At 37.8% G+C, this 72,089-nt stretch overlaps 1 protein-coding gene across 9 annotated transcripts; it reads right to left on the bottom strand.

The window, feature by feature from the left end:
• Positions 1 to 35,958: 35,958 nt before the first annotated feature.
• On the bottom strand, positions 35,959 to 71,145 carry HNRNPR (heterogeneous nuclear ribonucleoprotein R). 9 transcript variants are annotated; one of them, XM_029228212.1, is made up of 11 exons: positions 71,049 to 71,145; positions 67,667 to 67,832; positions 65,307 to 65,425; positions 64,647 to 64,754; positions 61,922 to 62,035; positions 49,227 to 49,403; positions 47,496 to 47,631; positions 45,855 to 46,060; positions 40,291 to 40,440; positions 37,377 to 37,498; positions 35,959 to 37,240 (listed from the first exon to the last, which is right to left on the bottom strand). In XM_029228212.1, the coding sequence occupies exons 2-11, from the start codon at positions 67,821 to 67,823 to the stop codon at positions 36,628 to 36,630; spliced, it is 1,902 nt and encodes a 633-aa protein (XP_029084045.1). In that variant the 5' UTR covers positions 67,824 to 67,832; positions 71,049 to 71,145; the 3' UTR covers positions 35,959 to 36,627. The 9 variants fall into 9 exon arrangements, with proteins under 9 accessions (XP_029084045.1, XP_029084046.1, XP_029084043.1 ...); XM_029228213.1 differs by having other exon boundaries at positions 67,667 to 67,835; positions 71,049 to 71,118; XM_029228210.1 differs by having other exon boundaries at positions 35,962 to 37,240; positions 45,855 to 46,069; positions 71,049 to 71,141.
• Positions 71,146 to 72,089: the final 944 nt, after the last annotated feature.

The following is a 72,089-nucleotide window of genomic DNA, read 5'->3' as shown; positions in this document are numbered from 1 at the left end:
CAGGATTGTGTGTACAGACATTCCCGCTCACTGTTGATTTCCACAGGTAGAGGGTTTTTTCCTAAAATGTGCAGGCATCATCTGTTTCAGAGAATCAAACAACTTCAGATTATCTCCAAGCTTCCTCTTAGCTCTAGACTGACACTCCATTTTCCAGAAGAGAAAATTGTAGCTCAGAAAGAATAAACGGGACTTCCCTGGTGGTCCAGTGGGTAAGATTCCGCACTCCCGATGCAGGGGGCCTGGGTTTGATCCCTGGTCAGGGAAATAGATCCCGCATGCTGCAAATAAAGATCCTACATGCCACAACTAAAGATCCCGCGTGCTGCAATGAACATCCAGTGCAGCCAAATAAATAAATTTTTTTTTAAAAAAAAAGAAAGAATAAACGACTTACCTAAGGGACACATACCAGGGAAAACTAGGAGTCTATTCAAGCCACCTGAAGCCACCTTCTCCCAGCCCGCTGCTTTCTCACTCAGCAGCTCAACACTGTTCCCAGAAGCTACCCAGAGGACAAAAGCACAGAAGTTCCCTCATCTAAGAATAAAACATTTTACCCTATTATTCTCCAGGGACAATCATGGAGTGTTTCAGGTTGTGTCACTGATTACTTGCTACCATTTTGCAACTCCAAATAACTTTAGGTTCCCATAGCAACACACTCTGCTCTGGAAACTGACATTGTTCCCTAATCCATGTGGGAAGGAACAAGAGCTTCTCCTAGAAAACACAGCAGGTGGGAGAAGGCATGGCATGGAGTGTGGCGGGTGGAGAATGGTTACTAAGGACTTTGTCCAGCCAAAGACAATGAACTAACACGGTCACCACTATGAATGATTAACCAATCCTTGACCATTCTCGATGGGGCCCAAGAAGCGATGTCTGCCAAGAAAGTGTCTTCATATTGCAAGATGTGTTATGATGCTTGCCAGGACCAAGGCAAGAAATTAAGAACCTAAGCTCCATCAAGTGAAAGGAACTTCCACTAAACTTCATTAAAAGTACACGGCAGTGGGGCTTCCCTGGTGGCGCAGTGGTTGAGAGTCCGCCTGCCGATGCAGGAGACTATGGGTTCGTGGCCCGGTCCGGGAGGATCCCACATGCCGCGGAGCGGCTGGGCCCGTGAGCCATGGCCGCTGAGTCTGCACGTCCGGAGCCTGTGCTCCGCAATGGGAGAGGCCACAACAGTGAGAGGCCACGTACTGCAAAAAAAAAAAAAAAAAAAGTACACGGTATTTTTCATAGAAAAGATGTTGCAAACCCAAAAGATTCATGTTGGCAGATAAACTGAAAGGTCTATCACATGCAGAATTATTTGGGAGGTTGTGTACTGATGTCTGCAACTTACTTTGAAATGGATCACAGAAATAAGACGAATTGATTGATGGAGGGATGGATAGACATGTACGAAAGCAAGCATAGTAAAATAGTTGTAGAATCCTGGTGGTTGGTATAGGGGTAGTCAATGTGAATTCTTTCAACTTTTCCCTAAGTTTGAAATATTCATAATAAAATGTTGGAATAAACTTAAATGTGTATCACATTATGAGAAAGGGAAGAAAAAATGAAAGTATGAGAGAAAAGATGGTTAGGAAAGGAGAAAAAGAGATAAAAGGGGAAAAGAGAGACAGAAGAGATTATCTTCAGTGTCCTTCCTAAGCTGATTCCCTTTCTTACCTCTGCCCTTGAGAACTGATTGAAGCAGATTTTGACTGAATTGGGTTGAAATTATTGAAATAGATCATGGTGTCAAAAGGAACCCAAAGGAATTTTTGAAAAACACTCAATCACTAATGTCTCTTGATGTTTTGAATTGGCTATTGTTATCCTGAGATGTTTATGTAAAATCAAATAAGCATCTATAAAGGGTGGAGTAGAACTAAACAAGTGTTTTTTAGTCAGAAGTCCAATATCCCAAAAACAGAAGCTAAAGCTGACAGCTTTTGAATGTTAGGGCTTATCACCCAAGTCCTGGGGCTAGTGGAATACACAGTTGGAAAACTTCTTCAAGGCTGATGTTCATTCCTTTACACACAAAGTTCAAAACAGTGAGTGTCAAGGTAAAAACCAAACTGAAAATCTCTCATATTTAAAGAAAAATGTCTGTGAGCTACTGACAGTTTCATAAACACACTGTACATAAATGGGAACGTAGCTCTAGTCTACAAAGCCAGTAAGAGCTGTTACATGTGAAAATAGTACCACCTAGTGGACAGAGTGGGAAATAGTCTAACAATGTCTTGCCTACCTACTGGTTTTCTTCTCCTTTAGAGGAAGATTGTCTACTAGTCCTTTATTTTTTCCACTGTTCTTAATTATTCAACAAACGTACATAAGGAACCTCTGGAATACTAGAAAGAGCACAAGACTTGGAGCTAGAATAACTTGTCACCATATTTCTACTTCTTTTTTTTTTCTTTTCTCTACTTCTTTATGTATCCTTTGTGTTTCCAGTATTAGTTTTGAATGTAATTTGTCACAAGGACTTGCTCATTAATTATCAAAAGGCCCACAGAATGGCATTTATAGGTTGGGATTGAGGTGTTAGCTAATGCCGTGGTGGTAATCATTTTGTGATACATAAGTGTATCAAATCAAGACTGCACACCTTAAACTTACACAATCTTGTGTGTTAATTATATCTCAAAACAGCTAGGGGCCAGAAGGTGTGGGAGTGGGGAGAGACCCAGAGACCAAACTGCCTTCCATATACATCTTCATATATTTAAGATGACTGTAGTCACCTTGGTCATGTCATGGGAAATCTCACCTTTAAACAATTCCTTTCTTAGGGTGTGGAAAATTCTCCAGTTTTCTAATTAAATTAAGAATGCCCACGGGGGAATTCCCTGGCAGTCCAGTGGTTGGGACTCCTTGCTCTCACTGCCAAGGGCAAGGGTTCAACCCCTGGTCGGGGAACTAAGATCCCACAAGCCACTCTGTGTGGCCAAATAAATAAATAAATAATGTCTATTCTTGAAAGAAAGAAAGAAAGAAAGAGAGAGAGAGAGAGAGAGAGAGAGAGAGAGAGAGAGGGAGGGAGGGGGGGAGGGAGGGAGGGAGGAAGAAAAAACACCCATGGAAGAGTAACACCTCAAATGAAAAGGCCTGGGTTCTGATATCTACTGTCAGTTTACTAATTGTGTGATTTTGGGAAATAACTCCCTTTGAGTCTGCTTTATTTAGATGTCATCTGCCTACACTACTCTGTAGATTTGTTATTGGATCTTAAATCTCCTTATGTCTTCTAGTAACACCCATCTCTGGGATCAGCAGACCAGGCTTAGCTTGACTCTCCTCCCTGCTTCCTGGAGCAGAGAGGACTCTGCATCAACTCCCTTGCAGATATAGCAGCAGCTGTAACAGCAGGGAAGTAGGGCAGAAACAATACTGCAAGGATGTTACTTTGCTCAAGATCACAAAGTTTATAAGTTTAGATATAGATTGGGCTCCAAAACCCATACATTAAGAAAACATTTTTTTGGATTGTGAAACATGACACCAATACAGACAAGTGCATTAAACATAGAGCTTAATGAGTAATTATAAAAAACACCCATGAAGTCACCATGCAAAGCAGAAATAGAACTCTACAAGTCTTTTCTTCCACTTTTAAAATAAATTTATTAATTTTATTTATTTATTTTTGGCTGCGTTGGGTCTTCATTGCTGGGCGCGGGCCCTCTCCAGCTGCGGTGAGCGGGGGCTACTCTGCTGCAGTGGGCGGGCTTCTCACTACGGTGGCCTCCCCTGTTGTAGAGCACGGGCTCTAGACACATGGGCTCAGTAGTTGTGGCTCGCGGGCTCTAGAATGCAGGCTCAGTAGCTGTGGCACATGGGCTTAGTTGCACAGCATGTGGGATCTTCCCGGACCAAGGCTCGAACCCGTGTCCCCTGCATTGGCAGGCGGATTCTTAACCACTGCGCCACCAGGGAAGCCCCCACAACATTCTTGTATACGTATCCTGGTGCATGTGTACGAGTTTCTCTAGGGTATAACTTTGAGGAGTGTCAATACTGTATCATGGGGTATATGTGTATTTATCTTCGAATTTACTAAGACAGACTGTTTAAGTGGTTGTTCTACTCTATGCTGTCACCAGCAGCGAATTAGAGTTCTCATTGCTCCATGTCCTAACACTTACCCTTGTCAGCCACTTCCCTGATTACTAATAAGGGGGAGCACTTATTTATATGTTATCACTGGAATATCCTTTTTAAGGTGTGCTGATTCATGATTCAAGTCTCTTGCCCGGTTTTCTATTGAGTTATCCCATGCTCTTTTTTCTACTCAGTGCCTCATGCGGGGTTCTAGATATGTCCAAACAGCAAAGAGCAAAGGGAGGACAGGCACTAGGGCTTATTTTTTGTTTGTACTACCCATAGTGCTATACAGAGCTGGCCACAAAGTAGGGCTTAAGAAATACATGCTGATTTTTAAAAAAATATTTATTTACTTATTTATTTTGGCTGAACTGGGTCTTAGTTGCGGCACGCGGACTCTTAGTTGCGGCACGCGTGTGGGATCTGGTTCCCCAACCAGGGATTGAACCTGGGCTCCCTGCATTGGGAGCATGGAATCTTACCCACTGGACCACCAAGGAAGTCTCAATACATGCTGCTTGGTTAGTACAGGACCATAATCCTTACCAGTAATCCCAAAACACAAAGAGTTATGAAAACCAAAATAATTTTTCTAAGTTTGGTACAATATTTATTTGGAGGCAAAACCTGAACTGACACAAGGCTAATTGTAGTTTTTACTTATCATGTTTCCTGCAGAAGTATTAATGGTTAACTATGGATGCTGCCCCAGACCGTGCTGCGAAATAACATAACATACAAGTACCTATGCCCCAGAATAGCTTCCTAAATCTGAAAATTTCTGAATTCTTGAACACATCTGGCCACAAAGATGTTGAATACAGGATTCTGGACCTGCCATTTATTGAATCCTTGCAATATTTCTAGCACCATGGTTAAGTAGGTGTCTTACATATATAATAGACCTGTTGCAAAGATTAAATAAGGCAGGCATTAGCCTACCTTATTTTACATAGGAGACACCAGAAGCTCAGACAGGTTAAGTAATTTGCCTAGTCACACAGCAGAGCTGAGATTCATGTTTATTGAAATTAATATATCCTACAAAATACATACATGGCATATTAAAGCATAACTGATACTAGAGTAATTTAAAGATATCAATGAAACATATTTAACAATAGTTAAATTAGTGAGCCAAATTGAACGCCTGCAGCATATTCATTGGGAAATGTGATTTAGATGGATTAGTCACAGTAACACAAAGTGCACTCTTTTCAGAGATGAACTCTGAGGTCCAGAGAGGTTAAAGGGCATGCCCAGGGCCTCACAGCTAGTCAGTCTGAAGAGCTGAAGGTATTAATTTTAGTTTGCTGAACTTCTAACAGGGCTTCCTGACACAGATACCAACAATCAAAACTGCATTCCTCTTCTCATGGACTTTTAAGACAAAGTGAGACTGTTATTTCTGAAAAAATCAATATTTAAAGCAAACACGTTTTAATAAGGTGGACTCTCAAACCTCCCCTTCTCACCTTGCAAACTTACATATTCTTCCCTCCAGTCTCAGAGGATGAGATTGTCTTTTTGTCCAAGGTCCACTGCTTCATCAGGGCCTTCCATTCCACTCACTCCCATCTTTTCTGGGGCCTTGGTTTCATAGTCATCATCCCCTCTCATATTTTTAACCTTCCTGCTTTCAGTTGGCTTTTCCAACTTTTTAAAAATATAGCGCAAAAAAAAATATATATATATATATATAGCGTAGGGGGCTCCTTCCTCCATTCCCTCTAAACATGAGTGTTTTCCCCTTTCCTTTTCAGCAAGCTTAAGAGTAGTCTACACTACCCCATTTTCTCACCTCCCACTCATTCCTCAAAGCACTAGCAATTTGCCTCCCCGCCCCCTGCCCCAGTGTTCCTCTGGCGACAGAGTGCCAATTTCTGTGGACACATCTGTCGCCTTTCTCATTCTGCTGTATTTGGTGCTGTTGACCTTTCCCCTCCTTGAAGCTCCTCTCCCTTGGGCTCAGTGTTGCTCCTGTTTCCCAATTCTCCTGGAGGTTTATCTACGGCCTTGATCTCTCACTTGAGCTTCAGACTACATTCAGGCAGACAGATTCCAAATTCAAGTTTCTGGTTTCTCCAGACACATCAGTCTAACTGTCTTCAAATCCTTTGTTGCTCCTCTTGAGCCCAGGCCCGCTCCTGCATTCCTTATCTCAGGAAATAGCTACTACCTACCAGATATTCTAACTAGATACCTAGTGGTCACACATCACCCTTCTCCTGCCTCCACATCAATCCCTAATTCCTGCCTTTACCTTATCAAATAAGCTTGAAGAAGAGAATCCTCACTCTTCTTGTCGGTTCAGTTAAGCAAGTATTTGTTGAGCACGTTATACACACTTAAAACATATTAGAACCCACCTCAGTGTAGAAATTCAGTAGCCCACAAATCTTAGAAAATGCTAAACACCTACCAATTTATTTATATTTAGGACAAAATACTTTTGAAGCAATTACTGTAGATAACTAAAATGTATCAGGAATCATAAATAGGCATTTCTAAGTGCACATGTCAAGGGCCAGCTTTTATAAACTTGGTTTAATAGGACAACAAATAGCTCAAATTCATCCCAAGTTGTGGCAGCCAGCCCCCAAGAAGGCCCCAATGTCTCACCTCCTGGTAGCCTTGCTCTTGTGTAGTAGTCTCCTCCCACTGAATGGCGTTGACCTGTGTGATCAATGGCGTATTATGGAAATTATGGGAGCTTGCTACATTATTCCTGGGTGAGGGGGGTAGCTAGCTGCATGCCAAGAGAACATAGTCAGTCCAATGAAGATGTCCACTTGGCTAGAAAATGACTTTTCCTGCCAACAACCGGTACTAATTGCCAGGCATGTGAGTGAGCCGCATCGGAAGCAAATCCTCCAACCTCAGTCAAGCCTCTAGATGACCACAACCTCCTGAGACCTGAGCCAGATCACTGAACCAAGTCACTCTTGAATTCTTGACCCAGTTTAACTGTATGAAGATAATGTTTGTTTTAAACAGCTACATTTTGGCACTCATGTAAGAAATGTGGAAAGCTCCGCAGCACAAGCGTTCACATTACTGACCAAATGATGATGAGATGCTCCGAATATAATGACTATGGGGAAGCTTTGAATGTTCTCTCAATTTATACAGATATGAGAATTCATTCTGGAGAGAAAGTCCTATTGAATGTTATCAGTATTGGAAAGTCTTCCATTTTTCCACATGCCTTAGAAAACTTGAGAATTCACACTTCAAAGAAATTTGTGAATATAAAGAATGAGGGAAAGCCTTTAATGATGTCTCTTACATTAGGAAATATATGAAAATCCTCCCCGATGCAAAATCTGTAAGTGTATTAACTTTGGAAAATTTTTCAGTGATTCCTGTCTTCACTGACATGTGAGAACTCATACTGGAGGGGACCCTAGGAATAAAATCAATGTGAGGATGTCTCAGCCTCAGTTCTGCACCGAGTGGCCACAAAATAATTTATACTGAGAACAAAAAGTATAAATGTTATGAGAATGGGATTACCTTTATCAATATCCCATGCTTAGTTTGGGCCACTAGCTCATTCCTCTTTAGTCTTTTCGGTTTCATATAAACATTGATGTCTACATCATCAATGCTATCCCCTAAATTAAACCTTAAATTACATTCTTAAAAAAACAAAACACTACTAAGCTTTGGAGGTAATTTGCTATGCCACGATATATAATACATAGACTTCCCAAAACATGTGAAAATCTGTTCAATGTGATGCATGAAAAGTTTTGTCCTGCAATTTTATCTATTGGAATGGGGGAAACAATTAAAGACTCTTGGTTGTAAACAGCCAAGAAAAGGCTGAAAATATCTGTCCTTAAGAAGTTATTTTGAAGATTACTCCATAAATCAATCTTTGCAGGACAGTTGATGATTTCCAACTATGGGGGTAGAAGTTAAGCCCTAGAGTATATTAGATAATTCATTTTTTAGAAACTGAGGACCAGACCAAGTAGCCTTAAGGCGTCGATTTATGATCATGAGTCATACAAGCACTAAAGAACTCCTGCTGTCTCCCTATCTTTAGTGCTAGCCATGTGTTTACGTTTTTAGACTACTTCTGTCAAAACAACAGCCAACAAGGACACCTCAATTTACCTTTACATTCACATTTCCTACTCCTTTCACTTCAGGTACCACCAAGTCAAGCTGAACAGAACTACTGGCCAGTCCAGAGAATTACACCTTCCTGACACTACTTCTACACCTCTACCACACTCCTGCTCTTCACACAGATCGCACCGTATGGCACTTAAAATCTCTTATTTGATTGCTGTTTATAAAAGCAGAGGTCTTGTTTTGCTCCTTTTTGCATACCCAAGGCTTACCACAGCACTTGGGCACATGGTGGCTGTTCAGTAAAGGACAGCTGGCATTTATGCTACCACTTATGACCTCAATATTTTAATGCCTTCTGCTCTATCATTTTAGAATATACCCTTCTCGTACACCTCTACTTCTAAAATCCTGGCTTTACTTCAAGTATCATCTCCTAGAAATCTTTTCTGATTCTTACCACCTCCTACCCCCAACTGTCAGCCGACCTCATACAGAATGGAAGTAATTGCTGTTTCACTGGAAACCTCACAGACCTTTCAGCTATACTTCATGTTCTGGCATTATACTCCCTTTTTGCCCACATAATCTTCCCCATCTTTCCCCATCAAACTTCCCCTTTTTGCCCACATAATCTTCCCAAGCCCAGAATCCGAATCTCCAATTAAGTCAAATCTTAGTTCAATGGGTGAAAGAATTGAGTTTAGGAGTTCCCGTCTCCTGGGAGTCTTCTTTGAACCTACCCACCTTTGGTCTATCCCAATGTTCACCAAAATGTATTAAATTGTTTATGTGTATACTTCCACCACTATACCCTTCATTCCCTGAACGCATCTAGAAAGGATCAAAACGTTTAACTCAACTGGAAGGAAATGTACACATCCTCTCATTCTGACGTTCATTCATTCATCTATTTTTCCCCAAATATTATCACCAGCATATACAGAGCCACCCAGAACTTTTGTATAACACTACCAAAGACCTTTATTAATATTCTGCCAATTATATAAGCATCCCCAACTTAGAGCTGCCTCTTCCAACTAAAAATGAATATTCTCTTCCCCTTTAGATGTATCAATCTACATTTGAAGAGTTTAAAGGCTAAATAAGCCCACATGCAGTAAGCCTAATGTTAAAAGAAATGAGGCACCAAGGCCTTGTGAAAGGAAAACACCTTCTTTGCTTCTAGTCAGACACTGCAAGTTGAATTAAGTGAAAGTTCATGTTCCTAATTGTTTACTTTGTAGGTGCCCAAACGTAATCTACAGCCTGCTACTCATCATCACCTGGGAGCTTATATCAGAAATGCAGACTCTCAAATGGTACAGCCGCTTTAGAAACAGTTTAGCAGTTTCTCAAAATGTTAAAGTTAACATATGACTAAGATCTACTGCACAATGTTGCGCCCACAGTTAACTGTATTGTGTACTTGAAATTTTAAGAGGGTAGATGTTAAGTGTTACAGTTTTAAAAAAAGTTACCAAATGACCCCACAATTCCACCCCTAGATATATTCTTAATAGAAATGAAAACACATGACCACAAAATCTCACACACAAATGTTCACAGCAGCATTATTCATGATAGCCAAAAGGTATAAACAACTCAAATGTCCATCAACTGATGAGTATAAACAAAATGTGGCATGTCCATACAATGGAATGTCATTTGGCCATAAAGTACCTGGTACATGTTACAACATGGATGAACCCTGAAAACATGCTAAATGAAAGAAGCCAGTTACATAAATCCACATAATGTATGAATCCATTTGTATGAAATGTCCAGAATAGGTACATCCATAGCGACAGAAAGCAGAGTAGTGGTTGCCAGACTTGGGGTGGTGATGAATGGGGTTAACTGCTAATGGACATAGGGTTTCTTTTTGGAATGATGAAAACTGTCCTGAATGAAATTAAGACTGATGACAGGTGCACAACTCTGCATGCTAATAAAACCCATCGAACCATACACTTCTAAGGAGTGAATTTTACATGAATTGTGTTTCAACATGGTTTTTTAAAAAGAAATGCAGATTCTCAGGCTTACCCCAGACCTACTGAATCAAAATCTGCATTTTAACAAGATCACCAGGTGATTCCTATATGAATTCAAGTTTGAGAAGCACTGATGCTTAAGAAATACAGTCAAAATTGCTTCTCCAGTTAATTTCATTATTAACCATTATGGAACAGTTAATTTGATTTCACTAGGGCAGATTTTTCTTGTCACAATTGCCTGAGTCATACAATCAGCTACCGTTCACAATGATTTTATAACACCAGGTTTTTCCTTTAAAAATTTGCAAAGTTTTAGTACTGGGTGGCACCTGCATTGAGTTAAAAGCAAAGCCTTGGCATATATTTTTTTAAACCCTCAACAATACTAGGTATATAGTAGGTACTCTTACTTTAAGTAAACCACCAGTTTTGAAACGGTGGCAATAATATCAAGTGACCAAAGGAGATACACATCCAAATGAGACCAAAAAACCACTCACTTCAGAAAACAGTTTATTAAAGGTCAAATCAGATTTACAGAAATATAAAACAGGGGCTAGAGGTGCAGAGGCTTCAGAAACTATACATACAACAGGAAGTAAATTACCTACCTGGAGTTCTCACAGCAGTTTTTCTTTATTTTGTACAGAGCCTAATCTATTTTTAAAGAATCCTAGGGAAAGTCTCAGCAGTCTTAATTTCTCATCATTTAGCAGCTAAAGAAAATGTCCATATTACAGAAAGAAAGAGGGGTGGACTAAGTGACAATAGGTAGTGAAGAGAAAATATAAGGGTGATAAGCTCTGCTTCTCTGTGCAAGCACTTTAAATTTTGTGTGTGTGCACGCACACTGTTGGGGGGAGTGAGGGGAGGGGGAAGAGGGGAGATCATCATGCAAAATGACTGTCTTGGAGCCAAGAGTTGAAAAAAGGGAAATTCTGGTTCTCTAAAAAGTTGGACAACTGTTATCTATACTAGTTCTATATTACTGAAACTTTCCTTTTTAAAACTAGGCAAATTTTATTAAGAATCTGGAAAGTCTGGTGGGTACTCCTAGCCAGGTACTGCATATAAATATCACACCCAAATTGAAGAGTACAGGCTCTGCAATCAGCCTGCCTGGGTTCAAATACTGGTCCTACATGACAGTTGTGCAAACTTCGGTAAGTTAACTTTTCTGCCTTAATGACTTAGAAAATGGGCTTTAAAAATAGCACCTATCGGGCTTCCCTGGTGGCACAGTGGTTGAGAGTCCGCCTGCCGATGCAGGGGACACGGGCTCGTGCCCCGGTCCGGGAAGATCCCACATGCCGCGGAGCGGCTGGGCCCGTGAGCCATGGCCGCTGAGCCTGCGCGTCCGGAGCCTGTGCTCCGCAACGGGAGAGGCCACAACAGTGTGAGGCCCACGTACCGCAAAAAAAAAAAAAAAAAAACCAATAGCACCTATCTCATAGGATAGTTACAGGGATAGGGATTAAATATATATATATATATATATATATATAGCCTAGAACAGTACCTAGAACATAGGAAGTATTTAGTAAATGTCTCTCACACACATGCAGTGCTGGATCTTTCAAATACAATTTGTCATATATCAGATTAACATGCTAGCTACAGTGGATTGTTGACTGGGAAATGGAATTAGCCTCGTTTTATTTGATTCTGATTCCCTAAACTAGAATTCAATCTGTATCAATAAAAATGAATTTCTTGAGGACATGAACTGTGTGCTAGTCCATCTTTTTATTCCAGGGCCTGGCACAATGCCTATAGGGATTTAATAAATTTGGAACAATTTAATCCTAGTAATTTAAAAATTATCTATAAACCCATATAGGTGGATGTTAACAGAGATCTATACAACTCCATAATTTTACTCTTATTTGACTACATATAATACAAATGTAGTTCTGGTAGGAACTTTGAAGCATTTAAAAAGTTTTTCTAAACGGTAAGGGGTAAAATTAAAACTCAACTACAAATAATTTGAGAGGATTTGAGCACAAAACAACAAAAACTGGCACTCTGTACACTTCAACGCAAGATCCAGCTTAATTGCTGAGAAGTAGAGGAAAAGCTTCGTGTTGGTTGGAACAACTCCACCTTCTCCACAATTACTGAGAACCATACCAAAATGGGGACAAGACTTTTGAAGCTCAGAATAAAGAAGCTGTCCAGTTTTACTAATACAGAACTGGTTTTAAAATACCTAATAAAGTCTTTCTTCAAAACAGACATCTCACTTACCTTTTCAGTATATTTCCTAAAAACATTAAAGACAGATGTAAGGCTTAGTTGGTAATTTTCATGAACTCAGTTCTTTTCCTCTGACTGTAGTGGAGCTGACGTGACAAAGCAGGTTTGGGAATGCTAGAAATGAATTCCTACTTCCCCTTGCATTCTTCAGGTTCATTTTCCCCCAAATTTCTGCAATGGTTGGCTTCCATTTCAGCATCAGTCACGAAATCTTGAAGGTTAGACACAGTAAACAGGGAAGGACATAAAATTAAGTGATACGGGCGTAGCTTTGAGTCTCACAACTTTAATAGGGATGAGTCATACCTTAAAGTATGTGAAAATGAATTACATACTCTGTTCCTTTATGAAATTCAGCTCTTAGTCAAGCTAAAGTTACTAGTTTGGTATAGCCTAAAATTTTTGTTTGTTCCTTTAATACATGTTGAGTGAAAAAAGATGTAATTCCCATGAAGACCAAGACAAACGGTGATCAATTTAAGTATGAGTCTGCGCCACTGGTTTATTTTGCACTATAAATGTGTAAAGGAAAAACATGCCTAAGAAAGGGAATGAAAAATACTGGCAAACTGTTCTGATTTTCTAATTTGCCAGTCAAATTTGAAATGAGTATTTTACTTACGTATCACTTAAGTCAGAAAAAAAAAAAGTGAACCATACCTGATTATCATTAGTACAAGTTTTAAATTAAGACTTATTCCATTCAATTGCTTTCATAGGAAATTAGCACTGAAATTAACTTAGTAAGAGAGGAGAAAAAATATTGAATAATTCATGTGGAATTAACCACCAAGAAATCTTTATGCTTTGCAAAATCATAAACTGAAAACCAAAACATTCTACACTTCAAGTAGTTAGCAAACAAAACTATTTTTCTTTCCTTCCTATAAATCATTAAATATGTTTGCTGTACTCACACACTGAAACCTCAATTCCCTTTGACAGCCAAAAGTGACAGAATTAGGTCACTACTTTGGGAATATAAATGAGAGTAGCTAGATTAAGGGAACTCAGGCTCACAAACTTGCTTTTTAGGGGAATGGAAGAGAAAGCCATCGGTATGCCATTAGTTTGAGCATTCCGACCATGTATCAGGCAGTTATCCTCGTTGAATGGCTCTGGATTCCAAATGACACATTCTTCCTCAACGTACTCACTCCATCACTGGCTGAGCAGTCCACACTGGAGACCATTTAAAAACATGCTGTTTGTAATAACCATTATCTATCTTAGCAGCTAGAAAGGTAAAACAAAAGTTAGCATATAAAACTATCTTTAGGGACTAGGGCAGAATACTAATTCATGAATGATAAATATAATGACCAGAGTAATTTCTCAAAAAGTATAATGAACACATCTGGTACTAAGGAGTTGGCTTTGTTTTTAAGAAACAAAAAAATTTCAAAATGTCTTTTATTCAAAGTATGGTCCAAGTACCCTCTTTCCTCCCCGCAACTTCTATTTTTGAAGTGGCATTCCAGAAGTGTAAGAAATATAAAATATCATGGTTAGGTGTTCGCTAAACAGGAAGGCGAGCCAGTGAATTTATTTATACTGCCCAATTAAATAATAAACATTGGAATCAATACGCCTTCCATCCCAGAAAAGTTCATGGATGAAAATCAGACACAGCAACAACTGCTTCTGATGCCAGATTCTAATTGCAAAGGGCAAGAGGGACTCATGTTACCTACTCTTAACTTTACAAAGAAAAAGCAAAATTCAGTTTAAAAAAGAAAAGGCTTTGATATAAAGCAGAAACTAACACACCATTGTAAAGCAATTATACTCCAATAAAGATGTTAAAAAAAAAAATGACCATTTAGAATGATCTGAAAAAAGCTGAGAAATTTTCATAAAGCAGAGTTTGAGAACAAGCTGTGTGAAGGCTAGGCTCAATGCTTCTTAGTTTGCAGTTAAATAGTATTCAAAGGGAAGACAAAATGTACACATAAGTTTCTTTTCAAAGTAGGACACTGCTCAAAGCTAAGCAATGGGGCAGAGCACTTGTGTTAAAGTGGTATCTGGAAATTAGGCAAAAATAAAATACGGTTTGTTGCACGGTTGAGATGCATCCTGGATCAGATTTGTTAAACTAAGAGCCACGAGTTGGCAAGAGCAGACCTCTGCTCTTAAAGACATCCTAGTTTGTAGTATTTTGTTCTTGTTAACAGTCAACAATTAAGTTTCAGGGTTTGTATTTTGAAGCTGGTTATTCTGACATCTATACTACAAAACACTTCTGTTTATATTTCAAGTCCCCTAATATAATCTAATATACTTAACCACAGCTTCACTGACATCACAACTGCTCCACTGATATCACAACAGCTCCACTGACATCACAACTGCTCCTACAGACTTAAGAGGGGAGGGGTGGGGGGGAAACTGAGAAATGTAATCATTGTACCTGTTTCATTATACCAGTTGAAGAAAATAAAGCTCAAGATATGGAGAATTAATTATTTTTTATTTCTCTTTATGCCTGGTTTATAAGAAGTTGACCACTGGACCTAAGAAAAAGCGGAGGTCCTAGCACCAAGTTTTCATCACTCATTTGAAGTAAACACCTTTCTTTCACTTAGAAAGGTGCTTATAATCTCTCACTTCAAAGCTAAATTACCTGGAGCTATGCATATTTGTGTTCTTCTGTAATAGTGTAAATAATCAAGAACCACATGAGTCATACCCTAGTGATAACAGCCATATTTTTTTGGCCTACAACAAATGCAACTACACTTTTAAGTGTTTACATGCTTCTTTAAAATACTAATTTCGAACATATAAAATGAGTAACATTCTTGTTTCATTTAAACCCAATATTCAGTATCCCTGACTGAGGGGGGCTCAATAACTGGTCTTTCAGAAACAGTACACTTGATTCATATATATTTTAAGTATAGTTGCTAGCTTGGTCCCAACACTTCCACTTGGTTCTCAACTCAAGGACAAAGCCAAAAGCAAAACTGAACCTGTAGACTAGGCCTTGTTAACACTGAGCCAAGATGGCCACCAACTTTAAAGAGGCAATCTCTCCCAATTTGGGGATGCTCTGTACATAACTATAAACAAAGGGTCAAGTGTCAATTATGCCCATGAAATGGAGATTTCTGTAGCCTCAGCTCCTGAAAATTCATTTTAAAAGATAACAAGGCGTTACAATTATTTTAGTTGTGAAATGTGAAATATCAAGAGAACAAGAAACCAGAAAAAGAAGTCTTGAGCATAATTTCAACTTTTTTTCTACATAAAATTTCCTGATAATCAAAAGCCATCAAAGTGCCTTTCAAGAAGCCTTATCCTATCCTGGTTGATGACAGGATCAGTTGGCTGATGATGGTGAAGGTGATCACATTCATGAATATTTATAGATTTTTCCTTTGGAGATGCTGTTGCTCTTGGACTGAATGCCATCAGAGCCATTGCTACCTGGATACAGAGCATCTGCTGTAGATCTGTGTCTCCAGCCTGGCTTCCCATTTTTCCCAAAGTGCACACTTAAGGAATGAAACACTCATTTCATGTTAGTTATAAGTAAACCACATAGGAAGCAAATCAAATTACTTAATATTTATGTCATCTACTCCCTTCCTAATGCTGACCCCACTACTCCATTTCCTGCAACCTCTTCTCTATTTCCATTTTTTTTTTTTAAAGAAAAACATTTTCCCCGTGTAATTCTATTCTCCCAACATATGTGGGCTTTGCCCACCCCCCTTTCTTTGAAAAAGACATTGAGCTAAGCTCTTGGAAATTTCAGGGAAAAAAATCAGTGTTAAAACTACAGGCAGAGTAAAGAGTAAATACTACTTTTCATGTAAATTATTAACAACGGTCAAATTAAAAAGGTGGCAGTTAATCTGATTAGCACCCTCTCCCCTTTCTTCTTGCCTCTGGTTCCAAGAGTGAGCCTTAGAAATCATGATCACTGACAGACTGTCAAGGACAAAGTGAATGTAAGTATGGAGACTCTGACTCCACCTTCCTCTTAGGCAGAGATGTGGAGTGACTGGAGCTGCTGCAAGGTTCATGAGACAAAGGTTATAAACTTCTGACTCAAACTACAAAGAATAAGAAATCCTAAATGTGTCACTATCTTTTAATCATTGGCCAATCAGTTATTACACTGTCCCCCTTTCATGAAAACACTAACATGGGCACTCTATTACCATCATACACAACTCCAATAATCAAGCCCTTATTTTCCTATCTAAATTAAACTTTCAGGTCACTTTTTAAAAAATGCTAAAGCAAAGAAGAAAATTAGAAAATGTGTATTTGAATGAACTTTGCCAGTGACTGTGATGTAACCTGGAGTGTCACTTTTAAAAATAAATGGACATAATATTTCTAAGTGTCAACAGCCACATTTGTATTAAGTTTCTCCTTGCTTTATGAAATGGGTCAATTTCTAAAAAATCCCATGAATAAACATAAAATTTTGGGGAATTCCCTGGCGGTCCAGTGGTTAGGACTCCCTGCTTTCACTGCCAAGGGCCTGGGTTCAATCCCTGTTCAGGCGAACTAGGATCCCACAAGCCACGTGGCATGGCCAAAAATAAACAAACGTAAAATTTTTATATACCAATTTCCCACTTACAACAAATTCCAAAGATGCTTTACAACATTTATTTCTGATTGCTATCAACCAGCACCTTCTCCTTCCATCCACTATTTTTTCCCCCAAGTAAATTCTCCAACAAACTAATGGTTCTACCCGATACCTTGGGTGAAATTCCCAATTTGATCTTGCTAAATTAGGTTACTATAAATAAGACGGAAAATGTGGAATTTTAAAAAATGTATTATTGGGAGTTCCCTGGTAGCCTAGTGGTTAGGATTCTGGGCTTTCACTGCCGTGGCCCATGTTCAGTCTCTGGTCGGGGAACTGAGATCCCTCAAGCCGTGCGGCCAAAAAACAAAAAAAGTATTCTTTTTCTATAGCTTTTTAAAAGACTGCCATCAGAGCCTTTTTCTCAGAGATTTGATTATAAAGACAAAGAAGAAAAAGAGAGAATGTGTATTATCCATACATAGAAACTCATGTTCTCACTGACTTTGCGGAAGAACCTAGTCCTTTTCATTCACTGTGAAGTTCTACTTCAAGTAAATGGAGTTTAAGCAAACTTCAAGTAACTCCAAGTAAAAAAATAACTGCAGACATTTAGTTTTCAAAGAACACCTGTTTGACAGAAAAATGTGTTAAAATTTTTGGTGTCACTAAATGAAAAATTTTAAATGTGTAGCATACCTTGTTTCTAAATTAAAATAAAGGATGTTTTAAAACAACTTTATGAGTAGATAAATGAATATGACACTTCCAAGGTTTTTTGCTCTTCTACAACTTCTAGTCATAGAAAAGAACTTGCAGGGTTCACTTTGGCACACCTGGCTCAGCTATGTGAGAGGTATGATAAGGGGTTTATATCCACTGAGGCTTCTGGGGAAGAAAGCATTTCGGACAGAGCAGCAGTAAGGCCTGATTCCGATAAATCTAAAATGTTAGTTTTAGATTAGTATTTGCTATTCACTTTACAATTAAGTAACTCAAGTACTGTATAAAATTTCACACAGAAGGGAAATAAATTTCTAAGTACTTCCTAATATAACATGAGACCACCTTTTTTGACCTGAAGGATTGAGATCTGATATATGTTTATAAAAATAAAAGAGAATCAAAATACCCGTAATCGTTTTGGCAGAACCTATACCACTTAAATTGTTATGTAAATATTTTTCAGATTGAACACAAGTATGCAACTAAAGGAAAAAGACTTCATAACCCTAATGTAGAAAATGTTCCATATTATACTTTTTACCTATGTCCTTCTTCAAGTCTGAGGGCGCCAATACATGCTAGTGAAAAAAAAGATCAAAATTAGCATTAGTGTAAGGATTTTCAGTCAATACTACAAACAGAATCACCAGGAGAAAAAAGTCAGAATAAAGAAAACTCAATTATGTGACTTAATGAGAAACTCTTGAGACATACAAAATCAAACTGTATTACTTACCAAACCTCTACACCATCTCCTGATAAATATCCAGGGAAAAAATGTGGGAGATCTAAAATGTATCATAAACATGCAGAGAAAACACTTTAATAGCTCTCCCCCTAAACAACATAGTTCAAAATGAAAAATTTCAAGACAAGACATAGGTCAATGAAGTATAATTATTTTTAAGTCTTTTATAAAATTTCTAAACTTATGAATAAACTTCCAGTTTACTGCTCCTGATGATGCTGAAATAGTTTGAAAAGGGAGGGAAAAACAAGTAAAACTTAAATGTGGGGGGGGGGGGAATTTACACAGAACATGGGGGTAGAGTTAAGTGCAGGGAGGAAAGGAAGAGAGAAAACACCAAAATTAAAAATAAAAACCTTTCTCTACAACATGATGGAGCTCTATTTTCTTTTTTTCTTCTAGTTTATTGAGACGCAGGGCTCTATTTCTGATCAGTTATTTAGTATTTGAATCATGGCTCTACTACAAACATTCCTGCCTCTCAATGTCCTCGTCTGTAAAAGTGAAGCTGTGAAGAGAACACCTGAAAAGCACTTTGAACAGTACGTGACACATAGTAAGCACTTAACAAATGCTAGCCATCAGCATTAAACAGAGCACAGATTCACCTAAATTTTATTTCCTTATCAACTATTATTTTTATTTTTCCAAGGGCAAAAGCAGGGATCTCCCCGATGGGCTCCCTTAATGGCTGGAATTTGAGTCCAGGTCTTGCCAATGTATCTCATGATACTTAACTTTCAGAACAGCTTCAGGCAAATTCTTTCAAACGTTCTTTACATAGAAATAGCTGATCCAAATACGAGGTAACACTCTTCTTGCCTGGCATCAATTATTATTATTGATAGTAGGAGATGGAAGGCAGTATGCCCTTATATATATATATATAGTGTTATATGTATGTTAAATGTGGTGAATTAAATGTTCAAGTTTGCTGTGAGGATAATCAAAGTGGTCAGACTCTATTGCAAGTATAAAACCAACTTAACCTCTTTTATCCCTTTCCCCTACAAAACTAAAGCTTTTGTGTATATATATATATAAAGAAGCAAACATATATCAATCACAAAATGTAGAAAAGAAAATATTCTATGAGGCTAAGAGCAGGGCAATAGAAGCATACAATAGCAAATTAAATTTTACAAATTTAAACCTTATATTCTAGAATAAACCTTTTTTTAGCTTGTAATTCAAAACTCCCCACAATAAATCTAACCTAAGAAACTGCTTTGTCTCTAGCTCTAAAAAGCAAAATATATTTCCAGAGAAAGATAAAAGTGAAAGTTTTTAGTTCTAATACTTGCTTTATTACAAACTAGCTGTACAACCCTGGCCATGTCATTCAATCCCTCTGGGCCTGTTTTCCCACTGGAAATAGGGATACTAGTGCCTAACACGGGAGTTACTGTGACTACTATAGATAACATAAAGCGCCTAGCTGCATGTGACTGGCACACATTAGGAACTCAATGAATGTGAGCTATTGCTTGACTACTGTGAGAAGGGTTGGATATCACGTCAAAAATATCAAGAAGCCTTTCTTTTTGTACTTTAATTTCCCCAGGAAGAGACAGCTAGAGCATCGAACATAGGAAGCAGGTCTAACAGGCTTCGTCTAAGGGAGTCTATCACCATGATTAAAGTACAGATTTAAACAGTCTCACTCACAGTATGGATGACTACCGCAATATGGACGTGTACTGCAATAATATAACAGAACCTTTGCTTTCAGAAAATACAACAGCATGTGAAATTCTATGTACCCACCTATGTAATTTTTAGGCCAGGAATGGCCAACTAGGCCTTTTTTCTGTTTGGTCTGTGTACTTTTTTTTTTTTTGTGGTACGTGGGCCTCTCACTGCTGTGGCCTCTCCCGTTGCGGAGAGCAGGCTCTGGACGCGCAGGCTCAGCGGCCATGGCTCACGGGCCCAGCTGCTCCACGGCATGTGGGATCTTCCCGGACCGGGGCACAAACCCGTGTCCCCTGCATCGGCAGGCGGACTCTCAACCACTGCGCCACCACGGAAGCCCTGGTCTCTGTACTTTTAAGAAGTGTAATTCTGAAAACTGTAAAGCAAAAGATTGCTCTTTAACTGTCAAGAGAATTTTAAGTTCTCTGTGAGTCACTAGGTTCATCCTCAAAACCTGATGCAAACTCTCATATCCATAATGACTAAATCTAACCCTTCTGCATTTTCTACTTAGATTTTGTTACCCACTGCATCTAGATAAGTTTCAGTACAATTTTCTTGTCAAATTGCCACTTAAGTGATTCCAACAGCTCCCGGAAGTGGGCCACTGGTTGGAGTCTAGAAATCATTTTGTATATAGTAATTTTCATAGTACAACCATATATTCCTGTTATTTCATGAATGATATCACATTCCAATCCATGTCTCTTTAGAAAACGGAATAATCGCCAAAGTAATTGCTAGGAAGTAATGAGTTAAAGCAAGGTGGACAAAGGCAGTCTAACTTCCCTAAGGTTAACAGTAAAGGTTTAACTAGAATGTCAGAATGGGAAAGGAATAAAAGGTTGGAAAGGAAAGATACCTGGGAAGTATATAAAAGGTCTCAAATTTCAAGAATTCAGATCTGACACCATGATGTGATGGGAATATTGGTATTTGTGTGAAAATTATTACGGCAACTGTATAGAACAAACAGAATAGTGAGAGACATCAGGTAGGAAAATTAGAAGAGTTGTAATAATTTAGAAATTGACTTGTAAGACACACAGCAATGCCTCCTAACCTGTAAGTCTTAGATTTGGGGGTACATCAAGCCAACTTAATGTGAATTTTCTCCCTTAATAGAACATTAGCTCCATAATGGGAGAAGACTGCCTTATACCCACAGTGTATTTTCAGACCCTAGTACATTATTTAGCATAAAAGTGGCTCTCTAAAAGTATAGTCTAAATCTGAATGTAAATGTTGTTGTAATTAATAAAATAATTCACTTAAAAAGTATTGCTGAATTCCTAGAATCTTTTAATACAAAATTTCCAATCAACAGAGGTAGTGAAGTACAACTGTTAGTTCTTTTTTCAGCCGCATCGTGTGGAGTGCGGCATGTGAGATCTTAGTTTCCCAACCAGGGATCCAACCCGCACCCCCTGCATTGGAAGCGTGGAGTCTTAACCACTGGACAGCCAGGGAAGTCCCACAACTGTCAGTTCTTACGGTTGGTCTGCTATTTTTTCCTACACTGGTTCCAAGTCATTTTCCTGCAAGGTTAAGAACGCCCACCCTAGGATAGTAGATTAACTAGAGAAAGTAAGGAAAAGACGTTGTAGAAGAATCAGTATGACTTAGCAGAAAATCCAACAGGAGAATTGTTAAGATCGCAACCCACAGGATCAAAATGTGCTCCCAAAACACATAATTCTTTCATGGCTATGTCTGTGAGGTTTTGTTCCCTTTGCCACATGCTGCTCCTTGTATCCCCAGTGCCAGGAACACATGTACTCACTAAACGTTTGTTAAATGACTGGTAACTATTTTTCCACATTATCAAGTCTCATGTGATCTGGAGGTACATATGAGATTAGAGACTGAAAAATTCAGTAGCCTTAATAGTGGCTGAAGTCCCTAAAGAGGGACAAAAGACACAGGAAGAGGGCATTACAAGGGACAAGGAAATACACATATTGTGGACCACAGCCAGCAAAAGCCAGAAAAGCTTTGAAGGTTTACTCAATTGTGTCAAAAATAACAAGACGATCAAGGATAATGACTGGGAAAAAGGGCAACTGAAATGGCCTGAAGATCACTGCTGTCATTAGCAATGCTGCCTTTAACTGAGCAGCAATTAAAATGATCTGTAATTATGAATCTCCTAGACAGGACACAGCTGGATGGAACCTCAGAGCAACCCAGGGCACCTTGGTTTGTCAGATACCTATTTGGAATTCTGAACCTGGTCTTGGTGCTAAGTATAACTAGAGCCAGCCTGACTTTGATTAATACCTTCCAGGTCACAAGTCCCAACTCTGATATTGCGAAACTGTTTATTCACCAGCCACATATACATATATGTATATACATATCAGTTACTATCTGAGAACTGATTTTCCTGAAGTTCACAGGCAATCAGGATGCCATTCAACTTTGCTTATGCATACTACATATAGGCTTCTTTCTCCAGGAATCAAAGTGAGTGGAAAACAATAAGGCAATAAGTTCTGGTTCTGCTCTATCTTTAGTCTATGACCTTAGCCTAGGCAAACCATGAGTTAAACAATAATGCCCTACTTCTAAAACACACACAAACAAACAGAAAGATAACAATTGCAGGTAATCAGAAAGATGTTAAAAAAAAAAAAAGATAATCAACACTACACAAAGCCGGGTTATATATGCACCCATACTTCATGACCTTCCAGCAGCCACTTCAAAGACAAGAAAGAAAGCCAGGGAACATACAAAACAGGGCAGCTAAGAAGTGTTTACAAAAATAAAGTAGCTTTTACCTTCAAAGAGTAAGAACTCCAATCTGGAAAGAAAATTAAGATGATAAAATTGAATTCCATGTAAAATCATAGTGGTTGCAGATAAGATACCACAGTCTGGCTCCATTTCATTCAAAGTAATTTAAAACAAATCCTGAAACACTAACTAGGAAATGTTTTAACATTGGTAAAAAGAAATCTCAAATCACAAGATGATTAGTAAACTTGTGACAAAAGCCACAAATACAAAAAAAATTTTAAAAAGAGAGTAGTTAACCGTAAATAGGTTTAAGAAGGTTCAATTAATGAAGGCTACACTGATAGCAATATTTATTTACAAAACGGAAGCTTCTCAGCTATTCAGAGGCTATCATTAGTCTTACCATCACAACACAAAATAATTCTTATGCTGTCATTTCTATGAAACTAGTCTTTGGCCCCACCTATAGTTCTGAGCTGGGGAAATAGTCTAACCAACTAGTTAGTAATACCCCAGTTATTCAATATTTCAAAGAAGCCTAATGACATTTACCAGATAAGACTGCACACAGCAAGTAAAACCCAGAAGGCAGTACAGAGTGGTGGTTAAAATGTGAGCTCTGGTATCAGACCAACCAGGGTCAATTCAGGATTGGCCACTTCTAGTCAGGAGGACCTTGGACCAAAATGTCTCTGTCTCAGTTTTCACATTTACACTTACTTAAGACAATGACAGCATTGGAAGCATTCAGTATTAGTTCTTCTGCCAAGTTTGTTTTTGACTGAAATTATAACCACTTCAACATGTTAACCTCAGTTCTCTCTTACTGACTAAAAGTTCTGGCTAGCAATTATAGGTCTTAGAACTTCTTAAAAGAGAAAATGTTCATAGGTGAAAAACAGAAATAACAGTGTGTATTATTAGACACTAACCAGTTTTGTTACGACATCATGGAGTTTGAAACAGCTTGACCTCATGAGGGGCCTTATGAATTACAGGGAATGGAGAAAAAAAATATTTTTAGTAAATCTACTCCATTGGAACAAAGCAACATCTGTATGTCTGTTTACCTTCAGGGAGGTAAGAAATATTTCAAAGAACTGCCCATTATTTCAACCCTGACCAGGGATTTCTCACTTAAAGGCTCAGTTTTCAGTAAGGGAAAAATAGATACAAATATAAGGAAACCTACCTTCACATTTGTTCTTTCAAATTCATATGGTCACTCCATCTTTACATTTTAAAATGTGAACTGTACAGTGAAAATTCCTAAAATCAAGTTACTTTGATCATATCCAGTGGATACTAAACAATTTTAGTTTAAAAATTCATGATATATACATTTTACAAGCTCTTCTCTCTAGGAGTAATCCAAATCATACACATTATTCATGTATTCCAATTATAAGCTGAATATTTTATTATGAGCACAGAACCCCTTTCAAATTTCCAATGGTGTTTTTTCTGGAAGATTTGGTTTGATGATCCCTACTATTTATAAATCTATTACTGCCTCCTGGAATCTTTTCTAAATTCTTTGAGGATAATGATGACTTACTATTTGTATTTCTAACTCCTGAAATGTAAAACACTCAATGATTGTAAAATGAAGGACAACGTATCAATTATCAACATTAGGTACAGACTAGACTTATTAACCTTTTCAATAAATAACTGACTTTTAGTTGATTATCTAGATTTGGTTGATAATGTACAAGATGAATCTATTTGATTATATCCCTTCCTACACATTAACAGGTTGATCAAGATGTTACTGTACTTTCTGAAAAGAAAAAGAAAAGTTAATTACTGTTATAATACTTCTCAAGGACAAAATCCAGTATGGGGAACTTTTGGTAGTTCTTACTGTCATACTGAAAGCCCACACTATGGAGAAAGCAGCTGTATATTTTGCAATCTTGTTAAGGTGAAAAACATGTTACATTAATAAAAATAAGAGTAAAGTTAATAATTTTCAACACCACATGTAATGATGAAGCCTCAATTTGACTTTGCTATTTATTACAACTATTTAAACATTTTTCCCAAATATTTATTGGTAAGCAAGATCACATAAATTATATGCTGAGAATTCATGTCAGTGTTCAGCTGCTGGAATACAGTTAGTCAAACTTCTTTCTTCAAGACTACTATACTATACATCTATAGACTTAAATATTCTGCCCCAGACAGAATCTTTGGGTAAATTTTAAGAAGCACTTATCATTGCTTTGACCTACTTTGCAGATTTAAATATAAAGGAACACTAAAGCTGATATAAAAATATTACTTTTAAAACAGCAATGATAGTGACTTTTCAGAAAATATTGGCCAGATCCTTTATTAATGTAATATTTCAAATCATTAATAATCTCCTTCTGGGAAACATTTAGTCTACACCAAACAAAACTAATCATGTGAAAATTCCGTTAAGGAGAGAGCTAGTTTTCTTAGAGCCAGATCAACTGATCAGTTATAAACTCAAAGAAAAGACTTAAGTTCAGGTATCATAAATAAAAAGTCTTCAGCTAATCCCTTATAGCATCACGTTACCATCATGGTGACTTAAATTCAGGACTGCTGAGTACTGGGAATCCCTGAATCTATTCTGAAATACCCAATTATTTTAAGCAATGGACCAAATTACATAGAATTCTAGAAGCAAGACATTACAGTCCTTAAGAATTAATAGGCTTTTAACAAAAATATTGATATCTGGTTACCTATATACCATTTTTATATAGCTCAGATTTTCACGAAATAGAACAGCAGAGAAAACCCTGAATAATCTAAAGCCATAATTTTTTTTATTAAAAAAATTTTTTTTACAGACCACCTTTCTTTCTGCATCAGGGAAGGAAAATAGGTTCTCTACATGACCAATTTTACGGCTGACTATACTGGCTCCTTTTATGTGTTAATTCTGTATCTTGTGCACGCGCGCGCGCACACACACACTGAGGTTTCGTTTAAGTGAAGGCCTTTAACAAACTTTTCTACCATGTCCTTGAAAAATGTAGAAGAACTGAAACCAAATGTTAGATAGATGATGGGGATGGCTTAATACAACATTTTAAAAAATACTTAGGACGTCCCTGCTGGAGCAGTGGTTAAGAATCCGCCTGCCAATGCAGGGGACATGGGTTCAAGCCCTGGTCCGGGAAGATCCCACATGCCGCCGGAGCAACTACGCCCGTGTGCCACAACTACTGAGCCTGTGCTCCAGAGCCCACGAGCCACAACTACTGAGCCCCTGAGCCACAACTACTGAAGCCTGCGCCTAGAACCCGTGCTCTGCAACAAGAGAGCCACCACAATGAGAAGCCCACGCACCACAACGAAGAGTAGCCCCCGCTCGCCGCAACTAGAGAAAAAAAGCCCACATGCACGGCAACGAAGACCCAACACAGCCAAAAATTTTTTTAAATTAAAAGAATTCAATTTAAAAAACCCAATACTTTAAACGCTAGTATAGACCAAACTCAGGGATGAAGATTAATTTGGATTTTGTGAATAAAATAAGTGAAATTTTAAAATTTTAAGTAAAAAAAAATTTTTTTTAAGTCAATCAGAAAGTGGCATTCCCTTTCCAAATCAACTGTAAGTTTGCTTAGTTAAAAATGGCTTTTCTGGAGACCAAAATCCAATATATTTTGGCCTTAACTTTTATAAATGAATAACGGAAGAAAAACAAAACAAATGGCAACTGAACTATCATCACCACACACACACACACACACACACACACACACACACACACACATTCCCTTTAGCAATCCATTTTAATCTAGGACTTTACAGTTGACCCTTGAACGACACAGGTTTGAACTGTATTGGTCCACTTATATGTGAATTTTTTTCAATAGTAAATACTATATAGTACTATATGATCTGTGGTCGGTTGAATCCGAGAACGTGGAACGGCATACACAGAGGAACCGTGCATAAGGAGGGCCAACTGTAAGCTATATGTGAATTTTCCACTACAAGGAGGGCTGGTCCCTGTAAACCCTGTATTGTTCAAGGATCAAAGCTACTCTAAATTCAAATTAGTTTGGCTTTATTTTAGGCGTAAGTTAAAGTAAACATAAAATTAAACATTTAAGTCTAACCTGACTCATTAGGCCTATTCCTAACCTAGTAGTTATGAGTGTATACTCAGGCAGAACAGGGTTTGAATCCTGGCTTCGCCACTTTATAGAACCACTAGCTATGCAAAAAATATTACTTAAATCTCAATCTCTGAGTTCCTCATATTTAAAGTAGGGACAATACCACCTACCTTAAAGGGTTGTTGATTACATGATACACAAAATATAAAGTGATTCCTTTAGCACAGTGCCTGGTTAACACAATACTCACACAATAGTTAGTATTATTAACCTACCATTAAAAAAAAATGCTTGGCATAAGGAAACAGCAGAATATTTCTTTTCCATACTTCATCTATAATATTTTTTTATTTTTCAAAATAAAGTTTTAGAGTTGAAAGTAAGATATTTTATCAGTTCCCAGGGACTACATCCTAGTCCCTCTTTATATAAAAATGGATACCGTTTTTGGTATGGATACCTGCCATTTCTATTCTTTACATTTCCCATCTGTTGACCTTAATCCATATAAATTATTTTTAAAGTCATCTTTAATGATTTTCTTCCTTAATCTGCTTTAATTTTTCACCACCAAAGGCTTACTTTGACCTGATTAATGAATGTTAACTTTTTTTTTAAAGTCAGAGATTTCAAGAAAAATAATACCACATGGCTATTTTTTGTTACCTATTAGCCTTCCCTTTCCGAGCTGTCAGAAGTTATTTTTATCTTCTATGACTTTCTGTATCTGTTTTCTGATGTAATTCCTAAATAAACATGCCATGACACTTCCTCAGCCACCCAGTCTTTTTTGCTTTTTCCTTCTTATCTTCCATCAGTTCCCTAAAACTATTAATGCCTAATTTTCAAAACTCATTTCATTTTCTTGCAGATTATGCTCTTAACCTTTCCTTGGGATCTAAACACAATAAACATTTGTGGTGGTCATTACTAAAGTTTTTAATCTCCAACTAGATCCACCTAGACCAACCATCCTACAAACCACTGTGAACATCTGTTGTTGGTATCTTTTCTGCTAAGGTCTACTCTCTAAAAACCCCCCAAATGTGATATAATCTATGACCATGCTATTTATTCAAAGTGTAATTAGGGACATTGACATCACCTACGAGCATGTTAGAAGTCAAGATTCTTGCTCCATCTCAAGTTATTGAATCAGAATCTGCATTTTCAAAAAATCCCCAGGGATTCCCATCCACATTAAAGTTTGAGAAACACTGTTGAATGGTGAACTGTGACCTAAACAGTTTAACTAAAAAGTTAAAATAATCACCAGAAGTTCTTGCAAAATTATTTTGATAAATGCAACAAACGGTCTCATTTATCTTTTTCCCACCTTTGAAAAGTCAAATAAAAATGACATTACAACTAACAAGCATACTTACATTACTCTTCAGGATTTAAAAAGACATTTCAATAACAGTATTTATTGTTGGTTATATTGAAATAGATCAAATTGTTTTCCACACCAACTCTACATAGATGATACTTAAATATTATTAATCTAATAAGGTTATACTTCTTAACAGGAAGCGTGGAAAGAAAGTTTCAATATGATAAGCCAATGCTAAACATGTACCATCTAACCAAAATATTCAGTTATACCTAACTTGCCAGAAGTATGCCCAAGTCGTTCTGACCAAAGCAACTGAGGTACTTGAACAATAATGAAATATATAAACACATACCATTATAATCAATGGGTTCAAATAAAAACAAGATTTGTCTTGATGATATTTTTCACTTTTTTTCCCACAAAATTTTAAAATAGTGATTTAGCTGATAAACAGTAATGGCCTTTTCGAATATGTTAACCTCTGCTTAATCTACTTAAAAACCTAGGCAACTGAAATTTGCAGATGTAAAGGATTCCTGGCGGAAGCTTGAAATTAACATCCCGAGAACCACCTGTATAGATGTCTCTGTCTCCAGATTCTATTAAAAAGTGCTCAATATAGTACATGAGATCTCCAATTATGCAATATTTTCGTATTTAAGGAAATATCTTCCCCTTTACATGTTTGAAAACTGAGGCTGAGCTCCTTTTTCACCAATGTTACTACACTTAACAATATTGGTCCTCACCTTTAACCCTGTGGGAAAAAACTTTTAAGTGACCAAACCTCACATTATTTTAAAAGGCATGACTAAGTTGTACAATTTTATGACTAATTTAACCTCCTGTCCTCTTAATAAATGGACAGCTAGGCCTAAAATCACCCTTAGGGAATTTTAAGTAAATAGGTGAATAAAATACTACTCTTGCTTATTAGTTTTTTGAGGAAATGTCTATACATGATTGTGATTTCAGTCACAGATTTCAAGTCTAAATAAACAGAAATGTGATTTCTTTCATAGCAACAGGAAGATATTCCCCTATGTGAATAAAATATACTCCGTAGGGAAAATACTTAATAAAATCTTATTTCTAAAAATAAATAAATTTAGGGCTTTAGGTAGAGCCAAAAGATACCAATAGAGCCTAAGCCTAAAATGATCATCAAAAATCAACCTCCTTCTATTTTTGGAAAACATACACCATAAAGCAGTGAGCTGCACCACCCCTGCCCCAATCCGCTCCGATCCCCAGCTCTGCCAACTCCTAAGGTGTCCAAGTTTAGATATTTTTGCTGTCAGAACATTCCTTACTGTCTCAGTGAGTGACCTCTTGATTTGGGAGAAAAGGAAAATAGAAACAGTAAACTCTTTCTGGAAAATATTGACCAAAGAATTTTGTCTACTCTTTCTTAAACAATAGGGTACACTTTTTCTTCCCCATAGCTCACATTTTCTTAACAGTCTTCATTTAAAGGAGACAAGGCAGAATGTATTACTACTCCTTCTGAATGGTTTCTTACTCGATTTATTTACAAATCATGAGGTCACTTTCCTCCTAAATCCTTATTGTTATTAATGGTACAGTATTCAGAGGAATGAGCACAGTACTTCCAGTAAATTTCCATTCTGAGTTGCAGAGCTTCTACCTTTTTGACTGGTAAGGAACTAAGTACACCTTCAAGGAAAAGAAGTCACAAGAAATACTACTAGATTAGGGGTATATTTAAGACAATGGGATCAGTATGAAACAGAGAGCCTTCTATATGGTATTTCTTACACACTGGAGATATTTCCCAGTGATGCACCTAAATCCTCCAACATAGCCTTTCTCAAGTATTCCCTCACTTCTCCTTCACTTGCTGAAATGTCATGTCAAGGGGTCAAGGACACTGGGAGAATAAAATGCCTACTAAAAGCACTGTACAAGTGTTTCCCTTTGCCCAACTCTATGTTTTCTAGGATCACTTCCAATGTGGATATGCCACAATCTCACCAGAGAAGCTTTATAAGTAGCCTATTATGCCAAAGACAACAATCCCATCTGACACCTGTAGACCCAGTTCTAACCCCAGTAAAGCTACTTCCTGATACTCTAATAAACCCACTAGAGTTCATTCGGTACTTTTATTTTCACTATCCCACTCCTTCACTACCTTCACTTGAACAGGTGCCCAATATCTAGTACTAAATTTGAGGAACAGAACTCCATTTGACTACAAAAGTCTCAATTATAGTACTATTGAATCTTTTTTGCACAGTTGAACCCATCACACCCCACCCAAAATCACCAACACAACACTTTGAACATGTTAGATTTTATTAAAAATATTTAACATTGTACAAATATTCCAACACAGTTATGGTACCTGAACACTGTACCAAAAGCATTAATTTTTATTAAACTGCTGATTAAATGGTCTTGCAAATGTTCCTATTTTAATATTCTCATGTTACTGTATGCGTATCAGCAATGTAATGTTTGCAGGAGCTTTCAGCTCAGTTATAGAAATAGCCTTATAACAGTACTAGACATCACAATAAGACTCATTAAAGTACAATTCTATCTGTGTTACTCAACAGGCTAGAGAAGTCCCCTTTGTCCAACCATCATAAATGAGACATCAAGATACGCAATGTTCATGGGATCCTGACGAAGTTACTACAGAAAATGAAAGCCCTTTTTTATATTTGAGGAATTCAAGTTTTCCCCCATAATGCTTCCTTCTTTTTTGGTCCCATGAAATGTATTTTATTGTTAGCGTATAAAAGCCAGCAAGTTTGCACTGCATTTTCCTTAAGTTATATGAACCCCTCAGCACTACTTGAGTGATCCTATTGCTAATTATAAAACTTCCCTAGGATAACACGGTATTAAGTGCAATCTAAAAGTTCGACACCCCAATCATTTCTATCACTGATACGTGCATAAAATGTGTCAGAAGAGAAACAGGTACTTTAACACAATGATACAATCACTGCAGTTCTTATAGTATAATTTCATTGTAGTAATATACAGCTACTCTATAGCAAGCTTACAGATAAAGGTTTACATTCATGACACTGACTAGCCCATTAATACCTAGGAGATTCTCCCTAGACTGATAACGCCCAACCAACAAAGAAGGCATAAGAATATTGAGGAGGTTCTAGGCATGAAAATTCATAATTACTTTTAACCAGTGCTTATGTTATACTACAATTACTTTTTATGTGGTAGTCAGAAATGCCTACTTATTACATTTAATTTCCTCAATTTATACTTTATCATCATAGAATCTCCTGAGTATGAGATTTTGCTCTTCAGTAATGACCTAAAAATCTACTCTAATTCTATCAATATCTACTAATCCCATCAGCTGTCTGGGTTTCAGAGGAAACACAAGTTGATAGATTTGTGTTACTGCTATATTCAAGGTCCTAATATTTCAGTTATGTAATTTCCTCTTGACCTAAAGTCATCATATCAAATGTACTTTTAAACTGAGCCCATTCTTGTTTGTCAAATTGCTAAAACTTTTAAGTTTCATTTTATAACGTTAGTATCTCTTTTGGAGGACTTTAAAAAATAATTTATCCTAGTGTTTAAACCTTCCATTCTATTAACACCTTCCTATTTTTTTAATTTTTTTTTGCAGTATGCGGGCCTCTCACTGCCGTGGCCTCTCCCGTTGCGGAGCACAGGCTCCAGACATGCAGGCCCAGCGGCCATGGCTCACGGGCCCAGCCGCTCCGCGGCACATGGGATTCTTCCAGACCGGGGCACGAACCCGCGTCCCCTGCATCAGCAGGCGGACTCTCAACCACTGCACCACCAGGGAAGCCCCACCTTCCTATTTTTTTTTACTAACATTCATGTGCAATAAATATTTTTAAAGATGCATTATAAGCTCATCTACCCCATAAAAATGTAAATATAAGGAAAATATTAGAGGGATTGAAATCACATAAAATAAAGTTACTGTTTCTCCAAGAGATTTAGAGTCTATCTTGACCACTTAAAATATACCCTGAATATTTCATTACTTCATACTTGCAGGCCTTTCCGCTAATATACGAATTTGAGAATAAAGAGTATGAAGTACTTATTATATGTTCCTATTAAGAACCGTATTACCTAATATTAAAGTCTTATTTTTCTACAAGGCTGACATAAATGCCCACTTACAGAATATGGGCATTCTCCCAAACTTAATGACCCACTACTGACAAAAAAAAAAAAATAGGAAAAAAAAAGTTCTTACCAATAATTCCACTGGTTATCGTCCCCAGCGAACCCCACCTAGCAAGTCGACATCATGACATGTCAGGTCAGGGCAGCCTCAACCTCGCTTCCCTGATAGTCAGGTGATAAAAGGAAGGAGTTAAAACAGGAAAAGTACACTTGCAGATTTCTGGATAACATCTGAAAATGATTAAAAAACAGAAACAAAACAAAAAACCCAGAGCTTCTGGTAACCTCTAAATAAAAAGTATATGTATATATATTTAAAAGGAAAAAAAACTTTCCTAGAAAGATTAATAATGATCACTTCCAATTAAATATTTATATTAAATTACTGACCAATACATTAAATATGCAATATTTTTAAAGTTTAGTGTTTGCATTTCAAAAATAAAAACTAATCAACAAACTTCTAATGCAAAAGTAAACATGCCTTGTCAATGGATTTGTCATTCTGGATTCTCTAGTCAGTCACCCAATCCACTGTCTTAGAACAACTAAGTTAACAGAAGCTCCCATTCTCAGAGAAACATAAACACACTTATAAATCCAGTGCACCCTTTCTATAAGGCTTTTTCTTAGCTGCTCACTTAAGTGGCTTCACATAATAAAGAACAACAATAACAATTCTTCTATATACTTTGGTTGGTTTTAAGAATACTGGATAGTTCAATATAATAAACTTCTCTTTGGAAAAATCAAAATGGTAAATTTTAACATCTTCAGAAGTCTTTTTAATTGACAAGTGATAGCCTTATAGCAAGTATTTACTGGAAGGGTTTGGTTTTACAAATAATACACAATTAATAAAACGTAGGTATGATTATCCAAATGGGCAGGAGGCAAATGATGCAATGAGTTTCAAGAATATTATATGGCTTTATGCTAGGAATGGAATTTTACGTCCCTTCTCTTCTGGAATTTAATATATATAATTTATTTCGATGCATGCTGACCTTTTTAAAAAGAGGGTTCAACTCCTAAATCACATTTCAAAGTCAAATGAGAGAAAAATTATCTACTAACAGAAAGCATTGGGCTTTCTTATGCAGAATAACCCCAGTAACTAGAATAACTGAAAAACAATTATGCTGAACTCTTTTGTTTAAAAAAACTACCTACAGAACCATAGTAACTCAATTTCCACATCAATTGATCAAATAAACTTGGAATTATTAAAAATCTGGCTACTTATTAGAACTTTTTTGCTTTTAAAAAATTAAAACACCATCATATAAATACATACATTTAAGCAACTGCTATAAATGAGTGATCAAATAAAAATTAGTATTTCATTATGGGGAGGGGGCATATATATGTCAATCTCAGGAGGGTACCTACAAAGAAGAGGTCATCCTCAATATAAAGTAAAAATCTTTCCCAACACAAACGTTACTGTAGCAGGCTCAGAAATAAAACCAAATGAATTAGGTTGGGGAACAAAAAAGATGGCAGGAGAGTCGGAAATCAGATTTCCCAGAACTCATAATTTGTGCCTATTTAAGAAAAAACGTCATGCAAATCTAGAATAAAAATCTCCTCAACTGACATTTTTCAGGTTTGTATATTATTTAGATTGTTAAATTTACTTCTGTGAAAATTTAAGCTCTGAAGCTATTTTCTCGGAATAGCTTATAAGAAGACATCAACAAGGAAAAAGCTCTAGAGTGAGATTTAATGCTTATAAAGTTTTGTCCGTCTGTTAAAAAACCTATAAGGCAATATTAGAGGGACACCTCTATAGATATATTTTTAATTGGTGAGAGCGAAATATAATTTGTAATTAAAGGATTTTGACATGGAACCTAGGTTTGATTCTTATGTTCTTACTAGGGTTTATATTTTAGGATGGGCGGGGGAAGCACATAAATTACTTTTTCAGAATCACTTCTATTCCCATTCCTAATTTTGTTCCTAAGAACTTTGTTGCTGGTAACATCTAAGTTGTAAGAAATACAAACAATTCAAATTTTATTTCTAGATCCTCTCTTCTTTCCAAGAAAAATCAAGGTTGTACTTAAGTCTAATTTAGATTTATAGTTATAGCTTCAAATTGTATTTTCGAAGTTTAAAGGCAGAATTTAAAGAATGTTTGGTGTCTTTACTTGCATACATGGGCATGAGAAAAACAACCAGATCTAAGCTTCATCAAATAGATACCCATGTTAACTTGACACTATTATACACAGCAATTACATATAATTCCTTTATTAGCTTCCAAAACATAAAAGGAATATTAACAAGGTCTGTTAACTTACTGTACTATGTAATAAGTGTACTTTTAAAGAGAAATCAGATATATTGACTTTCATCAGCAAATATTCATTTTCCTCCTCAAAGTCAAAAAAAAAGCCATGAAACCCAAAATATGATCTACCTGAGCTCACAAGGAATTAAGTGGCTTATAATTTTGAAATCTAATACTCCACTCCTGTCATAAAAGACACCAAACAAGAACAAAACACAAAATAAAGGTGTGCCCATTTTAATTATTCTCCAATGGCTTATTTTTATAATTTAAAAACATTTTAGATTCACCTAAGAATAGAATAGAAGGGAAAATTTTATTGGTAATATGAAAGTGATAGAGTTTTCTGCACTGTTAGGGTCAGATTCTTTTGTTCCTTTTATTCTCAAGCAAAAAAAAGTAGTTACAATAAATCAGAATTTCTCAAGGAAATGGAAATAGATGCTATGACTTGGCCAATAAAACTTTAGCCATTCGAGTAGTAAAAAAAATTAAAATAAGAGGTATTAACAGAAAGTCAGAAGTAGGACTACTGGATATTTTTAAGCCTCTCTTAATAAGGCATGAGTGTTTCTCAGAGTAAATTTACATAGCAATAGGAAATTATATTCCTAAACCAGTAACTGAAGTGATAGTCACAATCATGTATACTAAAAGTTTACATGAAGTTTAGTCCGCAGAGCAATTGACGCCACAGTACTAACATTTTTTCCTGTTATGTACATTCACTCCAGCAAATAAGGTCTTCAGACAACAAATTATCCTTTATAGAAAGAATGTGGGTCAAAATAAATTGCAGTCTGCTTCCCCAACCCCATTTTATTTAACGCAAATTATCCAATGCCTGCAAGAATGTTCAAAAGCCTTTGAACCTGTTTTTAATAAAAATAAAGGATAAAATTGCCAAATTAGGAAAGACTATGAGAGAACATCAATCAGTGCAGTGCTATTTGGAATAAATACTAGAATTTAGTCTAATTCTCAGTCTGATATCCACGATACATACTGGAATAGACAAATTTTGCATGAATTTGATCACTCACATAGGCAGTTATAGTTGGAAAACAATATTCCTTGCAAGGATTACGAATAAAATAATGTTTTAGGACACAATTGAATTTGAAATAGGTAATGTTTTGAATAGATTTTTGAGTTTTATTGAAATCTTACATGAACAAGAAATTGGAAATACAATCACATCAAAGAACAAATTGTCACGGCTTTGACGTTTAAGCCAAACAAATTTTGTAGGGCAGATTTCAAAAAGGTGTGAAGTTATAACAATTTAAAAACACAGTTGACCTACTTCTAGGAATGCAAAACATACAATCATAGGTTATTTTCAATACAAGAAAACTTAAATTTGTTTGCTTTAATTTCTTAAAACTACTAAGACAAAGCACTAGCTTGTATTTTTATTTACAGCATACTCCATACTGCTAGGTAATCTATCCCAAATCCAAAAAATGAAGCTGTCCAAAACCAAAGGTTCTGCAAAATCATGATTTAACAGTGTGCTCAGCTTGTTTTGAAGCTAAAATGAAGCCTGAAAGGATAAAAGCATTGTAACTCCCAGAATAAGGGAACTCTGCAAGCCCAATAATGTCCAAGAGCATTTATGAAAAGAGGAAAAAATAAAAAGACTTGAGTATATACACAATAGTGATTTCTTCAGCCCAATACAAATGGCAGCAAATTGCTACTTAAAGATGAAACAGATAAGCCAATTTTTTTTTTGAAGGATGTAGATCTAGAGCCAATCGTATCTTGCCAGTATCATTTTCAAGCCCTCACTTGTCTATTTCCACTGTTGCCCATAAGTATCCTGATAAAATTCCTGGTTGTCATTATTGTAACCATAGTTACCAGAATAGTCACCACCTTGCTGAAGCGGCTGTTGAGCGATGGGCTGGGAACCCCAGTTCTGTTGGTTGTTGGTCTGACGGCGCTTGGAATCAGGTTGGTTGTACCCATCTGCCTTTCTCTTGCCTCCTACATTGCCCCCACGGTTGCCCCGAGATCCACGGGAACCACGGCCTCTCTGCTGTTGTGCAGGACCCCCTCTGCCACCCCTAGAGCCTCTTGGTGGTCCCAAAGGTGCCCCCCTTTGTGAATAGCCAGCTCTACCTCTTGGAGGTGGTGCTCCCCGCCCCCTTGGTGGTGGTGGAGCACCTCGCCCTCCCCTTCCTCCTCCTCTTCCTCTTACTGCATAGCCATCATCATAGCCGTAGTAGGGATCTTCATAGCCTCCACGATAGTCATGATAATCATAACCATAGTAATCATCATAGTAATCTTCATAGCCATAGTAATCTGGAGGGTAGCCATATCCACCTCTCCCCCCACCACGACCCCGACCTCTAATTGGAGGTGGCATACGAGGAGGAGGGTGATAGTAATAATCTTCATACCTAGCAATGGAGGGAAGGGAGAAAAGAAAAAACAAATTAGTTTGCTTCAAGACTCTTCCTGACTTTTTAAATTACCTGATCTCTGTTATCAAGTTATTCTCTGTTCAAAGATGTATTTACTAAAATGTAGACTCACGCAGTGCTTCTGGAGGCCTGTCTAGCAGCTTGGCGCTCTTTCCTTTTCTTGTCTGGTGGCTTGGCTAAGACTATTTCAATTTCTTCCCCTTCTATTTCTTTGCCATTCATTTCATCCATGGCCTATACAAAATTAGGAAATAAATTTACTTTACACATAACAGTACTTTAAACATAACAAACATATCTGTGCCATTAATACACTTGATAAGCAATTTACTTCACAACTATTTTTATTTGCAAGATGAATATACCCACCAAGTTAAAAAAAATACACAAAGAAAGTACTTGTTCCCCTCAATCTTACTTTCTTATGTGTAAATTATGTTGAGAACAAAACTGATGTCCTACCATTATATTTAAAAAGATAGGGCTTCCCTCGTGGCACAGTGGTTGAGAGTCCACCTGCCGATGCAGGGGACATGGGTTCGTGCTCCGGTCCGGGAAGATCCCACATGCCGTGGAACGGCTGGGCCCGTAAGCCATGGCCGCTGAGCCTGTGCGTCCGGAGCCTGCGCTCCGCAACAGGAGAGGCCACAACAGTAAGAGGCCCACGTACCGCAAAAAAAAAATGATAAAAGATTGGGGATTCCCTGGTGGCACAGTGGTTAATAATCCGCCTGCCAATGCAGGGGACAAAGGTTCGAGCCCTGGTCAGGGAAGATCCCACATGCCGCGGAGCAACTAAGCCCGGGCGCCACAACTACTGAGCCTGCACTCTAGAGCCCGCGAGCCACAACTACTGAAGCCTGTGTGCCACAACTACTGAAGCCCACGCGCCTAGAGCCTGTGCTCCACAACAAGAGAAGCCACCCCAATGAGAAGCCTGTGCACCACAACGAAGAGTAGCCCCCACTCTCAGCAACCAGAGAAAACCCGCATGCAGTGAAGACCCAATGCAGCCAAAAATTAAATAAATGAATAAATAAATAAATAATAAAAATAAATAAAAATTAAAAAAAGATAAAAGATTGCCAGAGAGCTGCCTGTTGCTGCTACTTATATCCAAAAACTTAATTCCAAATAACTTCCAAGCTTAGCCAAACCAAAGCAGCAAATTCACAACTGGAAAAAGTGCCAGTAGTAACAAACTTTTCAGAATTCAAATTTTTAAACATGTGGCATTCAACATGTAAGTCTTAAACTGTTGATCTATAAAAATTTTAAGGATTTGAAACATAAATGAGGTTAACAGTGAAATTCAATAAGATACTGACCAAAAAAAGCCTAGGTCTCCCCCACAATGCTTAACCTGGAACATACTTTGCCTGAATAGTTAAAAGCACAAAGCCTAGCAAAGGCCTGAACTAATGAAGATTCAAGTACTCACCTGGAAAGCAGTAATCAAAAGTATTCTAGGCTCTAGTTTTTTATTTATGTAGTTCCATCTAATAGCCTCTGCCATAGGGTTCAGGTAACTCAGTAACAAAGTATAACCTCCTCACCTCAGCTTTTCTGTTCCCTATACAACCTTTTCCTCTCTGGATATACATAATAAAATGCTCTGTCCATAAAGAATATTTAGTGCTTTACAAGTATCTAGACAAAGATTAAATCAGTATCTTCCTCTAACTAGTTTTTCCCCTTTACCACCTTAGCTTTTGGCTGCTTCAACTAAAGCAACTAAATGAGTCTATAAAAGCTTCCTGGTATAAACAAAAGAATGGAGCATCTGTCTACTCTCCCCTCTGGCCATCCTGATTTCCAGTTACTGAGCTAGAAATCTTGTAATTTCAGAGACTTCTTTGGCAAACCACCCTTGAAAATTATTTTAAATTACAAACAACCAGTTATTTAATACCAACTGATTCAAAAGGAGTATTTAAAAGGTATACATGTATTAGTTATCTGTCCTTCGTACCACTGGCAATTCAGGAGCCACACATTAAATTCTGTATTAAGCTGTGAATTTTATAAGCAATATTGTCTCACTAATTAGCTTCCATCAAAAAGCAAACCAATAAATTCTAACTAGTCAAAGATTCTACAAGGCACATTTTAAAGCAGTACCCTGAGCAGGAAACAAAAACTGCTCATATTAGAGGCGGCATCACTTTAACCGACAGAACATGTAGAAAAAGAACCAGGCCTGAGTCATCAAGGATTTCGGATCTATCTCCCCAATTACATAAAAAAGCTTTTATTTTGTCTTGTCACCCCCCCTCCCCTCCACCCCTCCCCCGCCTTCCGCCAAAAAGGAGAGAGGAACAAGAGGAAGAAGAAACCTGAAATTTCACCCACTAAGGATGGTACTGATCCATTATCATCAGAAAGCAGCAGAGTATTCGGGTTATATGTTCTAGACACCTTATGAAAAGACTTTTTTCACACTTTCCAATACTATCATCAACAAATAAATTAACTATTCCATGCAAGAAATATTTCTAACAACTACTGAAACTGGCAAAACACAGTCAATACTATGAGGATTCTAAAATGACTAAAGAAAGGCAAAACTATGAAGAACTAACCATTCCCTCAGAGCACAGCTACTGAATTAAATGTGCTGTACTAAGTATAAAGCCATGTACACTGCTCAGTTCCATTCACAGGTCCACAAACCAAGGTAAACAAAGTAGTTACGATACACTCATTACCATTTTAGTATTTATACCGGCTAATTACTATTCCTTGTAACATTTTCAAGGTATCATGCTATCAAACCTTAGGCTTACAAAAATAAGAGAGATTAAAAATAACTTGCCTGAGATCACAAACCCAGTTAGTAATAATCAGGCTTTGAAATATGGAGTCTTACCTGTTATACTACTACCACTTCACAGAGATTATTAAAAGAAAGTTCCAGAGTTCGATAAAAGCTGAAAACAATTTTATTTGCTTTTTAAGTCACTTTATGTGTTTAGCAAGTTTCAACAAAATTCAAGTATCAAAAAACAAAATTTAAAATTTTCTACCTTAACAGCTGCTCCTCTGTCTTCGAAATGAACAAATGCATAATCTTTCAACTTCTTCACTCTTTCAAGTTTTCCGAATTCAGAAAACGACTTTTCCAGTATTTCTTCTGTCACTGTAGTAGCCAAGTTTCTCACAAATAAAACTTTCACCTAATATAACAAATATACAAATTGGCATTGGCTACTTAATTTTAGCTGAAGTCCTATATTAAAGTATTTCTTCTTATCTTCATGGCATAGGCTTTTCTTCTCTAAAACGTTAAGTGTTAAAAGTGCTGTGATCTGGTAACTGACTATACTGCTGAACTGAATAAATAAGCATTTTCAGAACTCTAATGGAAAACTGATGAATTCATAAAAGTGCTAACAAAAGATCAAGATAAAAAAATTAATTACATGGGACTGAGCAAACTGATGAGCAATTATAATTTTTGTGACTTTCTGTTTGAATAAAAAAAAAAATCCCACAAGGACTCAGAGGCAGAAAATATACAAATCAATTTTCACTGCAAAGTAAAGGAGCTGTTACAGTGGAGGATTACTGGACTGAATGGCAATATTATGACATAGTATGAGTGTGTTTCGTGTTTGGTAATTGCAATCGTTGTTTTTGTTGTGGTCATCCATTTACAATGCTTGGTGTCAGTTTATTTATCTCTTGTAAAAATAAAATACAGTGTGTGTGTGTGTAAAAAAAAGGAAGTATATTGTAACTTGGAGGCTAATGATACTGTGCTACTGTATTTCTGTACACTATTTTTAGTAAGGTAAATGGTATACAGATTAATGCTAAAAAAAGTATACAAAACTATTCAAAAATACGGTATTGTAAATCTATTAAAATGTTAAGATTATAAAGAAAATAAATGGCAATTTATGGAAGTGTTAAAAAAAAAAAAGTGCTGTGATATAGACGTGAAGAACAGACTTGTGGTTGCCAAGGGCTGGGGATGGGGGGCGGGGGGGGAGGGATGGACTGGGAGTTTGGGGTCGGTGGATGCAAACTATTATATTTAGAATGGATAAACAAGGTCCTACTGTATAGCACAGGGAACTATATTCAATATCCTGTGATAAACCATAATACAAAAGAATATTTAAAAAATTGTATATATGTGTATAACCGAGTCACTCTGCTGTACAGCAGACTGGCAAAACATTGTAAATCAACTATACTTCAATTAAAAAAAAAGTGCTATGATAGAAAGTATGAAAAGTACCAAGAAAATGATTCTGTTAGTTACCAATTTATATAAATTATCAGTTCCTTCTCCTGCCATGTCGTTAAAAGTAACTAATACTGTGAACAGGACCTTCAAGGAACCAAAATATATTTATTACTACGTTAATTTACAAATTTAATATGGTCCCTAAGACCCCCTAAAACAACAAGTTTTTGTTTTTACCCCCCAGAACTGGATGTGTTGATTCTAAAGTTCATATGAAAAAATAAACAAGCAGGAAGAGCCAGGAAAAAAATAAGAACAAAATTTAGAGACTAGCCCTACTAGACATAACAAACTGTATCAATTCAATGCTTAAATCATTTAATCAGTGTAGTGTTAATCTGAATAAAGATGAAAATTGGATCCATACCTCACACTATACACCAGGATAAAGTCCAAACAGATAAAAAATTTTAAAGGGGGGGGATGTTGAAAGCATTAGAAGAAAATAAAGGCAATTCCTTTATGTAACACTGACCTTGGAGAAGGCTTTGTGACTTAAAATCTATAAACTACGAAGGACTGAAAAATTCAACTACTGAAAAGAAATGACTTCTACACAGTAGAAAAATACCATAAGCAAAGTCAAAAAACAACTTATATCACAGAGTTAATCTCTTTCATATCAGAGCTCCAGAAAATAAGAAAAAGATCAACAGAAAAACAAAATGAATGGAAAGATGGGCAAAATTCATGAATACATGGTTCATACAAAGAAACACAAATGGTCCTTAAATGTATAAAAAACGTAAACTCACGCATGCATAGTAAAGAGAAGCAAATCATAACAGCTTTGAGGTACCATTTATTATGAGATTTGGCAAAACCCAGAAGTTTGGTCCTATCCTCTTTTGACAAGGATGAGGAACATCAGCCTGTTGTATTCTGCTGGTGGGGAGCAGAATACAAGTACACCTCCTACAGAGAATATGGTCAGTATCTTAACAATTACAGATGCATTTACCCTTTGGCCCACAATTCTATCCTCAAGAATCTATCCTACAGACATATTTGCACTTGAATTAACTGAAACGATATAAGCTTACTCACTGGAGTACTATAATAACAAAAGATTAGAAACATCCAATGCCCAGCTGGTTGAATATACTATGGTACATCTACAAAACGGAAAATTATGTAGTCAAAAAATTAAGAAGAGCTCTAAGAGCTACTTTGAAAAAAATGCGAGAATACACTGTTGCTAAGATTTTTTTTCCCATTTTTATACCTCCAAATAGGGATCCAATTTACAGTCAATGTGACAGATAAGCACTTGTCATAGTTTAATTGGCAGCATTTTATAATTTCTTAGTGGTACATAAAATAACGGTATATTTCCTTAGAGCTGAAATATATGAGATGAGATGAAATATGACAGTGAATAAAGCAAACACAGATCATTAATACAGCTACCAGTAACCATTTGTGTAAGAAGTAGGGAAGGAAAGAATATATACTAATATTTGCCTGTGCTTGTCCAAGGAAGCACTAAAAGGACAAACCAGAGACCATTAACACTGGATGTCTACAAGGGACAAAGAGGACATGGTAGATGGGGCTAAAGGTGGAAGTAGGACTTCCTACTTAGGATTTAGGATGAATTTCTATGTATAATTTTGATTTGTGAACTAAGGAAATACATTACTCATTCAAAAAATAAAAAATTAACACACCTACCGAACAAACTGTCACCTCAGATAAACGGCTATCTGAGTAAAAAGGATTTTGGGAGAAGACATTAATTCAAGGGAGGAAAGTTTTCCACCTCTATCATTACACCCTTTGTCTTTCTCAATGCTGTCATACTGAAGTCTAATTTCTACATTAGACAGGCCTCCAATTGGTTTATTTACCTTTTTTTTTTAAACTCAACATGGATCTTTTATTCTTTTCTGAGATGAAACCAAAGCATCCTATATAAAAATTACTAGTTGAAATTGTGTTTAAAACATTCAGTAGGAAAAAGGTCCCTTTAAGAAAGATATATTTATGTACACCTGAAACTAACATAACACTGTAAATCAAACTATAATCCAATATTAAAATTAAAAAAAAAGAAAGATACATTTAGGCTCTTTGGTTCTGGTTGATTATAAAAATGACCCAACTTGGCAAAAAAATCTTCAATGAATGATAACACTGATACAGTGAATCAACAGCAGAAGCTTTACACTATTGGGTATACTCCCCCTTGCCCAACCCTGGAATAGAAAACAATAAAGGAGCATTATTCTATCAAGTTTATTCAAATCAGTATTGTTCAAGTTTATAGAGGCTTCCTTTTCATTCTGAAACTTGTTTTTGATACAGGAAGAATAGTTACTAGAATAAAATCATGAGGTTTTTCTAATCTCACAAAAAGATTTAAGACGAATTTCAATCTGAAAGGTTACCAGAGGTATGTGAAAAGTGGTCGAATAAGCAAATTACTAGCTATACTTTAGATATTCTGGGGGATGTTATTCCCCTCTCAATCTATAAGTTATTTTTAAAATGTTTTTTATAGGAAATGTAATACAGGCTACAGTCAGTTTCTACAAGGTAGATTCAAAGTTGTAAGAGATCTTGTAAAGAGATTTATCCAACTCCAATAAAATATATAACATCCAAATTCAGTAAGTTTGCTCAAAGTCACAATTGTATTAGGAGAAGAAACAAGTGGAATTAAAATCAAGCTAGTAATAAATAAAAATAAAAAATCAGGGCTCTTTAGATTCCCAGTCCCTTTCCTTGACACCTATCTACTCAAAGAATATGAGAAAAAGAGTGAGTGACACATCTGAGTCTCTCCAGTTCATTCTCAATGAATCTTCTTTGCTTAATCCAAAAATGCTTTTGCTTACAAAAACTTTTACCATGCTAGTATAAACCAGGGCTCTCCTCCAAACTAATCAAGAGTGAGGACTGTCTCCTCAGAATCTGGAATAAAAAGCTTGAGGAAAAGACTTCAAAAGACTTCTCAGTCCAGAATAATCCAACCACTCATTTATCACCATCCATAGAGTTGCTGCCTCCGAAAAGGAAAGAGACATACACCAAAATACTCAAAAACTCACTAAAAGCAGCAGAGATGCAACTTCAGATGTGTCCCTTCAACCCCAGGAGTCTCCCAGAGGAAAGCCTAAGAACCAGAACCCTTGGAACCATCCTTTACCAGGCAGAGATCCTGGCAATGCAAGTACAGGACTTAGGAGGAAAGTGAGGGCCTGCTACAGGACTTGTCATGCATATTTTGCCACTACGGTATAACAGCAAACGTGATAACCCTTTGCCTGTCTTCATGGAGACAATACTCTAAGGGAGCTTGATCATTAAAAAAGAAAAGCTTTAAAAAAAGAAAAACGGGGCTTCCCTGGTGGCGCAGTGTTTGAGAGTCCGCCTGCCGATGCAGTGGGCACGGGTTCGTGCCCCGGTCCGGGAAGATCCCACATGCTGCGGAGCGGCTGGGCCCGTGAGCCATGGCTGCTGAGCCTGCGCGTCTGAAGCCTGTGCTCCGCAACGGGAGAGGCCACAACAGTGAGAGGCCCGTGTACCGCAAAAAAAAAAAAAAAAAAAGAGAAGAAAAGAAAAGCTTTAAAAAAAGAAACACGGGGCTTCCCTGGTAGCACAGTGGTTGAGAATCTGCCTGCTAATGCGAGGGACACGGGTTCGAGCCCTGGTCTGGGAGGATCCCGCGTGCCGCAGAGCAACTAGGCCCGTGAGCCACAACTAGTGAGCCTGCGCATCTGGAGTCTGTGCTCCACAACAAGAGAGGCCGCGATAGTGAGAGGCCCGCGCACCACGATGAAGAGTGGTCCCCGCTTGCCACAACTGGAGAAAGCCCTCGCACAGAAACGAAGACCCAACACAGCCATAAATAAATAAATTAATTAATTAATTAAAAAAATTAAAAATTAAGGCAGTTTAAGGAAAAAGGAAAGTAAACTATAAATCTCAATAAAATATAATTCATGGCCATGCAATAAAAGTCACAGTATGGTCAATGAAGACTATAACTCATAATCACCAGAACATTATTTCTCTCTTTATTCAGTAAGACCTTGTCTTTTTTCTTTTCTTAACTTTTTTACCTTTGTATCTCTCATAGTGCCTAGCACTAAATAAACACTTAATTGAAGGGATTTCATTTCAGTTCCTTTTACACATTTAATCTGCAGAAAAAGGAATGGTTAATGGAAATTGCTGGATACCAAGACAGACTTGTTAAATTTGGTGTCTAAATAGTTAAGATCAAGGGCTACAATTTGTATTTACTGTAAAATTTGAAATATTCGAGCATTATTCTGAGTACAAAATTTAAATGACAACCGCACCCCCAACCCAAGCAATTGCATTTACCTTAGCCATGACTTCTGGATCTGGTTCTTCCACAGGGTCAGCCCATTCAACCGTAACTACATTTCCCCATACTTTTACTTTTCCACTCATCAGCCGGCGTCTGGCTTGTGCTGCTGACTTGTGATCCTCATACTCAAGGAAGCAGAACCCCCGATTCTTCTTTTTGTCATCGGGTTGATGATAGAGAATAACGTCCACCAAACCCTCTGTTAAACCAACAGCCAGATATATAAGCCAAAAGCATCCACCACACATTTAGCGATTAGGCAGACCTAAACCCACTTGCCGAAGAGCAAAAAATAACTGAAGAAGCCTCAAAATGATTTGCTAATTACCTAGTAGACAATTAAATCAGCGTTATTAGATATGGAGCTAGGGATAGTATTTTATGTTCCCTTTTAATTTTAGGGATCCTGAAGGTACAGCCATAAACAAGTCCAACTACTGTATTCTGACATACAAGAATGTTTTAGAGTGTTTGACATAACGTGAGCTTAAAATTTATGAAAATACTACCAAGGAACTTAAAAACCAAATTATAATATAAATCCAAGAGAACATTCAACAACTAATCATGACCAAAAATCATCCTTGAATCTAACTTTTTAAAAGTTACTATTTTTACCAAGAATAAAAGTAATTGCTTAAAACTGGTGTACCTCTGGTCTTAGTCCTGTACCCTCATCTTTCCATATATGTTCTTTCTAGGTGGTCCCTACTTTTGTATACCATCCATATCCTTAAGAGTGCTTAGATTTTACTCCCAGCAGCAAGATCCAGAATGTGATTTGGATGTGGGAGAGCTGAAGTGAAGGACCAGAGATAAGGCGGTCATAAAACTAGGAGGTTACAGCATTGGATGGTTCATCCACATAGATGTTAAAAGTACTAACAATAAGTCAATTTCGGGCAGAAGAGAAAGACTGTGAACCAGAAAAAATCTTCAATTAATGCCAAGACTGAAACCAGAAGAGCAACAGGTGACAGTTTGAAGGAGGGAGAAAGGATTGTTTATCTGTAGTATATGTCTGGATGACAAAAATGTAAAGAAATAATGGTTTTTATATGGGATGGAGAAGTAATCGTCTAAAAGTGTTTTTTTAAATGCAGCTAGCATTAGTGGATCTCCATTAGCATTTAAAACAATGAAATGGAATAGGAAATGTCAGACTAAATCATATGCAGTAAGCGAAAATATAATTTTGTTAAATTTTGTTTCAGTTATATATAAATCTGTGATATAAAATGTTTTCAATCACTTCCATGGATTTAAAATTGGAAATTTGGAAAAATCTGATCTAGACAAGGTAAGAGGAAGAAGGAGGATTAATAACTCTCATCCCCTTAGCCCTAAAGCACATTGAATGTCAAGGGGGAAAAGCCTTCCTTCACTTGAGGGCTATAGGGCAAAGACTGTGTCAAAAGCTAGGGTTCAATTAAGGCAAAGTAAAGAGGACATTCCAAGAAATTGAGGCTACGAGGGAAGCTGCTTAGTCCAAACCACTAAAAAGAAGAAAGGAGGCAATTTAGACACTGAATAGACATGTGAATTCTTAGATTAAGATACACCTCGTTTTTTTGCACCTATAAATAGTACCACAGATTTCCCAAAACTAATTTCTAAATACATTTTTGTTTTACCTGTGACTTTACTGAATTCTTCCAGAATGTTTTCTTTAGTCTTATTCTTCGGAATTGATCCAACAAAAAGCCTGTTGTTTGCCACAGAAATGCACACTCCAAGGTGTTTACCAGGGCGAATTTCATAGCTGTCACACTGAAAGGAAGAAAAGAACCAGACACCCCACAACCACCCCAAACTCAGAACAACTGATCTCAAGCTAAAAAACTGAACAATTTAAGGTCAAATACTCCCTGCCTCATGAACTCACGGAGTTCCCTCATGCCTGCCGTAACATAAAATGTGTATTTTTAAACCTGTTACAGCCTCTCGTTTTAGTTTTAACCTTCACTGCTATTCACTTTATCTTTAAAAAGATCTGATCTCATATTTCAGTATTATCTATCTGAAGATTTTCTCCCAGAGAATTTCAGAAAAAATACCTGAGACTGATCATTCATCTGCCCTTGGAGATGAAATTAGATATAGATAAGCCACAGGCAAAATAACAATATATAAAGAATACCAGCTATGTTTAATCAATGTAAAGAAATTTAGAAGAATTTCACATTTTACATAAAACACAGAATTCCAACATCTGAAACTACATGTCGAACACAATACTTATAAAATTATATGAAATGATAAGAATAAAAAATGTTTCATTTAAATGGCTATGGTGATGATTTCCTTGATAAACTTTAGCTTTTTAACGGCTTAACATTACTTACCTATTAGTTTACTGAAAGATATGTAATTTAAAAAAAAAAAAATCATCCATATGTTGTCAGAAACAAGGAAATAAAGCTTTGAAAACTTCTCGGTACCGAATAAACAAACTGGAAGGAAAAGTCCGTAATAAAAACTAAAATCTGGGTCAAGCTACAAGTAAAACTAATTTTGAGGCAACTAATAAAACCAAAAGCCTTGGTGAAAGAGGTTACTATTCTAGAAGAACTAGACTAAGTGAGGCCTTTAGCTGTCTGGCAAAAGAGTATGCCAAGGAACAACGATATTGCTATTTTGGGTTACTGAGAGGGTTGTATCTTAACAGAATAGGAGTAAAGATATACTTAATTGGCATAACTGTTACTACTACTACTACTACTACTACTACTACTCTGGAATAAGTACAAAGGGTAAAAGGCCCTACACAAAGGAAATTACTAGATTGGTTATAAAACAGTAGAAGAAGAGAGAAAGATTAAAGACAGAGAGAACTGGAGGGCTTGGAAACAAAAAGATAGGAAAGAACAAGAATATACTTAGAAAATAAACTGTATGATTAGGCTATGACAGAAACAAAAGAGATTCATAGCCATTTCCTGAATTGTGTCCTAAAAGTCAGTGTTGCCCAGTTATGTTCCCGAGAACCCATCCCATACTTCATCACACTTTAAGAATCCTACCCTAAAGTTTAACAGCAAGAACTGACATTTTTGTCTAAGATCAAAAGAGAGACCTGCAGAAGCCAAATATTCAATGAAACTTTAGATACTAATCACTCTAATAAATAACTTCTTAGAATTATGGGAGACTTTCTCTAACACCTTATTTCTTGGGTACTTTCATTTCTTTTTTACTTTTATAATCAGAAAAAAATAGCCAACAGTCACATACCAACTCAGTCAATATAAAAACTTTCAAAGCAAAAACTAAAGAAAGTGAAACAATGTTAACTGCAAATGTTTTTAATTGAGGTATTTCTCTCAAATGACTTGCTAGACAGTGGGCATTTGCTTATCACATACCAGTTTAACAGCTTCCTGTGCAGCTTCCTTTCCACAGAAGGTGATAAATGCATACCCTCTGTTCTGACCAGACAGTGGATCCATCATAAGACGTAGATCCCAAATGGGACCAGCCTTTTCAAAAAGGGGCACCAACTCATCCTCATATAAATCTCTTGGTATTTTACCTACAAAGACCTGAAATAAAACCTCTGTGTTAGAATCCCAATGTAAGCATTTGATTTTAGAGCCACAAAGCCCAGTTGCCTTTTTTTTAAGGGGTGGGGACAGAAAGATGGTTAAGGAAAAATGGGGACAATCTGAATCTTGCAAAGCTAACCTTAGCTTTTATTATAATGACTTTCAGGGCATCAACATAGAACAATATTCTATATTGAAAAATGGAAAATGATTAATAAAAGTGTGCAAAAGTTGTAGTAACAACTCTAAATTCTGAATTTTTATAATTTGTTTTCTCACAAAAAACAGAATAAAAGGCATGTATAAATCTTCATGGAAATACCTCTGCATTTTTATAAAAACAATAATTGAACAAAAAGATTGATGAGGTCTTCCTCATATTTTCTCCTCAACTCCAAATTCTTTACTACTTAGAACTCCAGTGCTGGGACTTCCCTGGTGGTCCAGTGGTTAAGACTCGGCCCTTCCAATGCAGGGGGCGCGGGTTCAATCCCTGGTCAGGGAACTAAGATCCCACATGCTGTGTGGCTTAAAAAAAAAAACCTTCAGTGCTTCAATCTATCCCTTTCCCTATCAGGATATTACATTTTAAGTAAGTATGAAAAAAATTTTTCAACATTTGAAGATTTTGTGTGCTTAGTTAGAATTATATAGTAAGTAGGATTAAGTTATATAAGAATGATAAATTAGAATTAAACAATCAGAAACCCTCTCAGTATTTAATATCAGACTACAATTTTCTTCAAATTTCCACCATGTCAGCAACATTGAAAATAATCTTTTATGTTAAAACATTTGCAATCCACACACAAAGTCTTAAAGAGTATATTAGTGTTTGCATGAGACGAATTTTCTAGTGAAACTCATCTACATCAGCATTTCATATTCTGAAATGACCTGATTAATGAAGTAATAATAACAGCAATCCAAAAGATGCCAATACTATTACTGGAGATTAAGTTTCTGGTGTTAAGCTCTACTACAGTTGTGCTATCTTAAGACAATCCTTTTCAAATCAGATTCACCTTCACTGCTACCTGGTAAAACTTGAGGTCTTCTTCTAAATCTCTAGCACAATTCTCACACGACAGCTATTCTCATTTGTCTACCTCCTTAAAGTCTCCAATCCTCGTTCACTAAACCTCATTCTAAGGAGATCACCTGAAAAGCCATTGGTTTCCTAACATTCTTTCCTCTCAGTCTTAAAAACCTTTCTCAACATCTATTTTCACTTCTTTCCTTTATACCTCAGAAATTTACCTCCTTTCCAAAAAAAGGTTAGCTCCTTAACCCTAATAAATAAGCCCATTTCTTCTCACTACCTTCTTCTGGAAATAATCGCAAATCTTCATCTCTTCAACTGTCCTATTTTGCTCAGTGCATTCTCTCCTTCCCAGTGGTTCCTCCGTCTTCAAACATGCCAAATCTCCCATAACAAAACAAAATACAAACAAAAAAACCCTTTTTTAGCCTGTATCTTTCCTTTCACTTTTAAATGCTTTGAACACATGGCCCATATCTGTTTTATTTCACTCATGCAGTTATTCTTTTCAACACATCTACTGTATGCTTAGTACTGTGCAGCTACGAGAAGTATAAATAAGACATCAGGCATCATCTGAGTGACATCCCTACAGAACCATCTTTCTAATAAAAGTTCACTCTGAAAAGTACTTGCATCTACGCTCTCTTTAACTCTCTAAAAATTGGCTGCTTCTTCTATCACTAAACTGTATGCCCTAACGTCACTAATGGACTTCTAAGGACCAAATTCAGAAGTCTTTCCTTTCTCAGTCTCATCATCCTTGCCTTCTCAACAAGCATTAACACTGGTGATGTTATCTTCTGAAAATTCTCTTCCCTTAAGCTTTCAGAATCCTCCACTAACCTGGTCTTAATCTTTAACTACTCCTCTATCCTTTCCATGGTGATTTGTCTATCCATCTAATAATAATCTGCATGTTTCCCAAAGTTATGGCCCTATTTCCCATAATTCACTGTATTTTCTTCACTCGTAAGGATCATATCCATTCCCAAAGGCTACAACTCTAGTCATCTCCCAATACATCCCATACATCCCGAGACCTAATTCTATATCTCCAACTACCTATTAAACATTTCCTCTGATAGTCCTGATTTTACCCCAAATCATCAGTAAGTTCAGCAACGCCAATTTCTGGTTTTTGATTATAAATGTATAGGTAAGAATGACTATGTATCAGAATATTAAAAGTTGTTATCAATGCATGAAAAAAACTACTCTAATTTTATTCTCCTTATTATATTTTCTAAATATTTTACAATAAAGGTATAATATATTTGTAACAAACGTTTCCTTTATCCAAAAATCAAAATGACTAAAACCCACCCTTGTCAGTTGGCTCCTCTGATTTTCCCCACATTTCTCTTGGGAGAACGTAATTTCTGCTCTCCCCCTCCACCCCAAGATGACTGAGGAAATAATACTCTCATAAATAAAAACCTCAGGTATTTTTAATCCCTCCCATTCCCATCCATATCCAATTTATTTTTTAAATATAAGCTGAAATTGCTCCAATGTATAATGCTACCCTATACAGATAACTGGCCCCCTTCCTATTCAGAGAACTTGTCCAGACCTTTCACGAGACGTGGACTCATAAGCCATGCATTTTTCTACATTCTAGAGATAAGAGTGAACACCACAGATAGGTCTAGGCATTAATGAAGCTTATATTCTACTGACAGACAAAAAAAATTTTTAAAGATAAACAATATGACTTCAGGAGGTGTTAAGGGCTAAGTAAAATAAAAGCAAAGGGACTTCCCTTGTGGTGCAGTGGTTAAGAATCTGCCTGCCAATGCAGGGGACATGGGCTCGAGCCCTGGTCCGGGAAGATCCCACATGCCACAGAGCAACTAAGCCTGTGCACCACAACTACTGAGCCCGCATGCCACAACTACTGAAGCCCGCGCGCCTGGAGCCCACGCTCCACTACAAGAGAGGCCACCGCAATGAGAAGCCTGCACACCGCAATGAAGAGTAGCCCCCCACCCGCCAAAACTAGAGAAAGCCCACACACAGCAATGAAGACCCAACGCAGCCAAAAATAAATAAAATAAATTTATTTTTAAAAAATTTAAAAAATAAAAGCAAAGAAAAGGGGGACTTCCCTGATGGTCCAGTGGCTAAGACTCCATATTCCCAATGCAGGGGGCCCGGGTTCGATCCCTGGTCAGGGAACTACTCACATGCATGTAGCAACTAAGAGTTTGCATGCCACAACTAAAAGATCCCACATGCCGCAACTGAAAAAAAAAAAAAAGTCCTGCGAGCCCCAACTAAGACCTGGCGCAGCCAAATAAACAAATAAATATTTTTTTAAAAAAGCAAAGAAAAGGGATAAAGGAAGAAGAGGCTGTATTTTAATAGAAGGGCCTCCCTGAAAAGGTGAATTTGAACTGAGACCTAAGAGAAAATTAAGTAAAAATCTGAGGAAAGAGCATTCCAAGGTGATGGAACAAGTACAAAAAGATGGGGAGTACAACTGACATTATCTGAAGAACAGCAAATAGGCCAGTGATTAAAATAAAAGATCTGGGACTTCCCTAATGGCGCACTGGGTAAGACTGCGCTCCCAATGCAGGGGGTCCAGGTTTGATCCCTGGTCAGGGAACTAGATTCCACATGCATGCCGCAACTAAGAGTTTGCATGCCACACCTAAGGAGCCCACCAGCTGCAACTAAGACCTGGTGCAACCAAATAAATAAATACTTATTTATTTTAAAAAATTAAAATAAAATAAAATGTCCACACAGGAGACAGTGATGGGAAAGAGAGAACAGGAGCCAGATTAAGTTAAACCATGGTTAGACGTTTGAGTTTTATTTCTTAGGAAGACAGAGGATTTGAGCAGACAAATAACTGGGTATTACTTATGTTCTAAAAGGAATATTCTGGGGCCTCCCTGGTGGCGCAGTGGTTAAGAACTCGCCTGCTAATGCAGGGGACATGGGTTCGAGCCCTGGTCAGGGAAGATCCCACATGCTGAGGAGCAACAAAGCCTGTGCACCACAACTACTGAGCCTGCGCTCTAGAGCCCACGAGCCACAACTACTGAAGCCCGCACACCTAGAGCCCGTGCTCCACAGCAAGAGAAGCCACCGCAATGAGAAGCCCACGCACTGCAACGAAGAGTAGCCCCCGTTCGCCACAACCAGAGAAAAGCCCACGCACAGCAACCAAGACCCAACGCAGCCAAAAATAAAATTAATTAATTTTAAGAAAAGAAAAAGAAAAAAAAGGAATATTCTGGCAGCTGGATAGAAAGTGGACTGTATGGAAAAACAGGCTGACCAGTCAGCTTAATACGGCAAGGGATGATGGTGGCTTGGTGTAGTAGGGTGATAGCTTAAAGGTAGGGAGAATTTGAAAAACAGTGAGTTTTTAGTTATGTGGGATTCAAATCTACATTTTATTTACCTTGAGCAAGTTTCTCAATCAGCGAGTCTCAAGATCCTTATCTGGGAATAACATCAGGAAGAGGGTTCAATTTCCATGTGAGCAGAGAGCCCACATCTTGATCCTCATTTTATTCCCAGCACTGAACAGTGCCAGGGACACAACAGCTACTCATCTTTGAATGAATATACAAATGAACATCTATCTCATACTATAACTTACGCACTAGATCCCATCCTTTCTTACTCAAGGACGCTTGGTCCGGCAACAATTTTGTCATCAATTTCCCCCTTTATACATCGATCATTCCTATCAGCACATAGTATGTTATAATTTCTCCCTTAAAATTTAAATTAAAATAAAAAATAGGGGCTTCCCTGGTGGTGCAGTGGTTGAGAGTCCGCCTGCCGATGCAGGGGACACAGATTCGTGCCCCGGTCCGGGAAGATCCCACATGTCACGGAGTGGCTGGGCCCGTGAGCCATGGCCGCTGAGCCTATGCGTCTGGAGCCTGTGCTCCGCAACAGGAGAGGCCACAACAGTGAGAGGCCCGCGTACCGCAAAATAAATAAATAAATAAAAAATAAAGAATATACCTTGATTATAACACCTTCTAGCTATTGCCCCGTTTCTCTGCTACCCTTTGTAGCAAAATTGCTCAAAAGAGCCATATATACTTGCTGCCTCAAATTTCTCATCTCCTTACTCTCTTGAATCTTCTCCAAATCTGGCTTTTACCACCATTCCAGTCAAAGTCCTTAATGCCATCAATGCTGTCACAATCAAATGTCAATTCTCAGTCCTCATCTTACTTGGGAAGTTTGATATAATTAACCATTCTTCCTTCTATGAAAACTTTCTTCACTTGACTTCTGGGACACCCCACTCCTGGTTTTTCTTACCTCATTGGCTCTTTCTTCTCAGTCCCCTTTGCTAGTTCCTCCTTGTCTCCCCAAACTCTAAATGTTGAAGGGCTGCAGGAATCAGATCTTAGACCTTTTCTCTAGCTACACACACTTCCTTGGTGACACACCCAAACTCTTGGTTTTAAAATACCATCTAGAGACTTCCCTGGTGGTCCAGTGGTTAAGAATCCGCCTTCCAATGCAGGGGATGCAGGCTCGATCCCTGGTCGGGGAACTATCCACATGCCGCAGGGCAACTAAGCCCGTGTTGCAACTACTGAGCCCACACGCTCTAGAGCCTGTGTGCCACAACTAGAGAGCCTGCGTGCCAGAATTACAGAGCCCACACAGTCTGGCGCCCACACGCCACAACTAGAGAGAAGCCCGCACACCACAACTAAGACCCAAGGCAGACAAAAATAAATAAATAAATGCATATATATATATATATATATATATATATATATATATATATATATATTTTAAACCCATCTAGATGCTTATGCCTCCCACATTTATAATCTCCAGCCAGAATTCTCCTATGAACTCCATGATATAAGCAACTGCTCACTCAACAGCTCCATCTGGATGTCTAAGAGACATCTAACTATAACATGTCCAGAACTGAACTACTATCTTTCAATCCCGCTAATTTGCTCTTCTCTATAGCCTTCTTCATTTCAACAAATGGCAATTCCATCCTTCCAGCCGCTCAGGTCATGAGTCTTAAAGTCATCTTTGGTTCCTTTCTCTCATATCTCCATATCCAACTCATCAATAAATCCTGTTAGATATGCTTTCAAATTACCCAGAATCTGACCACTTCTCACTAGCTTCAGCCATATCACCCTACAACATTATCAACTCTATAAATCAGCATTAACAGGGCACAGCACTTTAAAAAAAAAAAAAAAAGCTACTGATAAAAGGTATCCTGAAACAAAAAATACACAAGAGTAATTGGTATTAATTTTGAAATGTATTTTTTGGTGTGGCTAGGTTCTCTGGCCACACTAGGCCTAGCCTGGTTTGAATATTTTTAAATTTGAGAATATCTGTATTTGAGTATTTTAAAACTGTTCTGGGAAGAAAATTCTGCTTTATATTGTTTCTATTAACATAATGCAGTTGTGCCTCATAATTACATCATTCACCATCCATATTTTCTCCCTACCCATTACAAATACAGGCAAAAGCAAAGAAAGCACATGCAGTGGCACTATGAAAATACAGTTGAGGGGCTTCCCTGGTGGCACAGTGGTTAAGAATCTGCCTCCCAATGCAGGAGACATGGGTTCGAGCCCTGGTCCAGGAAGATCCCACGTGCTGCGGAGCAACTAAGCCAGTGCGCCACAACTACTGAGCCTGCACTCTAGATCCCGTGAGCCACAACTACTGAAGCCCGCGTGCCTAGAGCCCACACTCCGCGACAAGAGAAGCCACCGCAATGAGAAGCCCACACACCGCAACAAAGATTAGCCCCCGCTCACCCCAACTAGGGAAAGCCCGTGGGCAGCAACAAAGACCCAACGCAGCCAAAAATAAATTAAAAAAAAAAATAGTTGAACACACCTAAGTGAGGAAGCTAAATGTCAGATTATTATACTTCTTTCATAACACATGTCTATATTTTTAGAACCATTCAGGTTTGCTTCATTAAGCATAACTAAAATGAAAAAAAATCTGTATTTTCAGGAAAAGCAATTTAATGATTACCTTACAGAAAGAATTCGTAACAGCAAGCTCCTCATACTCTAAATTATCATTTGAATGTTAGAAGTCCAACTTATAGCTTTTCCATAAGAATACTGTTCTATTTTAAAAGAAACATCAGGGGGGCTTCCCTGGTGGCGCAGTGGTTGAGAGTCCGCCTGCCGATGCAGGGGACTCGGGTTCGTGCCCCGGTCTGGGAGGATCCCACATGCCACAGAGTGGCTGGGCCCGTGAGCCATGGCCGCTGAGCCTGCGCGTCCGGAGCCTGTGCTCCGCAACGGGAGAGGCCACGGCAGCGAGAGGCCCGCGTACCGCAAAAAAAGAAAAAAAAAAAACCAAACCAAAACAAAACAAACAAACAAAAAAAGAAACATCAGGGAATCCCCTGGTGGTCCAGTGGTTAGGACTCCATGCTTTTACTGCAGGGGGCATGGGTTTGATCCCTGGTTGGGGAACTAAGATCCCACATGCCCCATGGCACGGCCAAAACAAAACAAAAAATTAAAATTATAAATAAATAAAAGAAACATCCACAAACCTATGGTTAACAAAGTGCCCAATATTATAATCACTGAGGTCCATGAAGAAACATGCCAAAAATACTGATTTGTTTGAGAAATAGGAGATGGTCTCATTTCAAGATCAATTTAACTTAGGACATTTAAAGAACTTAAAAAGGCTGAAAATAAATAGTATTCAAAAACTAAGATCACTCTTTTTAAAGTTTTTAAGCTCAATTTTTAATTAACTAAAATGTAACATAAATGTTTTCCTTTTATTAACTTGTTGAGCCATTCTGGCTCCATATGAGCTGTTCAGAGTAACCACTCAATCATGTGCAGGTTAATCCTCCCCCTCCAGGACCAACAGAATCTAGTGAATTCCCTACCAACAGTTCTTCCTTTACTCACTAGGCATTAAGGCTTTGAAAGTTTTGGCTGTCTATTATCTATCCACTCATTACTTCAACAGTAATAGAGGAAGCCCTCTGAGACTCTGGAAGGAATCAACAGAAGTAACCAGACAGCTCAACAGTGTCTTTTTTTTTTTTTTTTTTGGGGGGGGGAGCTGCGTAGGGTCCTAGTTGTAGCACGCGGGGAGTCTTCGTTGAGGGGTATGGGATCTTTCGTTGCGGCGTGGGCTCTTTGTTGTGGCACACAGGCTCCAGGGTACGTGGACTCTGTAGTTTGCGGCACTCGGGCTCTGTAGCTGAGGCGTGCGGGCTTAGCTGCCCCACTGCATGTGGGATCTTAGTTCCCCAAAAAGGGATCGAACCCGCATCCCCTGCATTGGAAGGCAGATTCTTTATAACTGGACCACCAGAGAAGTCCCTCAACAATGTCTTTTGATTATCTACTAGGGTTGTTCCATTATCCAGCTCCTATTCACTATTTTGCAAACACAGCAGCTTTTCTTTATATGTAATTCAAGTCAGATGCTACAAAGTCATATACTTACAGGTCTGTTAAATACACTGGTTCTTTAACACTTCAACTAGCTAATACACCAAAGAGTCAGATCCCAATCTACCATTTCCTTTGAATTCCTCCACAGATCATCAGTGCTATGCTCTTTAAACAAGAGTTTATTACATAGACATGATCTCCATAGAGATTACATTTGTCAATGGAAACAAATTAAAACAGTTTTACAATACCAGCTGAAGAATACAAAGATACTGTGACACATGGTAACTAGACTTATCATGGTAATCATTTTGAAACTACAGAAATATCAAATTACTGTGTTGTGCACCTGGAACTAACATAGTATTGAAAGTCAACTGTACTTCAAAACCAAACAAACTCATAGAAAAAGAGATTAATCTGTGGTTACCAGAGGCGGGGTTGAGGAGAGGATGAACTAGATGAAGGTAGGCAAAAGGTACAAAAGTACTAGGGGTACAATGTACAACATAATATAATTAGCACGGCTGTATGTTGTATAAGAAAGTTGCTAAGAGAGTAAATCCTAAGACTTCTCATCACAAGGAAATATCATTATTTTTTTCTATTTCTTTAATTTTATGAAATGATGGACACCCACTAAACTTAGTGTGGTCATCATTTCATGATATATGTAAGTGAAACCATTATGCTGTACACCTTAAGTTTATATAGTGCTGTAAGTCAAGTATTTCTCAATAAAACTGGAAGAAAAAGGAAAAAAAAAAGGATACAAAGATACTATAACCAGACTAAGTCTGAGAGCCAAGGCACACTAAAAAAAAAAAAACGCATTTCAAAATTGATACTTATCATTCTTGTGTATTTCTCATCTCAAGGTCAATGCTTAGCAACTATGTCCATTAATGAGTACTCACTTATAGGGTTAATTTACAGTAGATTTTTATTTATTTATTTATTTATGGCTGCATTGGGTCTTCGTTGCTGTGCTTGGGCTTTCTTTAGTTGTGGTGAGCAGGGGCTACTCTTCGTTGCGGTGTGCGGGCTTATTGTGGTGGCTTCTCTTGGTGCGGAACACAGGCTCTAGGCACGCGGGCTTCAGTAGTTGTGGCTCTTGGGCTCTAGAGTTGCTCCACGGCATGTGGAATCTTCCCGGACCAGGGCTTGAACCTGTGTCCCCTGCACTAGCAGGCAGATTCTTAACCAATGCACCACCAGGGAAGCCCTTTACAGTAGATTTTATCCAAAGATAAAACCTCGTAGTCTTCTCATAGCTTAATTTTAATAATGTCAGTCTCATGTACTGACCCTAATTTCAACTTCCTCAGTCAAGAGCTAATAATAATTTTGGGGGACTTCCCTGGTGGTCCGGTAGTTAAGAATCCGCCTTCCAATGCAGGGGACGTGGGTTAGATACCTGGTCTGGAAACTAAGATCTCACATGCTGTGGAGCAACTAAGCCCGCACGCCTCAACTAGAGAGCCCAAGTGCCGCAAACTACAGAGTGCACACACTCTGGAGCCCGCTCACCACAACTAGAGACAAAAAACCCACATGCCACAACTAGAGAGAAGCCCGCACACTGCAACGAAGAGCCCGAGTGCCACAACGAAGACCCGACGCAGCCAAAAATAAAAATAAATAAAATAAAACATTAAAAGAAAGAGCTAATAATAATTTTTAGTAACTGTAATGAACCATAAAAGAACAAAAACCCAAACCTTAGAGCATCAATATGACACCAATTAAACCCAATTATGTACCAAACCTATCATCAACCCAGTATGTTAAAAACTTTAATTTTCAAAACATATAGGCCAAATCTCATGAAATCTAAACTTAAGGGAGAAATCCAAACTTTTACACTGCACTCTTATTGCAACAAACTGCTTGACAATAGTGGCTTAGGCTGGTGATCTCATATAGGGATTTTTGCTGCAACCATATCTGCGGTATGTAATGATATCTAGCATACAGAAAAACGCATCTTTCTGCTAAAGAGGGAGTGCAATATAAGAGAATGTATACATATTTTACAATTAGCATACTATTTGTTTCTAATTGGATACTCAAAAGTTTACTCTATCAAATTGTTCAAATACTTCCAGTGAAATCTTAAAGTACTAGCAAACTCTTTCTTTATCTACATAAAGCAAAGATAAAACAAGTTTCCATTAAAGAGCTCATTAATGAAACCAATCTAATAAAAAAAGTTTATTTTTATAATTATGAGATAGATACAACCAACTAATTTTATACCAGGCTATATTCGACATTGTGAAGAACAGAACCATATGATACAATTTTTACTCCTAAGGATTTTATAATTAGTCAAAGAAACAAAACTAAGAAAATGTAGCAATAATTGATAAGGATATCACATGGTATACTAGATAACTTTTTCAAAATGTATTCTCCTCTTGGAAGTGTTTCAAGCTGCCTCAAGAACAAGAAAAAGGGCAAAGCATCAATTCCATTTTTATTCATTTTATATGAGGGCTTAAGGTAAGGGAAAAAAAAAATCCTCATGCCAGGAACAAAATTTAAAACCATTAGAAAAAAATACATATGGTGTAGGAGTCCCTGTAAGAAAGCTGAACTATATTTCCATACTGTTTAAAAATAAAATATAAATGTAGATTTTAAAGGGTCACAACATAAATAGAACATTAAAGATAAAGGATGGTAGAGGGGAATTAATGAGAGGGCAAAAGTGAGTGAAAGGCTAAAGATATCATTCACTTGTACATTGTTTCAATGACACTTTCTTCTGTAAGGAATGTAGATGGTTTAGAGTCCCAATCCCAACTCTATCAATAATTATATAGCATTAAGTAATTTTTTGAGACTCAAAACAAACATATGTAGCTGATACAGGTATCACAAAAAACAAAAATGCTTAGAGCCCTTTTAATAATGTTAAATATTAAGAAACAGAACATTAATTGTAATAACGTATAAAAGAAGTTCAGGGAACAAAGACCAATAACTGTAAACATTTACATACAGAGAACATTCTACATACAGAGAACATAATTAGAATTAGCTCTGATATACATCTAAAGTATTATGTTAAATGGTGATGTCTTTATTTATCAATTCACAAACCAGAAATAATAATCTTTGCTTCTGGCTACCTGAAAAGTTAAGTTTCAGCTTTTAGAAGGGTGCCATTGACAACGTTTGAGTAAAGTTTTAAGATTTCTTAGAATTCTAATATAAGTAGGAGATACATAATACCTCCTAAATATTTTAACTGACATCGTCACCTAAGGAAGCTACTGCCATCACTTTGTTTTAAAGAAAATCCTGTAAGATTATCATTTAACCTAGTTTAAATTTTAAGTTACGAAGTCAGGATTACAGTACTCAAAGAAAAAAACCATAACAAATTATTTGTCAAATACTGTGTGCCTACTATACTCCTGGCACTACGCTAGGCACCAAACAGAAAAGGTCCGTGCAGTAACAGGGCTTACCTTCTGGCACACAGTTTTTTCCATTTAAAGGATTAGAATAGGCTATAGCACAAAGGTATATGAAGAGACCTCCATGAAAGCACAGATGGAGGACGGATTCCTTCTTTGTTCAAGTATAGACCAATGTGCTCAACCTTTTATCTGATTCTACATCCCTTCCCTTGTGCAACCCACTCCCTTCAATAAATCTCTCTGTGAACACTGAGTATCTTCTATGTGATGAAGGGGAGGGGTCAAGGAGGGAGGACAAGCACCATTCAAAATTCCTGACATAAAACAGAATAAAACAACTGTTTCTCCTTAATAACCTCACCCCAAGGACCTAAAATGGTGTGTTGTTAGTTGCATAGTTTTAGTAGCCAGTTCCAAAAACTCTACATTCCTTTACAAAGTGTTTGGGTATCTACCAGTCACATGATTATCCCTACTTATGATGGCAGCAAAATACAGATGGATATCCAAAAAAATAATAATAGCTCTTTGAAAAAAATCAATTTTTCCCCCATCATACAATAGGTAGAATTATTTACAAACTGGAAAGATTTCAGCGAACAGCTGAAGAACACTTACTTCTGTTCCAATTCCAGGTTGCATGCCAGAGTACACACTGTCTGGTGGAGGACCACCATACTTCCTCTGTCCTGTGGTTACATCCAGGGTATAACCAGTCCTCTCAAGCAAGGCCTAAAGATAATTATACATAATTATTTATAGTTGAATATTAAATATCATACACACACAAATCAAAATATAAATCTTTTCCAAAAGGTACCCTAACATCTTAGGTTATGTATTTTAGTTAGGGGAAAAAAATCACGAAGTTCACACTGGTTCCTCTCACACGTGTTGACTTTTACTTCTCCTTTCCATACATTTAATGTAAAGAGTTGCAGGCAAGTTAAGTCTCCAAGCACACATCACTTTTTTGTTATGAGAACAGAAAAAAGGGGAAAGGATTACTAAAACTTCGACATAAGCTGACCCCAGGCTACCTATTCATACTTATGTACCACAGTATTCCTCATTTTGCACCCCCTCTATGTCAATTAGATTTTTTCCTTATTTGCTCCCTTTACGTAGCATACTTACATCCAGTGACTCTTTTCAAATGAAATGTTCTCTATCCCCTTTCAAGAACATTGTGGAAAGGTTGTATTAATTCCAGTGAGGATGCTGGCATTAAAGGATATCAAAGTGATTTGAGAGTCCGTATCATACTGACAATAATAAATTCATAATACAACTAACAAAGTTCTCTATCCTTAAAAAAAGCAGAAGTCCTAGCTCTTTTATGCAACTTCTCTAATTTACTATTTCTCACATCATCCTACTCTTTCTACTGTACTCAAATAATTTAACCTTTATTTTGTTTAATCCTGTTGTTTTGTACTCCTGCTATACCATAAGCTCCATAAAAACCAGACCATTTCTCATACAGCACAGACTCAAAACATCTGGCAATTACCAAATGAATATACTCTCAGGTTTCAAAAAACAAACTATGTTTCCTGATTTCCAACCTTCCTCACAACCTTATACTAGGTATTAAGAGGAATCATAGAAAAGAAGATAATGTCCTTGCCCTTAAGGGTTTGTGTTCATATGAAAGGCCTACAAGAACAAAGACACATGGAAAAAAAGAAATGGAATCTACCTAGAAAGGAGAATTTTACACTTCAGGTTTTTAAAATCACAGCATGTCAGAGCAGCAAGAGACTTTAGACATCACCAAGTTCAATAGTTTTCAAAAATATCTCTGGAGGAACCCCGGGATTCCAGTTACCTTAGACTCTCCATTCTTCTACCTTTGACTATTTTAACCACAGAAATACATGTAATATAGAACACACACAAAAGATATTACATATTATACATTACTTGTATAATATGTAATATACACATATTACATATATAATATGCACCTTCTCAAGAGCAAATAGTCAGCTTTAGGGAAATCATACAGATCTATCCAGTGAACAGCAGTAAGTTTTTAAAAAACAACCATTACAGCAAATAGAGTTTTCATCTATTAGTTAAAAGAGATAAGAATGGGACTGTGCCATTTTACAGATGAGGGAAAAAAGGTACAAAGGAGCTTTATATAAGCTAGTTACATGATAGAAACTATATTTCTTGTCTAAAACGTAAAATTGGACAAACTTCAACATTAAATAAATTAACTATTTGAAACTCAAAAGTCTATCACTGCAGCAAAACATCAATATCCATTTAATTCTTTGACTAAAAGCCCTATATTCACCTTTCAGTTTATCTAAAGACTAATAGTAATAATAATAATGGCTCATAGTTACACTGTCCTCGCTACATTCCAGGCATTACTCTAAGCACTTTGCGTATCTTAATTCCTTTAACCTTCACACTTCATGAGGTAGGTACTATTACTGTTCCCAGTTTACAAACAAAGAAACTGAAGTAAATAAAAACTGAGAAGGAGGAAAGCAGTTATTAAAACACCTCTTCAGGGCTTCCCTGGTGGCGCAATGGTTGAGAGTCCGCCTGCCGATGCAGAGGACACGGGTTGGTGCCCCAGTCCGGGAAGATCCCACATGTCGCGGAGCGGCTGGGCCCGTGAGCCATGGCTGCTGGGCCTGCGCATCCGGAGCATGTACTCCGCAACGGGAGAGGCCACAGCAGGGAGAGGCCACAGCAGTGAGAGGCCCGCGTACCCGTAAAAAAAAAAAAAACCAAAAAACCACCTCTTCAGCAAGAGAAAAGACACAAAATACTTGGAAAGAAACTGAAGAGACATGATTGAATCAATCTAAAAAACTATTATTGGAAGTATCAATAAATGTCATTCATAGCCAAAAGAACAAGGAATAAGGGAGAGTATGTTTAGGAATTTTCACCAAACATACAATTAAACGTCTGCCCCTAAAATTCTTCTTATGTAATTTTCCCTAAATTATCTCATTTCCAAACACTAGTTTTTCTTTTTCTTTTTTTTTTTTTATGTGCAATAAAAACTGTTTCTAGGGCTTCCCTGGTGACGCAGTGGTTGAGAGTCCGCCTGCCGATGCAGGGGACACGGGTTCATGCCCCGGTCCGGGAAGATCCCACATGCCGTGGAGCGGTGGAGCGGCTAGGCCCGTGAGCCATGGCCACTGAGCCTGCGCGTCCGGAGCCTGTGCTCCGCAAGGGGAGAGGCCACAACAGTGAGAGGCTCGCGTACCTCAAAAAAAAAAAAAAAAACTGCTTCTAGGAAACATGAAAAGAAGCATTTGATCTCATAATTAAATTTAATTTCATTGCAACTATCCAAGTCAAGTTTTACCTTGATCTTTGCTTCATCGGGTCCCTTTGTAGACTCTTGCACCTTGCTCCCCTGTTTCTCCCTTTGCCTGTAGGTCTTCATAACTCCACATAAAAATGCACTTTTGTTCTAGAACAGCCAAGTAATTCAATGAAAAAGAATCACCAGGAATTGATGAAGGGTCAAATACATAATTAAATTTAAATTTCAGAAGACCAGAATTTTAACAAAATATTTACTCATTTATCCACTCAACAAATATTTGCAGAGTGGTTGTTACATGCCAGACTGGAACAGACAGCAGTTAAGACACACAAGACCTCCGGGGAGCTTACCTGCTACACTGGCAAAACAGTCTTCCATTGGTTGATATTTAAATGTATCTGGGCTATTTTGCCAGGTGTCCTGAATCTATTCCTCCCACCAACATTATTTCCCTCCAAGATAATAAAACAGGACCACATAATCCAAAAATATTACAAAGGAGTGGGAGACTTTTACTTTATGCTTGTGTTTCTGAAAACTCTCTGCCATGTAGATCATTTTTTCTTTAAGCTGATTTTTTAAAAGAAGCAGAGGTAGTCAGAAACAAAAATACCACTCCTCCACAGGAAAAAAAGTAACAGTAAAATAATTTCAGATCATTAGTTGTTCAAAGACATTTCTGAATAATGACCTTACCTGAACATGTGATAAGTCACTTTCCTTGAACTGCTGTAGTACAGACAGAGCTCCTTCTTCATTAAATTCCCTGAGAGCATCAATGGCTCTTTCATCAAGATCGACATAAGCTACCAAGCCTAAAAATTAAATTGAAAAGAGGTAACATTATTGCAACAAAGGGGATAATCTAAACTGTGCTATCAGTGTTTAATCAAGAATTGTTATATTCAATACTATCACTAACTACATTTTCATTTAACTATATGCATACAGGCAGCTATACAAATACTATACAGAAAGGTCAAGAGTACAAATATGAAAACAAAAGATAAAATGTCAACACCTATAAACATAAATTTCAATCCCCATATCCCCCCAAAAACCAAAAAAATCCTAACCCCATTTCCCACTCCCCAAAACGTTTAAGTTCCGGAAGTTAAATCTGATGTACACATTGTACTACAGATTAAGCATTAATATAACAAGTTATGTTAGGGTGATAAGAACACACTGTATTTCCCAAGGAGCAACCTTCAAATTACATGCACTGTTGGAGTTATTGCTAACCACACAAGAAGTGGGGAAAAAAATAAGAGAACCTCTTTTACTAAATAATTCTTTCCACTCTCCAAAAAGTGTCACAGGCTTTCCCTCCTTAACACCTAAGATAAAATGAAATTCATCTATTTATCTGAACATCTACTTTGCTGCAGTCAGAATGTGGAAAGGCATAATTTTAAACTTTTCTATAAATGCCAGTGCAGCTTGATTAATCAATTCTGAAAGTCATATTTTAAGGCATTTTTTTGTTCTTCATAAGTGTCACAATGAGATTTTAAAAGATGCTGTGGCATTCACAACACTGTCAATGACAATTTTTGCAAATGGCATTAAAAGGACTTTACTGTGGACTTAACGAGCAAACTATACAGAAAATATATGCACTGCATTCTATATATATACAGTATATTTAACTGCACACAGAACATTTACTAAGTTTAATTTCTTAAGTCTGTTAAATTTTATATTTCTCAATATATTTCAGAATTGATCCAAAGTAAAATGGAAATATTTGGCAGATTAAAACCCCCAAATCCATATGAACTAACATCAAAAGTGACTCCATTTTGGTAAAGCCAAAAAGAACTTTACTCCATAATAAATACTGTCACTTGCGAGGTTACTTTTAAAAAACTGTTGCCATGATTTGTTTTAAGAGCTCAAAATGAGCATGCCTAAATAACTGGAGTTTCCCTACTTGAATATTCCATATCACCACCCAAAGACACAACTCAGGATACCCATCAGTCCGTTCTGTCAATCCAACCCTAAACCCAAACCATCAGCCTCTTATCAGTAACAGAACACTCTACAAGAGAGTATCTCGAAGCAGATCACTGCCAATTCTCTATGGCAGAATGTCACAGAAAGTTCCTGAGGACTGATTTTCAAATGGGACCATCACCCAGGAGTCATTTTGAGAAGTCATTTTAATGTCTAAAATTATCTTGAGCTTCTCAGATTAAAAAAAAAAAAAAATGTTTTAAGGACAAAAAAACCCCAGATATTTGTCACTACGGTACTTAAGACACGTTTGTGAGACAGTTCAATTCTCTCTCCCAGAATCTGGATAGGCACACAAAACACAGAGGAAGAAAGTTTCCATCTATGGCCCCAAAGGGGGAGGACACATTTATTTATGAACAACACTTCCTAAGGGGATATATTTCTCTCCCTCTTTAGAACTTCAAACCACTTACAACCACCATATTAAAATGTTCAAATTTCCTTAAGCACTTAACCATGGGACTCCTAGATTTAAAAAAAAGAAAGAAAGAAAAAAAAAAAGCAGCTGTTACAAACCAAACACTTCCAAATTACTGAGAGTTGTGGATTTCTGTCTGTTAGAAACTAGACAGGCCACAAACTCTCAAGGAGTCTGACATTTATTATCATTTCAGACAAAACAGTCTAACTAGTCCTCTTATTATGCCACCTAATCAGACCTAAGCTGTTTTAACAATCACTTTAAGAAGCTAAAGTAGAAAAGTAAAAGCAAAATGATGACTGATTTAGATTAAGAAAAAATGTAAAATTTGATATGCTGAAACATATATATTAATTGATGGTAAATCTAAGACAAATTGATGTACTGTTCTGAAACAACTAAGACTGCATATTCAACACTAAGAAGGCTTTGAAATAATGAAATAAGAATATCAAAGTCAAACCCAATATGCCCTCAATGAAGGGAAAGTAACATTCAGCTCTATATAGATCAGAAACAATAATATTTAACCTTAAAAAAAGTCTATAAAATTCAAAGTGGTTTGCCCTCACTTTCATAACCAGTCAGAAACAAGAAATGTATATTATACCTGTCTGAAATATTTCATCAAGTCTTTCTGCCACCTTCTGTGGGAGGCCTGCCTCTATCAGTGTCTTGTAGTGTTCTGTGTGAGTTACACTGGAAGTATCCATTGGTTCTTCCTCTTCTTTTAACTGTACCGCATTACCATTCACCTGATTAGCCATTTTATTATGCTGCTGGAAAAAATTCAGGAGCTATATTACATTAAGCCAGAAATAACTAGTTTGTAGGACAATGCATGATTTATCTAAACTAATTTGTATACATGCTGCTAATAACTTCTATCAAAATATTATTTTATGATGCCTTTTCTGATGTATCTGACCTAAATTTGCATAATAATTCTGTAAAACCATGGAAAATGTACATGGAAGTGTTATTTAAGGAACTTCATGTACACTAGGTTAAATAAAGGCTTGAATTTACTTAAGGTAGAATCACTGATTAACAAAAGCAGCTGTTGTGTCCTGACGAGCTTATCAACAAATCACCACAAAATCCTAAAAAGCCCCTCAAGCTCTCAATTCTTACAGTTTTAAAAAGTTTGGTTTAAAAACAGAATGAACACCCACAGACAACTTAAGGTTCAAGGACTTTCAAATTTTCCTAGCTCTGCTTCAAATCCAAGATAGGTGTGAAATAAATGCCCTGTTGTCTCTAGTTCAACATTCTGGTGATTTGGGTTTTCTCCGCCTCACTTAAAACAAAACAAAAAACACAACTTGACATTAATTTTTGTTCTAAAATTAATTTGCTATTCCCATTCACAGATTTAAAAGAAAAAATGACCAGGTTTAAAAGCTAAATGATTGTTTTAAGTCCACATAAAATAAAACGTGAGCTATAGTTAAGGTTGCTTCTTAAAAAAAAAAAATCATGAGTGTATACTGAATTTTTCATATCAGTAAAATAAACCTAAAAAACGTATTTTAGAACGGATAACTAATTTCTTCCAAATAGTTTCAACAAACATTACCTAATTAGGATAAACTTAGGTCAGATGTCTCAGATTAACCTACCCAAATCATTTTGGGTGTTCAACCTGTACGTAATGCTGAAATGGATCAACTCCCTGAAGAAAGAGATTAAATAATAAAACCATACAAGGCCAGTCTCTATACTACCTCCTCAAAAGACGGAATTAAAGTTAAAGTGCATTTGTCTGTGGTGAAATTATAATGTGATGAAGGTAATAAGCACCAGAATAAAGACATTGCAACGAATACTGAAATAAAGGACATGAAGATGGATTTCAAGGAAAAGCCTACTTTTCTTGATGAAACTCAAGATACCTAGTCAGCTATAAAGAAAATACAAGTTTCCTAAAAAGCACTAAAACCCATACGTAAGATAACCACACCTCCAGACTGCTTATCAAAACACTGTGCAAATGCACCAGGTGCAGTTTTCCGACTTAAAACAACTTCATTTCAAAGTCCACCGATATTTAGTTGAAGTTAATGAAAACGGGAGGAAGACTGAGAAGGAGGTAATACAGGGTAGGAAGAGAGGAAAATGCAGAAAGGGTTACTTTGAAAATGGGATAAACAATATCATGACTTCTTACGATTACAAAACATTATTAAGACTTAGTAACCCTCTAATGTCTACACAGACGCAGACTCCATGGTTAATCGCTGGGTGGATAAATGTTTCTCAAGGCAAGCCTCAAATTCTGATGAACTGGCAAAAACAAAAACATTCAAAACTGGTACTTTTGATCAAGAAACTACTTATAGTTTAAGATGAATAGTTTACTGATTAATACAACCTACTTCTATAAAGATGCATCCTAAAGTCCAAAACATCTTTGTGAACATAGAGTTTTCCATGCTCCCCCACCCCCAAATACGACCATAAGATCATCAGAACTCAGAAGTTCTCCGTATCACAAGACCCTTGCAGTATTGCACCTTGGAATACTATTAGTTACGGAAAGAAAGCAAATTTTAACAGAAAAGTTCAACGAACATCTGTTAAGGTGGTATTTTTTAAGTATGTGTAAAGCAAAAAGACAAGTTGCATATTAAGCACAAGACAGAAACATTTATGACTACCATCCATTGCAAAGGCTCTCTACAAGTTGATTCTGAAATTGTTTGAAATTTACAAAAAAAATCTGTAAACTTTAACAACAACAAAAACGTACAACTATTAGAGTCCAGAAAATAAAACCTTTCGGATCAAGAAAAAAGCTCTCTTCAAGCCAAATACAATGTGCTCATTTTAAAAAAGACTTTCATGTCATATGAGACCATTTAAAACTCTTGTGTGTATTCAATACGATGCCACACAGCCAAACCATATTTCTGGATGCAGCAAATACACTAATGTGACTTAAGTCATTTGATCTAAACTTTTTTTGCGAAAAGTAGAAATTTAAATAAGGACTCCTGGGAGATTTGGGAAGTCTGACACTAGCCCCTCCCTGATTTTTTCTGAACATCTCGTGAAAATTCTTCACATTTAAGAGACCGGCTTTAAAAGAACCAACGAAATGAAGACTAACGGTTATCTCATGGCTTAGGAAGTGTGAAGCCCTTAACCTACGACTGACTCATGAGACATAAATTCAGCCTCCGGAGGACAACAAAAATCTGAAACAGGTAGTGTGAAAGGACTGAACCCTTCAAGAGCCCCGTGGCTTCAAGTTTTAAATTTTGGCAATTACGGTTTCTACCGCAGAAGAAAAAGAATCGCCTTTCCAATTTAGTGCGCCTACGACAGTCTTAGAATTAGGTATCTCAGGCGCCGCTCGAAGGCTAAGTTTCATGGCCTCTAGTAGTCATTTTTTCCTTCAAATCTCGACTCGAAGCATGCAGAATGGAGGAGGGGAGCGAGGCTTCCTACACAAACCAGCCTTTTGGCCTCTGCTTCACACAAAAGTTTTCTCCCGGCTCAGGTCACCCGGGGTTTGCATCCCGCCCTCTGCCCACCCGCTCCCCATGTCGGTCCGAATCACCAACACATCCCACTCGTGGCTAGGCCGGAAGAGACGGGAGCGAGACGGCTCCGGCGGGGAGAAGCAATGGGGCCGCGGGCGCCCCAGGCCGCCGGCCCGGCCCGGCCGCGTGGAGCAGCGGGCGGAGGCGGGAAAAGCGCGCCCGGCCCGGCAGCCTGCGCGGAGGGCGCCGGGCCGGCCGGACCGCGAGCCGGGGGTTGGAGGGGCGGGGGGAGGATGAGCGAGGGCGAGGAGGCGCCTCGGCTGGGTCAGGCCCTCAACTGAGCGGCCGGACGAGGCTGAAACCGCCACCAGCCCATCCCCACCCCCACCCCGGGGCCTCGGAGCGAAAACGAAACTGGGGACAAGGCGCCGTGCCCCGGGCGGGCCCAGTAGGGTCAGATCGGGGCTCCCGGCCCCTCCCCCCGCGGGCCGGCGCGAGACTCACCGGGGCAGAGCTGGGGCCGACGGCCTGGCCCGTGAGAATCAGCGCGAGGCGCTTTGAAAACGACTAGAAATGGCGCGCGCGCCACCCCCTCCCCCCCTCATGGACAGAGACGCGATCCCGGCAGCACGCGGGGTTTCCCGGAACTGCTTCCAGGGACTCCGAGCGGCCGGGCAATCACCGCGCGCGGCGGCCTGAGGAGCAGCTCAGACGACCAATAGTAGCGAGAAGAGGCGCACCACGCCGGACGACTTGGGAGCCAATCGATGAAGCCGTCGGCTGAGCCAATGAGGGAACTCAGCGCCGCCGGCTGGGGCGCCTCCGGGGCGGGGGCAGGAACACAAAGGGGTCTGTGGCGAAGCCCCGGGTGGAGGCGAAGCCGTGGCGCTCCAGGCCCAGGGTGCCGAGGCTCCTCCCTCTTCGTCTGCAGCCGGCGCGAGGCCGAAAAAGTAGGCCGCCTCCGGAGCCCCGCCCCCTACCGTCCGCACCGGCTTGTTCGGCCGCGGCCCTCCCGCCCCTTGGCTGGCGCCACAGCGCCGGTAATCCCCCCGGGAGCCGCCGCCTCCGGCGTTCGCCCCAGACACGCCCACCGCCACGCGGTCCGGCCTCCCTCTTGGTCGTCTTTTGGGCGCTAGTTAGAACACGGTGTAAGCATTTGGCTCGTCTGTTTTGTTGGAGAATTTCTTCGTGTAGAAAATCATCCCATGGAACGCTCGGAAAGCTGACTCCCGGGCTCCCTTCCACACATCATTGGGAGCAGCTCAGAATGTGAGGGAAATCGCTAAAGTGGGCGTTTCTCAAGAGCAATGTTACCTACAAATGACAGAGCAGAGACCTTTCTTCACGGGGTTTGGAGCTAATGAATATTCACAAGGTAGATAGGGCAGATGTATGCATCTACGAAACCAAAGGAGCCTTGCAAGGAAAAGGGCTCATTCCCAAAGGAGACTAATCCCGTTATTCCTAAACATTGCTCACCTTCCACCCCCTACTGGTTTGTTCCCTGTCTTGCCTTAGTCCAAACCTATCTCATCCCACGGCCCT

Source organism: Monodon monoceros, unplaced genomic scaffold (genome assembly GCF_005190385.1).
Source record: "Monodon monoceros isolate NGI ecotype Baffin Bay Population unplaced genomic scaffold, NGI_Narwhal_1 Super_Scaffold_18, whole genome shotgun sequence".
In the NCBI taxonomy this organism is placed as follows: Eukaryota; Metazoa; Chordata; class Mammalia; order Artiodactyla; family Monodontidae; genus Monodon; species Monodon monoceros.
This window is presented reverse-complemented; position numbering and strand designations above follow the sequence as displayed.

Bases quoted from the DNA above. Each gene is read 5' to 3' on its own strand.
- HNRNPR (XM_029228210.1), bottom strand. From the start codon at position 67,823: ATGGCTAATCAGGTGAATGGTAATGCGGTACAGTTAAAAGAAGAGGAA. The intron at 64,755-65,306 runs GTAAGGTCATTA...TGGCTGTTCTAG, and splicing joins GTGACTTATCACATGTTCAG to AACAAAAGTGCATTTTTATG. The intron at 40,441-45,854 runs GTAAATGCAATT...TTGTTATATTAG, and splicing joins ATCCAGAAGTCATGGCTAAG to GTGAAAGTTTTATTTGTGAG.